This window comes from Ovis canadensis, chromosome 23 (assembly GCF_042477335.2).
Source record: "Ovis canadensis isolate MfBH-ARS-UI-01 breed Bighorn chromosome 23, ARS-UI_OviCan_v2, whole genome shotgun sequence".
Lineage (NCBI taxonomy): Eukaryota > Metazoa > Chordata > Mammalia > Artiodactyla > Bovidae > Ovis > Ovis canadensis.
The window spans coordinates 51132738-51204470 of NC_091267.1; the positions used below are offsets into that span (position 1 = coordinate 51132738).

The 71733-nt window shown below is 42.3% G+C and overlaps 2 protein-coding genes and 1 long non-coding RNA gene across 4 annotated transcripts; 2 read left to right on the top strand and 1 right to left on the bottom strand.

The window, feature by feature from the left end:
• The first annotated feature begins 9183 nt into the window (after positions 1-9183).
• Positions 9184-19815, top strand: LOC138428113 (myosin regulatory light polypeptide 9). 2 transcript variants are annotated; one of them, XM_069568342.1, is made up of 4 exons: positions 9184-10221; positions 15723-15921; positions 16403-16564; positions 19310-19815. In XM_069568342.1, the coding sequence occupies exons 2-4, from the start codon at positions 15738-15740 to the stop codon at positions 19480-19482; spliced, it is 519 nt and encodes a 172-aa protein (XP_069424443.1). In that variant the 5' UTR covers positions 9184-10221; positions 15723-15737; the 3' UTR covers positions 19483-19815. The 2 variants fall into 2 exon arrangements, with proteins under 2 accessions (XP_069424443.1, XP_069424444.1); XM_069568343.1 differs by lacking the exon at positions 9184-10221 and adding an exon at positions 14823-14986.
• Positions 19816-22677: 2862 nt separating this feature from the next.
• On the top strand, positions 22678-44427 carry LOC138428114 (myosin regulatory light chain 12B). Its single transcript, XM_069568344.1, has 4 exons — positions 22678-24949; positions 35181-35382; positions 42916-43077; positions 43924-44427. Exons 2-4 carry the CDS (start codon positions 35202-35204, stop codon positions 44094-44096), a joined length of 516 nt encoding a protein of 171 aa, XP_069424445.1. The 5' UTR covers positions 22678-24949; positions 35181-35201; the 3' UTR covers positions 44097-44427.
• On the bottom strand, positions 27266-31971 carry LOC138428115 (uncharacterized). The gene is made up of 3 exons (XR_011252277.1): positions 31827-31971; positions 30774-30979; positions 27266-28821 (listed from the first exon to the last, which is right to left on the bottom strand). It is a non-coding gene; the product is annotated as an uncharacterized lncRNA (long non-coding RNA).
• Positions 44428-71733: the final 27306 nt, after the last annotated feature.

Consider the following 71733-nt stretch of genomic DNA (forward strand, 5'->3'; position numbering starts at 1 on the left):
AGTGTAGCAATTCAGCTTGTTTCCTCCAGCCAGGTAAATAAAACATTGGTACATTAATTAGTCAGGTTAGATTAACTGCTGGACAAACTCCAAATTTCAGTGCCCTAACCAACCATAGTTGATTTCTCACTAAGAAATTTACATGGATTACTTCACCTCATCCATACAATGGTTGAATAAAATGGATACCATTACTATGCTCTTTTCCAGATGAAGAAACTAAAGAATTAACTGAACTAAGCCTAAACCATAATTTTTGTCTTAGGTGTTAGTTTTATTTGGGGGTATTTTTAAAAATTTGCCTCATAATATTGAGAAAATATAATCTGGTCATTATATTCATTTACAAACTATTATTAGAATTAACTTCGTTAGGCTATGTATTTCAAAATAGTTTACGGTATGAGGAATCTGTCTTTTAACAGTTGGAGCAACATTTCTTCAATTAATTACCAGAGCCAGGTAACTTATTTTCTAGGTAATCCTTATTTTTCACTTTGATTTGGCTTGTTCATATTCTTTAACATCTTGTTTAGTATTTTAATTTTTCTAAGCATTTATCTATCTTATTTTTTCATATTTAGTAGTATGGAAGTAAGACCTTTCCTCAAATATTCTTAGTCCAGCTTCACGTTATTTCATGTCATTCCTGAATTTAGAAACAATTTATTTCCTTTAAAATTTAAAAAGCAATTATTTATGTAGAATTTTCCATGCACTTGAAGCTGGAATCAAGATTGCCGGGAAAAATCTCAAAAACCTCAGATATGCAGATAACACCAACCTTATGGCAGAAAGTGAAGAGGAACTAAAAAGCCTCTTGATGAAAGTGAAAGAGGAGAGTGAAAAAGTTGGCTTATAGCTCAACATTCAGAAAACTAAGATCATGGCATCTGGTCCCATCACTTCATGGCAAATAGACGGGGGAACAGTGGAAACAGTGTCAGACTTTATTTTGGAGGGCTCCAAAATCACTGCAGATGGTGATTGCAGCCATGAAATTAAAAAAGACGCTTACTCCTTGGAAGGAAAGTTATGACCTAGATAGCATATTGAAAAGCAGAGACATTACTTTGCCAACAAAGGTCCGTCTAGTCAAGGCTATGGTTTTTCCAGTGGTCGTGTATGGATGTGAGAGTTGGACTGTGAACAAGGCTGAGCACTGAAGAATTGATGCTTTTGAACTGTGGTGTTGGAGAAGACTCTTGAGAGTCCCTTGGATTGCCAGGAGATCCAACCAGTCCATCCTAAAGGAGACCAGTCCTGGGTGTTCATTTGAAGGACTGATTCTGAGGCTGAAACTCCAGTACTTTGGCCACCTCATTCGAAGAGCTGACTCATTGGAAAAGACCCTGATGCTGGGAGGGATTGGGGGCAGGAGGAAAAGGGGACGACAGAGGATGAGATGGCAGGATGGCATCACCAACAATGCACATGAGTTTGGGTGAATTCCAGGAGTTGGTGATGGACAGGGAGGCCTGGCGCGCTAGGATACATGGGGTCGCAAAGAGTCGGACACGACTGAGCAACTGAACTGAACTGAACTTTAAAGCTAATACAGATTAAACACCTTTACTTCATTTAAAAGAAAGGAGCTCCTCCTACTGTTTTCCTAAATTAATAGCAATTGTTACATTCTATTTCATGGACAAAGAATCTGAATTTCACTTAAGTAGGTGAAACCAGAACATAAGCCATGCCTCTTAACATTCAAATGTTTCTTATATGCAACAAAAATTGCCAAGTGATCATTAGGAAATTGCTTTAGGTAATAAACACCAAGGGTCAATTCAGCTATGCTTCTTTGTTGCTTGGGTATGGAGTTTCCCTCATTGAACAAAAGAAGAGAGATCAGTATTATAAAATAAAATGTGGGCTTTGGGTCAGGACACTTACTAGTGGTTGTGGTTTACTCACTAAGTTGTGTCCGACTCTTGTGACCACATGGACTGTAGCCTTACCAGGCTCCTCTGTCCATGGGATTTCCCAGACAAGACTACTGGAGTGGCTTGTCATTTCCTTCTGCAGGGACACTTACTGCTGCTGCGAAGTCACTTCAGTCGTGTCCGACTCTGTGCGACTCCATAGACGGTAGCCCACCAGGCTCCCCCATTCCTGGGATTCTCCAGGCAAGAACACTGGTATAGGTTCTTGCATGAAAGTGAAATGTGAAAGTGAAGTCGCTCAGTCATGTCCAACCCTCAGCGACCCCAAGGACTGCAGCCTACCAGGCTCCTCCATCCATGGGATTTTCCAGGCAAGAGTACTGGAGTGGGGTGCCAATGCCTTCTCTGAGGGACACTTACTAGCTATGTGCAATTGAACAAGTAATCAGTTACCAAATATTTATTGGCACCCATGGATAATTAGGGCTTCCCCTGTGGTTCAGATAGCAAAGAATCTGCCTGCAATGAGGGAGGCCCAGGTTTGATCCCTGGATTGGGAAGATCCCCTGGAGAAGGAAATGGCAACCCACTTCAGTATTCTTGCTGGAAAATCCCATGGACAGAGGAGTCTGGCGGGCTAGTTTGTGGGGTTGCAAAAAGTCGGACACAACTGAGCAACTAACACAGGAAATGACATGATGGATAATCAGGCACTTTATTAGAAGTTACGGATTCATGAACAAGAAATACTGGCCTCCTGTCCTTCCTTCTATCATACCCCTGGTAGAGACATGAGTTATAATCTGGGTTATTTTATTGCCTTTTGATAACATGTACAAGTCACTTAAGTATTTAAGCCTTGGTTTCCTAATTTGTGAAATGGAGATGATAATACTTCACAGGGCTTCTCTGGTGGCTCAGATGGTAAAGAATCTGCCTGCCATGCAAAAGACTGGGTTTCGATGCCTGGGTCAGGAAGATCCCCTGATGAAGGGCATGGCAACCCACTCCAGTATTCTTGCCTGGATAATTCCATGGCAAGCATGAGACGCCATAGTCCATGAGATCGTGAATAATCGGACACAACTGAGCAACTTTTTTATTTTCCCACACAGGGTTATTATTAAATGATAAAAATGCTTATGTAGAATACCTAATATATAGTAGGTATATAGTAACAGTGATCCTTTTCTTTCTCCCTTTGGATCTTATCTTGGGGGGAAAACGGAGCCTCGTCTTCAAGCAGGAGCAGTAGTGTCCTTTTGGTGTAATTACAGTATCCCTAAATAATTGCATACTATGTACTCTGAGTTCCTTAAATATTAGTGCATGGGTTTCCTCAGCCTTGGCACTACTGACATTTTTGGCAGAATAATGTTCTGTTGTGGGCGCTGTCCTGTGCATTGTGGGGTGTTTAGCAGCATCCCTGGCCTCTTACCACTAGATGCCAGTTACAGCTTCCTGGTTATGAAATGTCTCCATACCTTGCCAAGTTTTCTCCTGGGGAATAGTCACCCCTAGTTGAGAACCTTCACATTAGTGGATAGTAAATTCACACTGGGCCTTTAGGAACATTTTAAAAAGTTAAATGACATAAAATTGAAAAAAATAGAAGTCTTAGAGAATATCACAGTAGTCAAGCAGTATTGCTTACTGATTTAAATTTCTTACTACAAGCTGTGCTCAAAAATTTGAAAGCCACTGTTGTATACTTAATAAAAACTTTCATATAAACTAACTAATTTAACCAGAAAACTCTACAAAATAAGCAGGACAGATGTTAACCTCTATTTTACAAATCAGAAAACAACCTGAAATAAGCTGAATGACTTGCTCTTGGGGTTACCCAGTTCAGTTCAGTCGCTCAGTCGTGTCCAACTCTTTGCAACTCCATGAACAGCAGCATGCCAGGCTTCCCTGTTCATCACCCTGAGTTTACTCAAACTCATGTCCATTGAGTTAGTGATAACATCCAACCATGTCTTCCTCCGTCGCCCCTTCTCCTCCTGTCCTCAATCTTTCCCAGCATTAGGGTATTTTCAAATGAGTTAGCTCTTCGGATCAGGTGGCCAAAGTATTGGATTTTCAGCTTCAACATCCATCCTTCCAGTGAACACCCAGGACTGATCTCCTTAGGATGGACTGGCTGGATCCAAGGGACTCTCAAGAGTCTTCTCCAACACTACAGTTCAAAACCATCAATTCTTCGGCACTCAGCTTTCTTTATAGTCCAACTCTCACAGCCATACATGACCACTGGAAAAACCATAGCCTTGACTAGACGGACCTTTGTTGGCAAAGTAATGTCTCTGCTTTTGAATATGCTATCTAGGTTGGTCATAACTTTCCTTCCAAGGAGTAAGCGTCTTTTAATTTCATGGCTGCAGTCACCATCTGCAGTGATTTTGGAGCCCAAAAAATAAAGTCAGCCACTGTTTCCCCATCTATTTCCCATGAAGTGATGGGATCAGATGCCATGATCTTCATTTTGTGAGTGTTGAGCTTTAAGCCAACTTTTTCACTCTCCTCTTTCACTTTCATCAAGAGGCTTTTTAGTTCCTCTTCACTTTCTGCCATAAGGTTGGTGTCATCTGCATATCTGGGGTTTTTGAGATTTCTCCCGGCAATCTTGATTCCAGCTTGTGCTTCATCCAGCCCAGCACTTCTCATGATGTACTCTGCATATAAGTTAAATAAGCAGGGTGACAATATACAGCCTTAATGTACTCCGTTTCCTATTTGGAACCAGTCTGTTGTTCCATGTCCAATTCTAACTGTAGCTTCCTGACCTGCATATAGGTTTCTCAAGAGGCAGGTCAGGTGGTCTGGTATTCCCATCTCTTTCAGAATTTTCCAGTTTATTGTGATCCACATGGTCAAAGGTTTTGGCATAGTCAATAAAGCAGAAATAGATCTTTTTCTGGAACTCTCTTGCTTTTACAATAATCCAGCGGATGTTGGCAATTTGATCTCTGGTTCCTCTGCCTTTTCTAAAACCAGCTTGAACATCTGGAAGTTCACGGTTCACGTATTGCTGAAGCCTGGCTTGGAGAATTTTGAGCATTAGAGTGTGAGATGAGTGCAGTTGTGTGGTAGTTTGAGGATTCTTTGGCATTGCCTTTCTTTGGGACTAGAATGAAAACTGACCTTTTCCAGTCCTGTGGCCACTGCTGAGTTTTCCAAATATGCTGGCATATTGAGTGCAACACTTTCACAGTATCATCTTCTAGGATTTGAAATAGCTCAACTGGAATTCCATCACCTCCACTAGCTTTGTTCGTAGTGATGCTTCCTAAGGCCCACTTGACTTCACATTCCAGGATGTCTGGCTCTAGGTGAGTGTTCACACCATCATGATTATCTGAGTCATGAAGATCTTTTTTGTGTAGTTCTTCTGTGTATTCTTGCCACCTCTTCTTAATATATTCTGCTTGTTAGGTCCATACCATTTCTATCCTTTATTGAGCCCATCTTTGCATGAAATGTTCCCTTGGTGTCTCTAACTTTCTTGAAGAGAGTTCTACTCTTTCCCATTCTATTGTTTTCCTCTATTTCTTTGCATTGATCACTGACGAAGGCTTTCTTATCTCTCCTTGCTATTCGTTGGAACTCTGCATTCAAATGGGTATATCTTTCCTTTTCTCCTTTGCTTTTTGCTTCTCTTCTTTTGACAGGTATTTGTAAGGCCTCCTCAGACAGCCGTTTTGCTTTTTTGTATTTCTTTTTCTTGGGAATGGTATTGATCCATCTCCTGTACAATGTCACGAAACTCCATCCATAGTTTATCAGGCACTCTATCAGATCTAGTCCCTTAAATCTATTTCTCACTTCCACTGCATCATCACAAGGGATTTGATTTAGGTCATACCTGAATGGTCTAGTGGTTTTCCCCACTTTCTTCAATTTAAGTCTGAATTGGGCAATAAGGAGTTCATGTTCTGAGCCACAGTCAGCTCCTGGTCTTGTTTTTTGCTGACTGTGTAGAGCTTCTCCATCTTTGGCTGCAAAGAATATAATCAATCTGATTTTGGTGTTGGCCATCTGGTGATGTCCATGTGGAGTCTTCTCTTGTGTTGTTGGAAGACGGTGTTTGTTATGACCAGTGCGTTCTCTTGGCAAAACTCTATTAGCCTTTGCCCTGCTTCATTCTGTACTCCAAAGCCAAATTGGCCTGTTACTCCAGGTGTTTCTTGACTTCCTACTTTTGCATTCCAGTCCCCTATAATGAAAAGGACATCTTTTTTGGGTGTTACTTCTAAAAGGTCTTGTAGGTCTTCATAGTACCATTTAACTTCAGCTTCTTCAGCATTACTGCTAGGAGCATAGAATTGTATTACCATGATATTGAATGGTTTGCCTTGGAAACGAACAGAGATCATTCTGTCGTTTTTGAGATTGCATCCAAGTACTGCATTTCGGACTCTTTTGTTGACCATGATGGCTACTCTATTTCTTCTAAGGGATTCCTGCCTGCAGTAGGAGATATAATGGCCATCTGAGTTAAATTCACCCATTCCAGAGGTTACTCAGTAGGCTGAAGGAAAGATATGAAACACAACCTAAGTCTTTAAAGTTTTAATGACAGAAAAGGAGATTATCACCTGAGAGCAGATTTTCCACGTGGTCCACAAGGGTAGATATTAGCATGAGAGGTCTTTTGTGGTGGGCCCAATCATTAAAATTTCAAATCAAAATTTTAGATGGAAATTTGAATAAAATTTTATCAAGATTTTATTTTTCAACACTGCTAATTTTTGTATGCACGTGTTCTCAGCCACTCAGTCATGTCTGACTCTTTTCAATCCCATGCAATACAGCCCAGCAGACTCCTCTGTCCATGGGATTTCCCAGGCAAGAATACTGGAGTGGGTTGGCATTTCCTTCTCCAGGGCATCTTCCTCACCTAGGGATCAATCTCGTATCTCCTGCATTGGCAGGCAGAGTCTCTACCAGTGAGCTTTGGATACCCAATTAATTGAGGAATGAATACATGAATGAACATGGACCACACAATCCCTGTTAACCTTCAACCAGCCAGGCCCTCCAATCACCTCTAATAAGGTAGGCTGCTCCCTTTGACCAGAATCTCCCTCTGCTGTCTTTTTCCCACTGACTTCTAGAATCACCTGTTCAGTAGTCCTCCAGGTAATGCTCTGCACAAGTCCCCAGACAGGCTGATTTCCACCTCTGTGCTCCTTCTATGCCATGCTAGGCTATTCTTAGTTACTCAGTTGTGTCTGACTCTTTGCAACCCCACAGACTGCAGCCCACCAGGCTCCTCTGTCCATGGAATTCTCCAGGCAAGAATACTGGCATGGGCTGCCATTCCCTTCTCTAGGGTACTTGAACCCAGGTCTCCCATACTGCAGGTGGGATTCTTTACCAGCAGAGTCACCACAGAAACCCAAGAATACTGGAGTGGGTACCCTATGTCTTCTCCAGGGGAACATCCCAACCCAGGAATCGAACCAAGGCCTCCTGCATTACAGGAAGATTCTTTACCAGTTGAGCTACCAGGGAAGCCCGCTCCTTTATAAACCTTACCTAATTATGCTATAACCATCTCTTCCACATTTTCCCCTGAAACTCCCCGTGCCTTTGGCACCTTGTCTACTCCCTTCTCTATCATTCCAAAGGTAGCAGCTATGGTCTGTTTCAAAAACCACATAAACCACAGCACTCACCTCAGTGCTTGGCAGTGCAGTTGCTCTTTAATACCTGTTGTATTTTCCCTATAGTACAGGAAAGCAGACAGGCAAAGTAATTTTCTGATACTATAAAAGCAAAGAAAAGGAGAAGTGGGGGCCGGTGTGCAGAGCATGAGATGGTTAAAGAGCATCGCTAACTCAATGGACAGAAACTTGAGCAAACTCCTGAAGACAGTGGAGGACAGAGAAACCTGGCTGCCTACAGTCTACAGGATCAGACATGACAGCAACTCAGTAACAACATAGAAACAGAAGGCTGTTGCTCCGGGTAAACTGAATTGGATCTTAGATCAGCAAAAAAAAAAAGAAAAAAGCCGTTAATGGGAATAGTGGTGAAACCTGATTAAATTGTGGGCTTTAAGCAATAGTATGATACCATTGTTAATTTCTTAGTTTTGGCAAAGATGCCATCGTTATTTAACATTAGTGGAAGATGGGTACACTCTGCACTGTCTTTACAACTTTTCTGAAAATCTAAGATTATTTCAAAATTAAAAGTCTATTTAAAAAAAAAAAAGACTGTTGCTGCTCCCTGTCGCTCAGGAAACCTCAACAGCCCACTTCATCTTTTGGGATGTTTTCTCCCTGAAGGACAGCACTGGAAACTCCCGCGCCCCCTAGTGACAGATGTAGGTGTGTGCACGGCTGTCGGCTCGCTCCCCCCGGGCCAACAGACTCCACGAACCCTTTGCACCTCCCTGCCCCCGCGGTCCTTACCCCGGTTCAGCCATCTGGAGTTTGTGCCGTCACTGTCTCATCTTTGATCCTAACCCGTCCTAGCTCTGCGTCCCCCCCCTTTGGGCTAAGAGTCACTTGCTGCTGCTGCTGCTGCTAAGTCGCTTCAGTCGTGTCCGACTCTGTGCGACCCCATAGACGGCAGCCCACCAGGCTCCCCCATCCCTGGGATTCTCCAGGCAAGAACACTGCAGTGGGTTGCCATTTCCTTCTCCCATGCATGAAAATGAAAAGTGAAAGTGAAGTCGTGTCCGACTCCGCGACCCCACGGATTGCGGCCTATCAGGCTCCTCCGTTCATGGGATTTTCCAGGCAAGAGTACTGGAGTGTGTTGCCATTGTCTTCTCCACAGACCCTCTTAAATTGATGGCTTCCCAGGACATGCCCTAGAAGGCTGATTCAGCGGGCTGGACATGAGACCCCCCAATACTGAGTATTTTTCCCTCGTACCCCGAGTGATTCTGTTGGAGGCTGTTTGGTAAACGAACCATCTTCGTTTCAGTCCTGCTGTAGGATTTGGGCATTAAAGTATCTCTTAGTGACTTTACCTCTAAGTGAACCTGGGAACAGACTACTGGTTAAGAAACGGAATGTTCCTGAGGTCCCCGACGGTGCAGCTGATTCCTACTGCGAGCACATTATCCTGCAGCTTTACCTTCCTCGTCAGCAGGATGACTGGAGTGAGCGCGGCTCCAAACCCCAGAAACGTTCCTGCCACGGGAGCCAGACGAGGCACGTAGCCCGGAGCCTGGACGACTCTGGAAAGGCGTCGGCCAGGCCCAGCCCTCTCCTGCGGGGACCACCCTCCTCCGCGGAGACGGACAGCATAGTCTCCCTCAGGGTGGGGAGGATATTCCTTCTACGAGATGCCTCGGCCAGGCGGCCCTGAGGCCAGAGAGCTGAGCACAATAGGCCCGACTTCCTGTCCTCTTCAAGGGGCGCACCTCGGCACCAGTGAGAGTAGGGGGCGAAGTTGGGGACCCCGTCGCTGTGGGTTGCAGGCTGCCTTCCGAGCCGGAGGCGGCCAGGCTCTCCTTGTTCCTGGGGCCCGAGGGACTCCGCGGGGAAACATAACCGTGAACGTTTCTGAAGAGAGAGAACGTCTTCGGCAGACCCCCGCCTGAAGAACTCGTTCTGAGTCGAAGATAGGCTGAGGGCCCTCGGGACTAAACACTGTTTCCGTAGGGAGGGGAGTGACTCGTCATAACACAACACCAGGCCAAGAGGTCAAGTCTCTTGCCCAGAGTCGTCCTCTCGGGGTACACAGACAGCTGTGCGACCACCGGGTGAAGACCCCAGCCTCCTCACTCACCCTGAGGAGGGCCCCCTGCGCATGCGCAGAACCGCTCGGCGGCTCGGGCGGGGAGCTCGAGGGTGGGGCGCTCGGGGTGGGGCGAAGGCCAGTCACGTGGGCCGCGAAGCCCTCTCCGCGATTTCCCTACAAGGACTTGGGTCGCCGAGCCCCGCCCCCGGCCGGGCCCTGGAATGTGCGGAGGGGCAAATCCGCAAGATAGACTCAACCATTTGCAAACAGGAAGGGGAGGGTGAAACAGTTTACACTGTAAGAAGAGGTGTGAAAAAGACGGAAACTCAGTCATCAGACCTGGAAAATCACTATTTTTCTACTGTGTTCTAAGCTGCCCGTTCGACACGTCCTTCCCGTGCACTCGGTCAAAATTGCGCCTTCTGAGCACACCGGCAACCCCCCTGCCCCGTCGCCCTGCCGGGCTCACACTGTTAGCAGAGAATGGTGACTCCCTTCCTTCCGGTCCGCTAAGCGAAGGCCGGAAGTGTCGGTTTGGAGCGTCTTTGGGAGTGGAAGGGAGTTGGTAGGGGGAGCTGGAGCAGCGAGGAGGTTCTTGAAGCTCTCGGATTCTCTCGGCTGAGTTAGGGTGAGTAATGTTCGCGGGAGGCCCGTCCCGACGTGCATCCCCACGGGGCGGCTGGGGTTGGCGGGGTGGTCAGCAGCACTGCCGGGGGCGCACCTGGGCAGGTGTGCGTGCGAATTCCTGGGTTTCGAGCCCATGGGCCTCTCCGGCGTCGAAGGCCGCTGCCGGAAGCGGCCCGGACGCCAGCTTCGCTCCTTTGCCCAAACTTGGAGCTCGGGAAGTGTGGTTTAGCCTGCTGGCGCCGCGAGCTTGGGCGGCAGCCGGCCTGCGAAACCCGAGCCCCGCGGAGCTGACGCTGGGACTAAGTTTAATTTCTAACGTAAACTTGCCCGATTCCAGAGAGTTTGCGCAAAAACTCTAGCTTGGTGCGGTCCCCAGACGCCCGCCCGCTGCAGCTGTTATTGCAACTGTGTGGCTACGTTTAGTGGGAGTAACCACCTCAGATTAGCAACTTCAGCTTAGTATCCACTTTTGTAATCGGAGTGTTTTGATTTTTTTTTAAAGTGATAGTTGGACAAATAGGAGTTTGGGGTTTAGTTTGAGGCTTCAGGAAAACTCCCAAAAAACTCCCTGTTACTCTGGGGTGAAGTGTTTACTTTCAAAGTAGCTGAATTGATTTATCAAAGTGTATCATTTCTTTACAGAACTGTGAAACAGAAGTAAGCGTTCAGTTGAGATTTTAACTTAAGTGCAGAAAGTTGTACATCTAAAGGTGCAGAAAATAAGTGATTCTTAAAATTGCTACTGTTTGCTTCATTGTTCTGGAAGGCTTTTGATGAAAACCTAGCCAAAAAATCTTTAAAAAGTGAGGCTTTACTGGCTAGTGAACCTGGACAACGAATTGCCTTTGTCAAGTGCTGAGAACATTTTGGGTGTGGCAGTCTTAGAGGACTAATCGTACCTTCAACCGGAAGTTGCTTAGGAATTGAAAACTTGGTTAAGTTGGAACGGAAACACCAGCCTGAAAATGTACTTTTCAAAAACTGTGGTTAGCACCAAAAAAGTACATAAACTTAGCTTAAGAAAAAAGTACATTGATTAAATGAGACAGTAGATTTGGTCTGGATTTGGAAAGCAGATGTTATGTACCATCACATTAGGAAGTGTTTCCTAAGATGGGAGTTTTTCATTAAAGAACATGTATTTCCAGAATACTATCAATTTGGAGAAGGCAATGGCACCCCACTCCAGCACTCTTGCCTGTAAAATCCAATGGACGGAGGAGCCTGGTGGGCTGCAGTCCATGGGGTCGCTAAGAGTCAGACACGACTGAGCGACTTCACTTTCACGCGTTGGAGAAGGAAATGGCAGCCCACTCCAGTATTCTTGCCTGGAGAATCCCAGGGATTGGGGAGCCCGGTGGGCTGCCGTCTCTGGGGTCGCACAAGAGTTGGATACGACTGAAGCGACTTAGCAGTAGCAGTGTTCTGTAGAAAGTCTTAAGATTAGTTTACATTTATTACCACTATAAATACTGGACTCTAGAATTCTAACTAGAGTATTCTGGGCTTCCCAGGTGGCTCTAGTGATAAAGAATCCGCCCGCCAATGCAGGAGACGCGGGTTCGATCCCTGGGTCGGGAAGATCCCCTGGAGGAGGGCAGGGTAGCCCATTACAGTATTGTCTGGAGAATCCCGTGGACAGAAGAGCCTGGCAGGCTACAGTCCATAGGGTCGGAAAGAGTGGGATGCGACTTAGCAAGCACAAAGTAATATATATATATGTATGTATGTATGTACGTGTGTGTGTTTGTGGGCGCGCCCTCTCCAGGCTCTTCAGAATGGAATTCTCCAGGCAAGAATACTGAAATGATTTGCCCTTTCCTCCTCCAGGGGATCTTCCCGACCCAGGGATTGATCCCAGTATCTCCTCTGTCTCCTGTATTGCAGGCAGATTTTTTTTACCGCTGAACCACTGGGGAAGCCAATATTGATATGGGTTAATCCCATTTTATAAATGAAGCCAGAGTATCTAGAAATTGTGAAAAGTCTTGTCGCCCTTGCTGTGTGGGGAAAGCCTCTTTGTGGATCTTTATTTTTCATTTCGCCCATCACTTAATCTAGTCTAACTTCTTTCTGACATGGTTTGTATCCATCCTTTTGTCATAACCCTGAATGATTCTCTTCCCATTTGATCGAGCTAGAAGGATAAATCCAGAAATTCATTACCACCAGCACTCCCCGTCCCTGATTAAGACAAGGTTATATTCCTTCGAGTCTGTAAACTGATTCTCCTTAACAGCCTTTGAACTGTTTTCATTCACTTTTTCTCATGCATCTGAAATCCTTGTGAATTTCATAGACATTGACTGTGTAAGTTCCAGGGTTTTCAAGTTCCATACAACACAGAGCCCTTCACACCAAAGATCTTTCATTAAATGCCTCAAAAGTGAATTCTAGACTGAGCTTATGATGAGTGAAGACATACCTTGGAAACGGTGGGTGCCTGCATAACAGTCTTCCCCTTGTATATAAATAATACTTACATTGATGCATAAAATATTTTGGTTTTTTTTTTCCCTAGCCTATAAGAGTTGTGCATTTGCTGAAGTCTTGTTATATGAAGAGAGTTACAGGCTGACTTGTTTGGGGAAAGTAAAAGTGCACAGCATACCTGAGTCACAGCGAGGAGGACAGTGGCAGTATCTAAAGTGATCCGCTCCTTGGGATCATAGCACTGTTTCTCATTTGGCTCCCTCTCCACTCCAGTTAAGTGGTTCAGGTGATAATCTGCCAGCAATACCAGATATCCAGATTCCATCCCTGGGTTGGGAACATTACCTGGAGAAGGGAATGGCTGCCCACTCCAGTATGCTTGCCTAGAGAATTCCATGCACAGAGGAGCCTGCAGGGCGGGTCTCAAAGAGTGGGACACAACTGAGCTACTCACACACACTACCACCAGAGTTGATGCTACCCATACCTTCAGTTTGGTAAGGGGAAAAAAAAAATAGCCTTTCCTTATTTTGAAATAGCTTGACAGCAAAGCTGAACTCCCTATCACTGAAAGGATCTAGATTTTCGGTGGGAGAATAACTCACAGATCAGAATCCAACCTCCTTGAAAAAGTAAGGTCCATGTAGTAACTTGCCCAGTGTTGTACTACCAAATTTTGATAGCATTAACTACCCTAATTTGTTAGAATTAAGACTGACATTTAAATTTCTTAATTCTAAGGATGTCTTGTAGCTTTTAGGGTTTTTCAAGTTCTTTCCCCTACCCTTCCCCCCACCCACCCACAAAATTTCAGAAACAACTTTTCTGAAGTCATAGTATTTGATAATCATGTACCACCTTTGAGTTATTTTTCATTTTTGTTACACATTGTTTTAACTTGAGAGTCATACTTTTGGAATGAAAACTATGTAACTCATTTTATAAGTTGAACCAATCATCTCATTTCTTCACAGTTGCCTCCCCAACTTTAAGTTCCTCAAAGAGAGCACACCTGCCTTAACATTTCTTAATTCTTAACTAATAATCGGCATTCATGATGCATCATATTAATGGTTGATGATTAAGGATCAGATGAGCTAAAGAAAAACTCTGAGGGCATTGTCTGTGCTGACCCCAAAAATACCTTTATAACTTTAAAATTAATCTTATAATGTGTTTGCATATTTAAAGAATACATGGTTAAAATGACTGATTTTAATTAAATGCATGATTAAAAGAAAGACTGAATAGGAAATGTATCAAAATTCTAGAATGAGAGCGTGTATGTGTTACTTTATATCTAACCTAAGTATTTTTTAAAAGGTACCTGGAGAAAAGGTACTAAATTGAGTACTACGAGGTCTTGTAGGTTTAAAAAATCAATTGTTATCAACCATTTGACCTGTTTTTTTCATCTGTTTCTTTGTTCTTAAAACAACTGATTTTTGTGGATAGTTAGGGCAATACAATGTTGTCAAACAAAACAAACTATTTTTAAGCACATGCTTTGTTTTGCAAAGACAGGGGCATACCTAAAATACTAAAGAGATGTGGACTGGTAAATATGTGCCACTCAACCACTAACCCAAATCCTGGAGCCCATTTAGGAGAGGAAGAAATAATATATGCTATAAATACTTGTTTTTAAACTACATTTAGATTAGAGGGGGGGATTACAGCTCTCTGTAGTTTAGATAATAAAGGGATTTACTGCGTCTAGAGGTGTTATAAAAGTGAAAATATCATGAAAGAGTAATTAAAGGAAATTTGGAAACCAGGGAGGAGCATATATCCTAACTTCTATGTCAAGTAAGGTATAGCTTACCAGCAGCACGTTCCAGTGCATGGCAGGAGTGCTATATTTGATGAATTGGAATTTGTGACTCTCCTTTGTGGAATTTCCTTCTAAAAATCTGAGAATAGATTAAGCTTTAAAAAAAAAAAAAACCAGGCATAGTCAAGCTTTTCTAATTATTTCCGTAATTGAATGTAGTCTGGCTGGTGTGGTGTAATCAACAAAAGAATGTAAGAAATAAGTTTTAAAACTCATATGAAGCATTGTGTCCTAAGTTCACTTCACAGTACTGACATCTAGGTAGTTCATTCTTTGCGATCCACAGACTTATTTTTAGAGCAAGGGCATAGTGTTTTGCTACATCATAGCTAAATGTTGTTTTCAGAACGTAAGCTTTAAAACTGTTGTCCTGGTCAGAGTGTGAAATCAGTAGTGCCTATTTTAGACCTGCTTGAGAGAATATAACTGATTACAGTGTCTTAGTCTTGTGGGTTAGAGGTTTTGCTGACTGCCCTCGCTACCTCAGCTCTGAACGATGGTATGGTAAAATTTTATTGTCTGATGACTGTGGGATTTTTAACTTCAAACAAATTGCTTATAGTCTTAAAGATTTAGTGTTGAAAGGGAATTAGACGTTATTTTTATTTTCAACTTAAGTTTTACGCGGAGAAATTTAGATTATTAGAGAGCAAAGGTAGTTGCCATATCACTTAAAATGCTTTCCAAAACTTGTTAAAAACTAAATTGCTTTAAAAATTTTGTATTGTGCTCTGATTTTTGTTTAGAGGACTTAATCACTTCAGATGATTTAGCTTAGAAGATGAGTTAATGTTCGTTAGTACTGAATAACACTGAGGTATAGAACTGGCAGTTTTTCTCCAGTGTCTTGACATCTTTTGTTTCTTGTTTCTATATTGTTATTAAGGTAATGGATTGAGTTATTATCAGTCCTTAATCAGCTGTCCAGTAGTACTGGGGACAGGAATTCTTGTTGATAATGCTCTGAGCTTTGAATTAATGTTGGTGGTAAGTTGGAACTTGAAATTAGTGACAGACTATTTACTACTAAGGATGAGTGAATTCAAAAGACAAGTCTAGTTTTTTTCTTTATAGATTGATCCTCTGAGTAATGGTATCAATTAGTTGACAGATTTTTGCCAAGTGATACTGTCCTGTGAAATAGTTTTTAAACCCATCTCTCAGTGGCTCAAATATTTCTGGAAGGTTGGTTCAATTTAGTTTTTGCTATTTCTTGTATTTCCCCTCTTTGTTAGGATTTAACTGCCACCATGTCGAGCAAAAGAGCAAAGACCAAGACCACCAAGAAGCGCCCCCAGCGTGCGACCTCCAATGTGTTCGCCATGTTTGACCAGTCCCAGATTCAAGAGTTCAAAGAGGCTTTCAACATGATCGACCAGAACAGGGATGGGTTCATTGACAAGGAAGACTTGCATGACATGCTTGCTTCCCTGGGTAATGATCAGTTTTAATATTAATAAATCAAACAATTTCTAGAACAACCTTTTCTATTTATTTCTGAAGTCTTAAAAGTTTTGTGAAGCCAATCTAATGATGTTACAGTTCACTAAGATTCAAAATCTGGAGCATTGTTTCCCAAAGTAAGGTCCTTGGATCACCTGCAGATTTCTGGCCAAGTCTCAGAATCAGGCTGGAGACCAGCTGCGTTTGTGTGTTTGTGCATGAATGCGTGTGCTGCAAACTCTGATCATGATTATGAAAACAGTGTTATTCCTCCTGACTTCTCAGTGGAATAGCACACAGTCTCCAGACTCGTAATATAGATCCTTTTCATTGAGAAGACTTTTTTCCAAATAGTTTTACTGTCTTGAACACAAATACCAAAACTGTATAAATGATCATCTGTCATGTCAAAATGTTTACCATGATGCATTTTGTGATGTGATTAAAATTATGACCCTCTGTTTTTGTTTAGGAAAAAATCCAACTGACGAGTATCTGGATGCCATGATGAATGAGGCTCCAGGTCCCATAAATTTTACCATGTTTCTCACAATGTTTGGTGAAAAGTTAAATGGCACAGATCCAGAAGATGTCATCAGAAATGCTTTTGCTTGCTTTGATGAAGAAGCAACTGGTAAGTCTGAGGTAACCTTTAATTACCAACTGATTATTATTTGGTTATAGCAGCTAAAATATATAATAACTTGAAACATGACGACATGTAACACCCTCAGGTTTATACCAGACCTGTTTTGGGGGACAGGTTTCACCTGTGGCATGTTAGGCACTCACTTCACTGCCTCTGCCCTTAAATGTTTAATTTACAATTTAATAGGTGAATTTGGAACTTCTTTAGGAAACTTCTATTACTCCTTTACTAGAATCATTCTACAGGGGTTAGGCACTCAGTTAAGTGTGTCAAATGAATATCTTTTACCGGAGCAATCTTGGAAAAAAGTGTAGATTGCTCTAGGCGGTGGTGTCAGTATGGTCCTATGTTGGTTTATCAGGTACCTCTCTGCTCTGAGATTGTTTAGATCTGGTGTCTGGAATCAGGTGCCCTGGTTTCGTAATCCTCTTCTGCATAATAGCTGTTCGATTTCAGGCAACTCCTCTAAGGCTCTTATTAGTAAGATGGACCATAATATTTCCTGCCTCATGTGGTTATTGTGAAGATTAAATGAGGGAATGAGATAGTAGCTTACTGCCTGCATAGAGTGGACTCTCAAAGAAACCCGAAAGGCTAGCTATGTGAATGCCTGCTCTTTTGGCAGAAATGTATGTAAGAGAAAGAAAAAGGGGAGGGGGGGTAACTCACATGGTGAGATTTTTAAGAAGGAAGGCACACCCTTTGGTTACACAGTATTTGGACTAGTTTAAACAGTCCACGTGTAGTGCGTGGGGCTGGAAGCACAGTCTCTCCACTCTGACTTTGAAGGCATCCCACGATAGGGCCTCATCTGGCCTATTCAAGTAGGCCACCCTCTTGGCAGTTGCATCATCTTCACAACCTCGTTCCAGTCTCCATGCATTGTTGCTTGGGCTTGCTCTGCCATTTCTGCCTCTGCCTTCCTCCTCAGATCACCTCCTTCCCCTTGAAATCAAAAACTCTGAACAGTTATTACTGGAACCAGTAGGGGAAGGGCAGGGAGAAGAGACTTTCTTGCCAAAAACTTTTGTGTATTAGTTTTTTTTTTTTTTTTAAACAGTGGACGTGTTACTTTTTTTAGTGGAAGAGAATAAAACCATTAAAGTGTCTTATCTGTTCTTCAGAGTCATCTCAGTGGTCACATTCCTATTAGAGCCTTAGCTGTGTTTTCATACTGATTTCTCCTGGCCTCTGGGAAACCTTGAAAAGCTCTCACTTCTTTCCACCTCCACCGTAGTTTACGTATGTCTCTGCTGGCACATATTCTGCCTGAGCTTATGCTTTAGCTGTGTGCTTGTTTCCAATATCACAGTCTCTTCTGGCTCTCCGGATAAAGGCTGTGCATCTGCAGCAGCCTCATGTTCCCCTCTTTGTAACCCCTCCCAGCTCCTTTCACAGTCCCTGCACATGGTTGATTAGTTTGCATGATGGTTGAATGACTTGGCTAAAGAGGAGGATTTATTTCTACAATCTAAAAGTCTAAGATTTGGAGAACATTTTTTTTTTTTAAATCTAGGGTTGAGTTAGCCAAAGAACCCATAAATTTAGAGTTTCTTTTGTGAACTGACCTTACACTTTAAACTTATTTTATAGGAAATCTGTCAATGTTTTAGCTTAATTTCACACACACAAAGAAGTTGTAAAATAGAAACTTTATGAATTTCAAAAATCTCTGTGCTTGAATTGTCATTTAATACCTTCGGGTTACTGTAGGAGTGGGTCTCAATCATGATTGCTTATGGAAATCACTGTTTAAACTAGTCCAGTGGAAATTATTTAGGGAGCTGTTTTAAATATCAGTGTCAGGGCTGGCCTCTGGGGTTTGTTTTGAGCTCCCTTGATGATTCTGATGTGCAGTCAGGTTTCATGAGACCCCTGCTTGCACAGGTCCAAAGTAGAGAACATTTCTGTCTGCTCACTGTTAACACTCCAGTGCCTATCCCAGTGTCTGTGACATAGTTAATGCTCAACTATCTACTCAGTGGTTTTGCACTGAGCCTAACCATATTTGTTACTGAATCTAAAATTAGAGTTGTTTTTAAAAATGTTTTATCTCATTTTGTGTATTTTAAAAAGGTAAAGTGAAGTGCCTGAAGTAACATACCTTGTTAAAACTGGACCTCACAGCTTCAGTATTCTTTCCACTGAAGCATTTTACTGACGTTTATGATGATTTTAGGGCTTCCCAGGTGGTTGAATGGTAAAGAATGCACCTGCCAAGCAGGCGTCGTGGGTTTGATCTCTTGGTCTGGAAAATTCCCTGGAGAAGGAAATGGCAATCCACTCCAGTATTCCTGCCTGGGAAATCCCATGGACAGAGGGAAGGCTATAGTCCATGGGGTCGCAAAAGGGTTGGACACGACTTAGTGCCTAAATAAGAACAAGATGATTTTAGTGTATGTGCTTGTAGAAGTGTGATCATAGATGGTATGCTGCGAAAGCGTCATACTTCACGCTTTCTGGTTAGGCACAGGGTTAGTTTTTGTTACCAAGAGATCGGGAGGTTGTTGTCGGGTGAGGTCAGTAGCGCAGAGAAGGTTAATGTCACTAAGCAACTGAGCATTTTCTAGGCAGCTGTGCTGAGGCTGGCTTAGTCGTATCAAGGCTATATTTCATACGTTTGCATGCTTATCGTCCTTAATGTAAACCCTGCGCTTAGTCAAGTGTAGATGCTCCTTGTAATTATTCCTCGAGAGTGTCTCTGCTGATCTCTGTTTCTTTATTCTTCAGGCACCATTCAGGAGGATTACCTGAGAGAACTGCTGACCACAATGGGAGACCGGTTTACAGATGAGGAAGTGGACGAGCTGTACAGAGAAGCACCTATTGACAAAAAGGGGAATTTCAATTACATCGAGTTCACACGCATCCTTAAGCATGGAGCAAAAGACAAAGACGACTAAAAAGAACTTCAAACTCCAGCCAAACGTTCCTTGTTGCCACTCTGGGTATTTCTGAGACTTTCTCTTAGAGCCTGTTGCATGCCCTTAGCTTTACAGCTTCTGCCTTTCTTGTTGTATTTATTCTCAGCCATTTGGGGCACATGCATCTCTATAATCAGACTGGATGTGGGACTTATTGTCATTTTAAGAATAGAAAATAGGGTAATTTAACTTACCAGCTGCCGTCTACCCTCCCCGCCCCCAGTAACTGCAGTCTACAGAGTCAATATATTTTTTCAGAGAAGGTTATTCACTCAATTTTTTCTGAACCATAATTAAACTTTATGATAAAAACTTACTTGTTTAAAACTTTTTTATTTACCAAAATTGACTTTTATTGGTCTTGGTGCATCATCTAAAGAAGGGTAGTAAGGCAAATCCTAGAAAATGATATGGTTGTTATACTTCCCCTTAACTCCTTCCAGGTCTCCTGACAGTTCTATTTCCTCTATTCAGTCTTCCCCCCTTTTCAAAAAAACAAATCCAATTTTTAACTGCCTTTATGGAGTTTTCTGTACTTTGCATTTTAAAATAACTTCCTATAGAATTTGCATATATATATATATGTATGATAGCTTTGTTAGCTTTAAATCCTAAAGTTCAATATTGGACCTGCCAGCATCCCTCCAAATCTGTTCTAAGCTTTTTGTACATTCCTTCCTGTCATTTAAAACTAGACCAGGCCACTGAGTGCAATTTTAATTTGTCCTAATTTTTAAAACTGTTTTAGCCCCCAAAGGTTCTATGGAATGCTTTTATCAAAAAGGCCAATTTTTCTGTATTGTATTTCAAAGTTTTGGAAATAGAGTTTTTTGGGGTTTTTTCCTGTATGTAGTTTCTTTTTAACACATGGTCCCTATTGAAACACTGTTTATTTATGCAGAGATTCACATGAGTTCATGGACAAATCTTTGACATTCCTGACCTGCCCACAGTCAGAACAGCTGAAGCTACATGCCTGGGAAAGTGAGATCATTAGTTCAATCCTAAAAATAACTTCTGCTGTTTGCAGGAATGCAGGACTGTTTTCAGAGTTAATATAGTTTCATTTACTTGTGGCTTCAAAAATCTAACTCTTGAGGATTCGTGAGTTTAAGAAAAATCTTGAAACACTGGAGGGGGGGGTTAGGTGGGAAGAATGGATGGACAATTAGCCTCTAAAGATGAATATTGGACTGTTAAACTGAATTTTACATTTTATACTACTAATAACAAGACTATCCTTGGACAAAACTATTACCTCAGGGAAGATGCAATTACTGAATTCCTTCAGGGCATTAGACCTTCACACTGAACAGAATAGGTGAGCTGGATTCTTTAACCTCATGAGGCCAGCTTTATAGAACAGGAGTAGAAGAACCAGTGATGAGATTGCTCTTGTGCCTTTTAAGATTAGGTTCTTAGCACCTGCCTTAACTCTTGCCTTTAGTGTGTTCCTGAATTTCATTCAGTGGTTTAAATAAGCAAAGTACTTTTTTCAGGTTATAGCCCTGATACTGAAATTTTTTTTGTTGGACTAAATTTACATTTCAACTGGAAAAAAAAAACGCTTCTGCTTTGTTAACAAATTTCCAGTGAAGAACAAATAACATTGTTCCCATACTGGGGGGAAGAAAAAGTAGCCTCATCTATGGTCTCCATTTCCATTTCAGATAACTGCTGAAAGAACCAGCCACTGTTAGAAACAGTGGATGATCTCCCCTGAATGAAATGTCTCCTCATTTAGTAACGGCATTCTCTACGCGGAAAGTAGGCTTTGCATAATTAAGATGATTGCCAGTAAAACGCTAAAGCGTGTACTCCAACAGTGAGTACGTTTGATAGAAAAATGAGCCTCCGTGATGAAAAGCCATACTTGAAGCAAGTCACTGCAGCACTTCTGATGAAACCAGCCTAATGGGGGCAGCCTCCTTACCCACTTGCTTGTGATCAGTGTCATTCCAGTCCCAGGGCCCTGATTTTACTTGATCAAAGAGCCTTTATACCTGGGTGAGAGCAGCAGTTTGAGTGCTGCTGGAAGAAACAGGAATAGGCCTGGCTATACGAGACAAGTGAAAGCAAATTATGAAAAGGAAAGACAACCATTTTTTATAAGGTGTGAAGAGAGAAAGAACCACAAGAGAGATAACTAGACTATAGGGTGTGCTGGCAAGTTGTAAGGAGGATCAGATATTGCAAAGGGCTTGGACAGTAGATAAAGCTACCACACAGTGTGATGGAAACCAGGTGAACAGTTGGAAGAGTGAGGAGGTGAGTCAGTAGTGTTAAACCACAGAAAAATCGAATATGGGAGAGTTTCAAGGAGGCCACTAGATTTGGGAAGTCAGTCACTTCTGCTAGAGCTGTTAGGTGGAGTTTTGAGTGCAGAAGTCAACGTAGCAGGAGACAGGGACAGACAGTGTCTAGGTTTGGGGTTCAGTCCAGCTGCATTTTAACCTTGTTCGTGCTCCATCATGGCTTTATAACCTTAAGAGAGTTATTTGACCCCCCTCAACCTCTGTTCATTTGTAAAATGGAAGTAATGCTCTTGGTTCATAATAGGAACATAATCTATGAATATATAAAGTGGCATTTTTATGATTAGGAGCAGCATGGGTTTTAGAGTCAGAGTTGGCTGAGTCAGTTCTGCCAGTCTGTTACTTGATGAGCTTGGTGTTCTTGGGCAGGTCACCATAAGTGTCAGTTTCCTCACCTGTTTAACAGGGACAATACCTTCTATGTTTGTAGTAAAAATAGAAACACACTAAAGCTAAATGGTCTAGCATCCAGTAGGTATTCTGTTTACCAGCACGGCCTGTTTGGCAGTGGGAGAGGCTTATAGGGAAGGCAGGACTACAGGGCATTTCTTTAGAGAAAAAGCAAATGAAACCAAAGGAGTGATGTCTAACAGAAAACCTAGATCACCTGTTGTAGGATTATTCTTAGAAAAATAAAAAATGGATAGTTGTCCCTCTGAAAACAGTAAAGGGTAGGTAACAGGAGTTAATCATAGTTGGAGATTAGAAGACAGGTTAGTAGAAAGGTCTATAGGAGTTTGATAGTAAATTATCTCAAACTAGAATTTTATTAAAGAGTTGTTATTAGTATTTAATGAGAATATACATAAAAATGTGTGGTATAGAGTAGGTCCTTAAACAGTTTACTTTAGAATTCCAAGTAGGTCCAGTATGTCAGAATTGTTTGTATCTTTCCAGGTCCTCTTTAAGTGTACAAGTTCTTGATTTCCCTGCAACCTTGGTTTTTATCTTTGCTGTCCTGAAAAGCATTGCTGGAGCTCATCCTTCAACAGCCAGTTTTCCCAAGTCCCTATATCTTCTTTTTCTAGGTTTCTGTGTGACTGCTTAAATAGCAGGCATCATAACTTCTCTTCCATATTTATCTACATACATTTTATATGTGTAGTAAATACACAACTTGTTTTTTAGTTTAATGTATCTTAAATTGTCATATTTTGGCATACCTACCATTTTTAAAGTATGTTACCTTTTTTTAAACCATTCTTTTTAATGACCACAGCAAACAATTATCTTTGATAAGAGTATGCATAATTAACCGTTTCCCAAGGACTGGATACTTATTCTACTTTTAACAGTGCTAGCCAGAAATTTCTGTGATGATGGAAATGCTCTCTGTGCTGTCCGATAGGTCACACGTGACTATTGAGCACTTGAAACGTGTCTCAAATAACTGAACTTTTAATTTACGTTTAAATAGCCACATGTGGTTAGTGACCATTGTGTTGGAAAGCACAGTTCTAGTAACAAATATGGAGATCAAAGACAGTGCAGTCAGGGTATCTCAGCTATGATCTTATTTAAGGTGGCCAGGGTGAGGACTTACTGGATGGTTAATAGCGCACACTAGAAGAGCTCTGTGACAAAGACCTCAGAAGCCAAAATGTTACGATGAGTGGGAAAAAATTTAATTATTGGGCCAAAGGGGAGACTGCAGCTAAGGGAAAGGGTAAATATTTTAGAACCAGATATGATTTCTCAGCAGTTGGTTTCAGACTCTAGAGAAAATGCATTCAATTAAGGACCTGGGGGCAGTGCTACTCGGGGAGGATGCTGGGGATTACTAGGAATGCAGATTCTTGCCCTACCCTTGACCTGAATCTGCGGGCGGGGTGGGGGGTGGGGGTTGGGCTCTTTTAGAAAGCCCACGGGTGTTTCTTATTGGTGCTACTGTTTTAAGAACAACTGGTATAGAGTGCTGAACACAAGGTTCCTATGACCTAGATATTTCTAATCAAAGATTCCTAGATTTCTCATCACTTTCCTAGAATATAAAAGACTGGATTGTTCTCCCTAGCATTCAGCACACGTTGAGGCAACACAGTGCTCCACAAAGGGTTGTTATCTCCCATTATCCAGAAATTGTTTTATCCATCTATAATATTCCAAGAGATTCCCTGGTAGCTCAACTGTAAAGAATCCGCCTGCAATGCAGAAGACTCCGGTCGATTCCTGGATCGGGAAGATCCCCTGGAGAAGGGAACGGCTACCCACTCCAGTATTCTTGCCTGGGAAATCTCATGGACAGAGGAGCCTGGCAGGCTGCGGTCTATAGAGTCAGAGTCGGATGCGGCTGAGTGACTTTCACTTTCATAATATTCCAAGGTTGAGGGAATATGAACGCTAGAACAAAACTAGAGTAACGCATTTTGGTGGTGTCCTTTGTTTTGACCAAGAGCGCGTGTGCGCGCTTGTGTGTGTATGTTAAGTTTGTACTGTAGTAAATCAAAGGAAAGCAAATGAATAGTTTTCCCGTGGTTGAAAGGAGAAACTGTCCTGGTCAGGGCGTACACCTGATAGATTACGTGAGAATGAAGACAGGAGAGGGCAGGTGATAGAACTCCGGGCGTGCAGTTTGTAAAGAAAGGGCTTTCCTGCAGGCGGACACCGCCGGCCGCCGCCCTCTTAACCTTCCCCAGTGTGACGCGGGATGGAACCTGAAAAACTACTCGTTTTATCTGAAACTCGGTGTAACCAGGCGGGGTGTACTTTTATCTGCCAAGTGACAACCCTGGGTGGGCGGCGCCCGGCGACCCCCAAACCGAGGGCTCGCGCCGGCTTGGGAATGCGGAAGGGCCGCAGGACCCGCCGCCGACGGCGGGGGAGGAGGGCGGGCCGCGGGGCTCCGGCCACGCCGTGCCCGCTCCGGAACTCGAGGCCCGCGAGACACAGCGGAAACCCAGGCCGCGGTGGTCGGCTCCAGCCCCGCGCCGGGGCGGACAAGGCGAAGTCGGCCGCGGCGGGAGCAAGAACCGCGGCGCGTCCCCCGTCCTGAAGTTGGGTCCGCCGCGCCTTCCGGCGCGACTTCCGGCCCGCCTCCCGAGGCAGGAAGTGCCGGCGCCGCAGCTGTCGCGCCCGTTCCTTCGCTGGTCCTGTGCAGGCAGCCCGGCTCCTGGTGCTGGTGTCCGGCCGCGGTGAGTGGCGCTCGCCCCCGCGCGCGACAACCCTGGGGTCGCCCCAGTGCCCTGCGCCTCCGGCTACCTGACCCCAGCCCCCGCCCCTGGTGCCGGCGGGCGGGCTGGGCGGGGGCTGTGGGACCTGTCTGGGCTGGGGGGGTGGGGGGGGAGGTCGGGGAGGCGGCCTTGGCCGCGGCCGGCCTGAGGCTGGACGTCGAGGGGTTGGGAGGCTCAGGCGTTTGGAAACGGGCTAGGGAGCCGCCCTGCTGGCGGAGGCGGCCGGTCCCCGGCGCTGCGTCACCCGACGGTTTCACACACCTGGTGCCTCGGCGCCCCCCAGCTGCCCGCGGCCTGGTCGGTGGGTGAGGGGGGTCTGTGCCACACACAGGACTGGGTGCCTTGGGGACACAGGGGGCCCGCTAGTATCTGGTTCTTGCCGGGAGTGCCGGGTTGGCACCGGCTGAATGGAAGGATTTCCACAGGAGTTTTGGCTCTTTTGCAGCATCTCGCATCTTAATAAAGATTTACTCCGTTCCTACCAATGAAGAAAAGAACAAATAGCAAAAATTAGGAAAGGTTTCCTGAAAAAACGAATCGTGACCTCATTGGAGGCCTTGGACTTAGCCCTGGGAGGGAGAACTTACTATTTCTGGCTGGATCTGTGGTAGGCGGTAACAAGACCAAAAGCTCAGAAGGTGGGAATTGTGTCGTGTGAAAAGGAAAAGATGGGGAGACCAGCCTGAATGGAACAGAACTGTGATGGATAATAGTTAGGAGTGGGTAGATCCTTGGGAATCTTTTCACAGATGTCTTGCAAACTTGACGAGAAATAAAAGATTATGTAAGAGGCATTAGGGAGTCATTTTGGATTCTTCACTAAGGGAGAGAGATATGAAGAAAAGGGTATTTAGAGGATTAGTTTGGCAGCCTTGGTTAAAGATGGATTTGCAACTCTCCTTCCGTGAGAAAAGAATCATAGCACTTTAGAATTCAGAAGAACCTTATAGGTTATCTTTAGTCTTATAATGGAGAAGAGTGAAATCCAGCGAAGTGAGATAATTTGCCCAAGGTCACTTGAGGGGTTCACCTGGACCACCCATTTTCTCTGAGCATTAGATGGACTCTCGGAGCTTATGGTTAAGTACACAGCTTATTTGTCCAGGCTCTGTTGAACGAAACAGCTTCTATGGTGACTAACTCGGTTTATGGTTTAATGAGACTGAGTTTGGGCAAGATAAACTGCAGCTTCTAAAGGACAGGTCCCCAGGTGAGGGCTGCTGGACTTAGGAGAGATAGAAGGACCAGGAGCCCCTAAGAAAGCTGGTTGTCAGTCTCCCAAGGTTCAAAGACAACGTGTATCTTGGGTTGATTTTGGCATCTTCCTTTGTTCTACACCTGAGCTGTGGTGGCTTTGCTTATTACCTCCAGCCAGCTGCAAGGCATTAAGAGCTAGTGATACAAGCGCTGGAGATAGACTTCCTGAGCATGATTTTGCATCTAAGTTCTACTTTTTTCTGTCTGTGGCTCCAGACAAATTATGTATTATCTTTGCCCTAATTTTTTCATCTGAGAAATGGGGAAAATAACAGCACCTATGTCAAAGTGGTTCTGAGGATTATATAAGTTAATACATATGAAATGCTTAGACCAGTGCCTAGCACATATTTAGCACTCTTATTAGCTTTGTTTGTGTCAGGTATGTAACAAGGAGTGACTGGTACATTTTGTTAAGGATCTCTTGCTGAGAGTCCAGTGGAGTTTATGGGTAGACCTTGGAGAAAGCCATAATTGGGGAGTCAGACCTAGGACCTACCTTACAGAGGATGTATATAATTCTGTCTGTGATTTTGAGGAGGCATATGTATTTGTTCGCTTGACTAGTGTTTACTGAGCACCAGCAATGTGTAAGACACTGTACTTAACCCTGCAACCCTTGGTAGATAGGCTAAATGCCATAAAAATGGACATGTAAATGACACGGCAATGGAATATGACTGGGCAGTAAAAGTAAAGGAAAGAACCACTGATAGATGCAGCGAGATACATAACTCTCAAAAACATTGAGTGAAAGAAATTGGGCATATAAAGTATGCACGGTAATTCCATCTATAAGAAGTTCAAAGACAGAACTATTTATGGTGATAGAAATCTGAGCAATGGTAGCCTAGGGAAAGAGTGATTGATTTGGAGAGAACTTTCTGGAATCATGTTTGTTACTTGATGGTTGGTTACTTGGGGTGGTGGTTACATGGTGTACATCATTTTTAAGATCTGTACATTTCACCATATGTAAATTTTACTTTATTGTTTCACAATAAAAAGATGATAAGGGAGTAGAGACGATAGAAAGTTTACTACCAGTTGGGATGATCATAAAACCCATAATAAAGCAATGACAGCATTATAATGTATGTGATAAATGTTAAAATGCGTATAGCATGGGGAAAACTTCACCGCTGCTAAGAGAAAAGCTGTAAAATTGAGTTTGGCTCTAGAAGAAGTAACAGATACAATAATTTATGGAGCTGATTATATATCTGCCTAAATAGGCAGGATAAAAACAATAATAAGTCATTGAGTATGTCAGGTTAATTTTGTGGAGTATTTTAATTTGATTATATACTCAATTCTCTTGATATTGCTGTTCACACTTGCTCACATACCCAGTCATTTGATCTTCCGAATTAGCACGAGCACTAGTCTTGACTACAGTAATGGCCATGGAAATTCATGAGATATTCCTGCAAATGCTGATAGACCTTGGTGAAGATGAGAATTGAATCAGAAATGACCTTAGGTTTTAATCCAAGAACCATTCTCTACTTGTTTTGCATTCATCCACTCTCAGACCTCACTCTGTGCCTCTGTTCACAAATCAGCCTTGAGAAGAGACCTTCTAAACATCTTGTCCCCAGGCATCTCTGCTGTGGCATGGCTAAAACTTGAACTCTCTGTCATCCCTTTGCTCATGAAACCAGCTTCTCCTTCCTCCCCCAGTTACCTCATTTTTGAGTGGTGCCATTATGCTATCAGTTTTTCAACCAGTCCTTGAGAAAAGCAGTCATTCAAGACAAACTGAAGAAAACTCCAGTTAGAAAGCAAGAACTAGGAAATCAGCATAGTGATCAGCCTGAAGAAGAGGACAGAGGTTGGTGATGGGAATGTTGAAGAAGGAGTGACTCTGTTGCACTTAAGAGAAGAACCTTCTGAACTTGAGAGAAACCAAATGGAAGCAATTAAAGCTTGCTGATGCTGGGAGGGATTGGGGGCAGGAGAAGGGGACGACAGAGGATGAGATGGCTGGATGGCATCACTGACTCGATGACGTGAGTCTGAGTGAACTCTGGGAGTTGGTGATGGACAGGGAGGCCTGGCGTGCTGCAATTCATCGGGTCGCAAAGAGTCGGACACAACTGAGCGACTGAACTGAACTGAACTAAACCAGGAATAAAAAATTTCCCTATCCAGTGCAAATGTGGCTTTGGCCCCTTCAGGGTTTTAAAAATTCTTTGGCTATAATTCTGAAATAAAGGCATTGCTCTATTAAATATTGTAGATGCCAAGGAAACACAATGGCTTGATTAGTTTTCTATGGGTATATAAGATTATGCCCAAACTTAGCACCCAAGACACTACAGAGCTTCTGAGGGCCAGCAATTCCAGGGCAGCTTAGCAGAGTGATTCTGGCTGTCTTGAACTTGGGAGTCCAGATGTCAGCTGGGTTTGCAGTTGTTTGACGGAGGATCCACCTCCAAGATGGCTGACTCACCTGGCTGGCAGGTTGCTACTGGCAGTTGGCCGGTGGCCCCAGTTCCCTGCCACATGGACTGCTCCGTGGGGTCGTGTAGTGCCCTCATGACCTGGTGCTGGCTTCCTCCACATTGAGCGATCTGAGCGAGAGCATGGCAGAAGCTACAGCATGTATTATGACAAAGGCACACCCCTTCATTTTCACAATGTCCCATTGCGTATGAAGGGTGGCAGAATATACTACCCCAAAATATGCCACTTTGGCCTAAAAATTCTTTTGAGCTGAAGGCAACTAAAAAGAGGGAGACACAAGAAAATCTCTTTGCCCCCCCCCTCAATGTGCCTGAAGGGCTTCCCAGGTGGCTCAGTGGTAAAGAATCCACCTGCCAGTGCAAGAGAGGCAGGAGATTCAGGTTTGATCCCTAGGTCTGGAAGATCCCCTGGAGAAGAAAATGGCAGCCCACTCCAGTATTCTTGCCTGGAGAATCCCTGGTGGGCTACAGTCCTTGGGGTTGCAAAGGACCTGACCGAAGGATTGAGCACAGGCTTCAGGAAGTTTGCCGAAAGGCAGGACACAAATTTACAAAGGTCTTCTTTCGCTCTCTACCAGGAAGGACAAAAGTTGTTAGAGAGACAACTTTAGACTCTTAGAGGGGAAGGCTGGACTGAAACCTGCAAGGGAAAACTTGCCCTTGTTTACACTGTACTTTTCACCTTCGTCCGTAGCCTCTCCCCTTCACACACACCTTTCTTCTGGCTTTAGCTGAAGATGATATTGAAGCCAGAGTTGCATTTTCCCTGGGTATCTCCCAGGTAAACATGAGATATACACCTTAATAAACTTGTTTAGTTTTCTTTTGTTAGCATGTTATTACAAAGTGTCAGGCAGAAACTCAGAACCACAGTCAGTGCCTTCTAAGTGGTTAACTCAGTGATTCTTAACCTTCGCTCTACATTGGAATCACTTGGTGCATTTTAAAAATAGCAATTCATAGGCCTCACCTACAGACATTCAGTTTCCGTTGTACCAGACCAGGATCTAGACATCACTTTTTAAAACTTTCCAAGGTGATTCTGATGTGCAGCCAAGGTCGAAACCAGAGGCTAACTGCTGTGAGAGCTGTATCTACCTGCCATATGGTAGCATCATGTTGCTGCCTGAGATGCTTCTTAGGAAGCTGACAGAATGTGCCATAAACACCTCTCCCAGGCTCCCAATAAAGCCATAGAGGCTGGATGAAGTTCTCAAGCAATTGCTGCCTGTTAATGATCAGGGTGCCCATGTTTTGATTTGCACAGCACTGTTGCAGGTGATTTTACAAATATTTAGACTATGATCTAAATATGTTGACACTATAACCACCTGTACCACCAGTATTCCTGTATCCCTGCCCGTCTTTAACCTCTGTGAATACTACATACAACCTTTAGTTCACTCTGTTTCAGAAATTCACAAAAATAATACAATAAAAATTTTGAAGAGGAAGTGAGACTTGTTTTATTGCTGTTAAGGCTGATTCACTACCTTATATGCTGTGTTCTAAATGGATATTTTTTGTAACTAAGGATGGAGTTTGGTGGGTTTTATTTGTTTGATATTTATAGGTCAAGTAGTAATTTGACAGTTGCAGGTAAAGATGTCAAGCCTTTACCTGTCATGTCAAACCAAGACAGGTACTAGTAGGAAATACTGCCATTTGATGAACCCAAACCAAGGCTGCAACACTGCACAGCTGCAGGGGGTGCCATTCGTATTTTATTCCCTTCCCATTCAGCTGTGCACTTCTAATCTCTGCAAATAAATTCCCCAGAAGAGCTGGAATTTGAAAACTCAGTTTCACTGGGAATTACATTTAGAGGAAAGTAGCTGTTCAGGAATGTTGGATTAAATTGATGAGTATTGAAAGTTTAAGAAATATTTTGTGGTTAAAAAAAAATAACTAGAGGGACTTTCCTGGCACTCCAGTGGTTATGGCTGCAGTGGAAGTGCAGATTCAGTCCCTGGTAGGGCGACTAAGATCCCACAACCTGGGCTCTGTGGCCAAAAATAAAAGCTAGAAGAATTACATGAAGAATATACAGGTAAAATCACCTTGAACAAATGCGGTTGAATTCTAGGTCTGCCACCAGGTGACCATGGGCAAGTTGTTTGACATCTTTGCTATTCAGTTCCTTCATGTGTAAAGCAGACATGTGAAATGTAATTCAGCCGTGTGCCTAGCACGTGAGTCACTCAGCAAATGGGAGTAGCCGTAAGTTGAGTAGACCTTTAATTCTCTGGTGCTACGGTATTTGGGGCTAGAAAAATAAAAACAAATACATCAGTTGAGAAACTGCATGGTGCTTGGGCACATTCTAGACATTTGGTGTTGCTGAAGGAAGAGGAGAAAGCAGAGAATGGCTAGAGAAAGGTCATTCTAGAGTGGAGGAAGGTGTGCGTGCTTAAGAACTTGTGCTCTGTCCTGTAGGCGTAGGTGGAGGGCCAAAGAGTTCTCAAAAGGGAATGATGTGGTCATTTCATGTTCTACACGCCTCTGGCTGGAAGATAAAGAGTAGTTGACAGGCCACCAAGAGGCAAGGAGGTTGGTGTCTTGGCCATAAAAATATTCTACACAGAGGTGATGAGGGCCCAGAGTAGGGTGGTGGCAAGAAGAAGATGAGTGAATCTGATATATATTTTAAGAGGCTGGGCCTGTTTCATCGGGGAGAGGGACAAGTCAGGGATGACTCACGGTTGTCTGGCTTGGTGAGGGAGTAAGTGATTGTGCCATCAACTGACAGGAACCAAAGCTGAGAAAGGTTAGGAAGGGAAGGTAATTCATTTTCTAACACGTTAATTCCAAGGGTCTGTGGGACATCAAATGAGTGCCTCATACCAGCACAAATGGCTGTTTGAGGCCACAGCCCAAGGGAAGGGTCTGCCCTGGGAATGCAGACGTGGGAGTCACAGGTGTTGTCAGAACAGAGCCGATGAGATCATCCACGCAGAGTTAATTTAATGAGCCGTTGACTGTGAGAATGCTAAGGAACGTGAATATTTAAGTGAGTGGAGGAGAGAAGCGCCTAATAAGAAACTGGAGGAAGACCAGACATAGAAATAGAACTGAGAGGAGGCCTGAGAGACCAAGTCAGACCAGCATCTTACTTCAACCAGGTGTCCCAAGCTGATGTTCAGGAGTCTCCTTCCTAAGAGAATGAGGTCTTCAAGTATGGGAACCTGGGGCTTCTGTTCCTTTTGGGACAGTTCATTTCTGCTATTACAGTTCATCAAGGCTAAGGGTTGCTGACTCCTGAAGAGAAGAGGGATAAAATGGTGTCAAATACAGCAGAAGACTTAAATGGGATTTGGCAAATGGAAAGTGCTTACAGTAGAGAAGAGAGAGCCAGATTGTGGTGAGTAGGAAGAGAGAAAGTGGGGAAAGCCAAGATGTTTATCTCAGTAGTTGAGAAGAAAGAGGAGGGAAGTTTCTTTGGAGGCCAGAGTTTGTTTCAGATTGATTGTTTTGCTACAACTTTGCCTTACTTTTCAGCTGATGATTTATTATCACTTGATATTTTATATGTGTACTTTTATGGGTACCATATACAAATATAAATGTACACTAGTTTTAAATGAAGTGAAGGTCGCTCGGTCGTGTCCGACTCTTTGCAACCCCATAGACTGTACAGTCCGTGGAATTCTCCAGGCCAGAATACTGGAGTGAGTAGCCTTTCCCTCTCCAGGGGATCTTCCCAACCCAGGGATCGAATCCAGGTCTCCTGCATTCCTGGCAGATTCTTTACCAGCTGAACCACAAAGGAAGCCCCAAGACTACTGGAGTGGGCAGCCTATCCCTTCTCCAGCAGATGTTCCCAACCCAGGAATCTAACCAGGGTCTCCTGTATCGCAGGTGGATTCTTTAGCAATTGAACTATTAGGGAAGCTCAGTTTTTAATGAAGTACAGAGAAAAAATCAACTTTTTTCTTTTTAAAGAAATCATGGTATTACTACATTGAGCCATATCTGCTCTGTAACGGGTTTTGACTGGGAGCTCAGACTTGCTCATTGTATAATGGCTTTTCTAGCCTAATTGGGTTACCTCTCTCTCCTCAGCATCAGCTTCTTCGACAACTCCAGCTAAGGTTCAAGATGTTTAAATATACTTTGGGGTTAGCTGTAGGGTTAGAATGAAACAATTGACTGATCTTTTTTTTTTTTTTAATAAAGATTTTTCTCTGGGAGATTTTTCTAAATGACTCTATTACAAATACAATTTCTTGATACTGAGGGAGAGCACTAATTCTTGCCTTCAGATCTACTGTCTTTTATATCTTTTGAATCTTGAAGAAATAGAATCATAGAATTTTTAGCATGAGAAAGAATTTTAATCCCACAGTTTTGGAATGTGAGGAATAATTAAAGAGTCAAGTGCCTTGCTAGTGGATCACATTCTGTGTCCGACTTGACCTTCAATATAACTGAGGTCACATACACGCCAAATTACAGGAAGGGGAAGAAATTAACATTTATTCAGGCCAAGTGTGCAGGGAGGGGAAGGAGTTGGAATGTCAAGAGTAAGGACTCTTAAGGCTGATGTGCTTCAAAACTGCAAATGGACTAAAACAATACAGATTTAAAGTCCAAGTCTGGAAGGCCTAGAGACCCAGGTCCAGAGTTCCTCTGCTCAGCCACTGCCCCCAGCAGTCATCTGCCTTTGCACTCTGTGGCTTCAGAGTTAGAACAGTCCCCAAGGCCTCTGTCATTCTGACACCAAATTGCAGTTTTGGTTCCCTGAAATGACCAATGCTCAGGTTCAGTATTCGCTAAGACTCACTGAGAACTGTGACACCTGTAGTTCTGGTTTATTACAGCAAAAGGACTCAGACTAAAATCAATCAGGGGAAGAGATATGCAGAGCCCAGGAGAATTCCAAATGCTCAGCTCCCAGTGGTCTTCTCCACGGGCAGTGTTGATTCCTGGTAAGATGTGACAGTGTGCACGGACTATTGCCTGCCAGAGTATTGTCTACCCTTGCTTGCTAGCTGTAGCTTTTGCTGGGAATCTGTCCCCTAGCTACTGTCCACTGCTTCTAGGCCAGTCTCAGTTTCTGAAGTTTGTCTAGAGGCCAGGCTGATAACACCTGACCCCAAGATCCCAGATAAACATGGCAGGACATCCTAAGGACTTAAGAGATTACCTCCCAGGAGCTGAGGACCAAGGCCAGACCTCTTTGGGGGCAAAATTAAATTCTTTACTATATAAGGGCCATTAATTTTTTTTTTTAACCTAATGAGGGAGTACCTCTCTCTTAGGGCCATTGTGAACATTGAACAAAACGTTGGATCAAAAATTTTTTCTGTGGCCTTCCCTGGTGGTCCAGTGGTTAAGACTCCGTGCAAACAAATATTTAAAAAACAATTTTTTCTTCTGGTGTCCATGGTAGCTAGTAACGGTAAAGCTGAGATTCAAACTCAGCACTTTTCTAATTCCAAAACCAATAGTCTATTTGTGTTGTATTTATTTACATCAGTTGAAACTGCAAATAAAAATGGAATAAGGAAATTCCCTGGCAGTCCAGTGGTTAGGACTCTCACTGCCAGGGACTCAAGTTTGATCCCTATTTGGGGAACTAAGATCCCGCAAGCTACATGGTATGGCCAAAAAAAAAAGGGGGGGGGATGAGAAGTGTCTATTCTATTTGACATATAAATTATTGGTAGTAGAGTATTAGAGGCTACCACTAAAACTATATTATAGAGAACTGAGGAGTGTTTGGGAAGATGAAAAGGAGAGATTTGACAATTAGACTACTATTCTAAAAGTTTTATCTAGGGAAATGGGAAATGAAGATGTAGCTAGAAGGGACACAAGATTAAAGATATGTTTTGATTTTTTTTAATGAGAGCCTTTTGAGCATGCACTTATAGTGACTGTACTAGTCTCTTTGCATATATCTCATTTAATTCTCACTTCTGTTAGAGTAGTTATTGTGTTTTGCTCTAAAACAGAATTTAGTGAGCTTCTCTAAATTTTCAAGCCGTATTTTGAAAAAAAACAAGGCTCAGAGAGGTTATGTAATGTTGGTGGTAAAATGGAGTTAAAAGGTATACCTGCTGCATAGGATTGTTGTGAGGGTTAAATGGGACGGTCTTTGTGAACTGAGATGTCCACTTTGGAGTCTTAAGGGGAGCCCCCTGTCTTCACAGCAGTGCTTGGCACACAGTAGCACTCAGTAAGTGTGAGCTATTACTGCATGCTTCAAATCTCATTCATGTTTTATAAAAATGAGTTTCATGAAACTTGGGGGAAAGCTACATCAGTACTTGCCTATTTCTTCAAAACTTCCTTTTTCATAGATGTTTTTTGTGACATTGGAAATAAAGTTTACATGTATAACATAACCCAAATAATCATTCTGTGTTGAGATATTTTTACTCACTAACTTTAGGTGTCATGAGTCCTTTTCTTTACTTGGTGCTTTATGCCTATTGTTTTGCTTTATGTTCTTTTCTTTTCAGTTCTAGAATTAAACCGCCACCATGTCAAGCAAAAAGGCGAAGACCAAGACCAAGAAGCGCCCCCAGCGGGCGACCTCCAACGTGTTCGCCATGTTTGACCAGTCCCAGATTCAGGAGTTCAAGGAGGCCTTCAACATGATCGACCAGAACAGGGATGGGTTCATCGACAAGGAAGACTTGCATGACATGCTTGCTTCTCTAGGTAGACTTTTATGTTCTTAATATGCCTGCCTCCTCCAATATAAATGTTAATCAGCATTTTATGAGTTAATTTTTGTGTGATATGCAATTATCCATCTCAGAGGCCTGTTGAGAGATGTTGGGTAGGAGATGCCCTACTGAGGCGGGGCCAGGCACAAGAGGATACGCCTGTGGGGGTGCGGGCCTGGTAGCCTTTGTGGCTGGGCAGGTTCCATTCCTGTGGCTAAATATAAGTCCACTAGGTAAAAAACGGGAATGGCTAGGTGGCAGAATACCAGAATCTTAAACAGAAGTGGCTAATAATGTAGTGTACTAAGTAGTAAAGGTTGAGAACAGGTTAGAATAACAAAGGTGACAGTAATAAGTGATCATGATCATCTCGAGGAGGAAGGCCAGGTCTCCTAAAAAAAGCAGGGGGGGTGGGGCAGAACGCAAGGAAGGGGACTTTCACACCTTATAATAACTTTTTTATAATTACAGAAATGAAAATGTAAAGGTACGGGATTTATGGATTTTTATACATTATTTGGGTTTTCCCAGTGGCCCAATCTGTTCGCCAATGCAGGAGACTCAGGAGACACGTGTTCGATCCCTGGGTTGGGAAGATCCCCTGGAATAGGAAACGGCAACCGACTCCAGTATTCTTGCCTGGAAAATTCCATGGGCAGAAAAGTCTGGCAGGCTACAGTCCATGGGGTCGCAAAGACACAACTGAGCATACACACACTCAAACACATTATTTAACTATAGTTGATTCATAATATTGTGTTAGTTTCAGGAATACAGCTTCAGATTCTTTTCCATCATAGATTATTATAAGATGCTGAATAACATTCCCGTGCTGAACAGTAATTCTTGTTGCATATCTATCTTATATATTTTGTATATAGTGATGTGTATCTATTAATCCCAAATCCCTGATTTATCCCTTCCCCCACTTCCCCTTTGGTTACCATAAGTTATTTGCCATGTTTGTGAGTCTGTTTCTGTTTTGTTGAAGTTCACCTGTATCATTTTTTTTTAAGATTTCAAATGTAAGTCATTTTTTATATTTGTCTTTCTCTGTGCCTTACTTGCTTCCCTTAGTATGATAATCTCTAGGTCCATCCATGGTGCTGCAAATGGCAATATTTCATTTAAAGATACAAGATTTAAAGCAAACAGAAACTACCCTCTGTCATTTTGGTTACGTGGGTGTTAATTTATTATTCTTTATGTGATTTTGTTGTTTTGATCTTAAGGAAGGAAGGGAAAGTCCTCCTTGTCCTGCCTGAGTCAGCACTGATTTCATGATTAGTAGAAAGGAGTGTCAAGCCTGGGGGCAGGGGACACAAGTCAAGCATGGCCCACAGTTAGGGTCTGTACTTGAGTGTTTTCTGTGTTAGACTGAGAGCCATAAATAGCTCTTCCAGGGCCAGGGACAAAGGGAGAAAAAGTGTTACTTTTTTTCCTTTTAGTAACCACATAATTTCATTCCCCTACTTCACTTTTAATTTTATTCTCCTAACATTGTTCTGAAAATATTTTAAAATTTGTTTTTAATTGGAATATAATTGCTTGCAGTGTTGTGTTGGTTTCTGCCTTACAACAATGTGAATGAGCCATAAGTATACATATGGCCCCTCCCTTGAAAATTTTTAAGCTAATATAAAGATGAAGGAACAGTATAATGAACATGCTTCCATTGTTTACCCAGTTTCAGTGGTTATTAACATTTTGCAACATTCCTCTTAGAGTGAGAGTGTTAGGGAAAAGGGTATGTGTGGAGTCCGGCTCCTCTACGCCCAGAAGCGAATAAACAGGCCAGGTTGGTGGGAAGGGAAGTTTGCTTTATTTCAGACACTGGCAGCTAGGAAGGGAGGCCAAACATCTGGCCAAAGGCAGACTCCCCACCCCTCCACTGGCAACCAGTGGGGCAAAAGCTTTTGTAGACAGGAGAGGGCTACATGTAGAAACAGCTCAGTCAGCCCTGACAGTCATCTTCAATTGGTCATTGATGGTCTGACCAGAGTCATCTTGGTTGTTTTAAGCACAGTTACTCTTCAGTTCCAGGATTCCTTTGTCCCTATTTCTTTGAGGCCAGTTCTCCAAATTGTGGCAACTTATGTTCTGACAGAATGTGGTCCACTGGAGAAGGGAATGGCAAACCACTTTAGTATTCTTGCCTTGAGAACCCCATGAACAGTATGAAAAGGCAAAATGATAGGATACTGAAAGAGGAACTCCCCAGGTCAGTAGGTGCCCAATATGCTACTGGAGATCAGTGGAGAAATAACTCCAGAAAGAATGAAGGGATGGAGCCAAAGCAAAAACAATACCCCGTTGTAGATGTGACTGGTGATAGAAGCAAGGTCCGATGCTGTAAAGAGCAATATTGCATAGGAAGCTGGAATGTCAGGTCCATGAATCAAGGCAAATTGGAAGTGTTCAGACAAGAGATGGCAAGAGTGAACGTTGACATTCTAGGAATCAGCAAACTGAAATGGACTGGAATGGGTGAATTTAACTCAGATGGCCATTATATCTCCTACTGCAGGCAGGAATCCCTTAGAAGAAATAGAGTAGCCATCATGGTCAACAAAAGAGTCCGAAATGCAGTACTTGGATGCAATCTCAAAAACGACAGAATGATCTCTGTTCGTTTCCAAGGCAAACCATTCAATATCACAGTAATCCAAGTCTATGCCCCAACCAGTAACACTGAAGAAGCTGAACGGTTCTATGAAGACCTACAAGACCTTTTAGAACCAACACCCAAAAAAGATGTCCTTCTCTTTATAGGGGACTGGAATGCAAAAGTAGGAAGTCAAGAAACTGGCAAAATTTGCCTGGAGTAGCAGGCAAATTTGGCCTTGGAATATGGAATGAAGCAGGGCAAAGACTAATAGAGTTTTGCCAAAAAAATGCACTGGTCATAGCAAACACCCTCTTCCAACAACACAAGAGAAGACTCTACACATGGACATCACCAGATGGCCAACACCAAAATCAGATTGATTATATTCTTTGCAGCCAAAGATGGAGAAGCTCTATACAGTCAGCAAAAACAAGACCAGGAGCTGACTGTGGCTCAGATCATGAAGTCCTTATTGCCCAATTCAGACTCAAATTGAAGAAAGTAGGGAAAACCACTAGACCATTCAGGTATGACCTAAATCAAATCTCTTATGATTATACAGTGGAAGTGAGAAATAGATTTAAGGGACTAGATCTGATAGTCATAGTGCCTAATGAACTATGGACTGAGGTTCGTGGCACTGTACAGGGGACAGGGATCAAGACCATCTCCGTGGAAAAGAAATGCAAAAAAGCAAAATGGCTGTCTAGGGAGGCCTTACAAATAGCTGTGAAAAGAAGAGAAGCGAAAAGCAAAGGAGAAAAGGAAAGATATAAGCATCTGAATGCAGAGTTCCAAAGAATAGCAAGAAGAGATAAGAAAGCCTTCCTCAGTGATCATTGCAAAGAAATAGAGGAAAACAACAGAATGGGAAAGAGTAGAGATCTCTTCAAGAAAATTAGAGACACCAAGGGGACATTTCATGCAAAGATGGGCTTGATAAAGGACAGAAATGGTATGGACCTAACAGAAGCAGAAGATATTAAGAAGAGGTGGCAAGAATACACGGAAGAACTGTACAAAAAAGATCTTCATGACCAAGATAATCACGATGGTGTGATCACTCACCTAGAGCCAGACATCTTGGAATGTGAAGTCAACTGGGCCTTAGAAAGCATCACTACGAACAAAGCTAGGGGAGATGATGGAATTCCAGTTGAGCTATTTTGTATTTCAAATCCTGAAAGATGATGCTGTGAAAGTGTTGCACTCAGTATGCCAGCAAATTTGGAAAACTCAGCAGTGGCCACAGGACTGGAAAAGGTCAGTTTTCATTCCCATCCCAAAGAAAGGCAATGCCAAAGAATGCTCAAACTACCGCACAGTTGCACTCATCTCACACGCTAGTAAAGGAATGCTCAAAATTCTCCAAGCCAGGCTTCAGCAATACGTGAACCATGAACTTCCAGATGTTCAAGCTGGTTTTCGAAAAGGCAGAGGAACCAGAGATCAAATTGCCAACATCTGCTGGATCATCGAAAAAGCAAGAGAGTTCCAGAAAAACATCTATTTCTGCTTTATTGACTATATCAAAGCCTTTGACTGTGTGGATCACAATAAACTGTGGAAAATTCTGAAAGAGATGGGAATACCAGACTACCTGACCTGCCTCTTGAGAAACCTATATGCAGGTCAGAAAGCAACAGTTAGAACTGGACATGGAACAACAGACTGGTTCCAAATAGGAAAAGGAGTACGTCAAGGCTGTATAGTGTCACCCTGCTTATTTAACGTATATGCAGAGTACATCATGAGAAACGCTTGGCTCGAAGAAGCACAAGCTGGAATCAAGATTGCCGGGAGAAGTATCAATAACCTCAGATATGCAGATGACACCACCCTTACGGCAGAAAGCGAAGACGAACTAAAGCTTCTTGATGAAAGTGAAAGAGGAGAGTGAAAAAGTTGGCTTAAAGCTCAACATTCAGAAAACGAAGATCATGGCATCTGGTCCCATCACTTCATGGGAAATAGATGGGGAAACAGTGGAAACAGTGTCAGACTTTATTTTGGGGGGCTCCAAAATCACTGCAGATGGTGACTGCAGCCATGAAATCAAAAGACACTTACTCCTTGGAAGAAAAATTATGACCGACCTAGATAGCATATTCAAAAGCAGAGACATTACTTTGCCAACAAAGGTCCATCTAGTCAAGGCTATGGTTTTTCCGGTGGTCATGTATGGATGTGAGAGTTGGACTATAAAGAAAGCTGAGTGTCGAAGAATTGATGCTTTTGAAATGTGGTGTTGGAGAAGACTCTTGAGAGTCCCTTGGACTGCAAGGAGATCCAACCAGTCCATTCTAAAGGAGATCAGCCCTGGGTGTTCTTAGGAAGGACTGATGCTAAAGCTAAAATTCCAGTACTGTGGCCACCTCATGTGAAGAGTTGACTCATTGGAAAAGACTCTGATGCTGGGAGGGATTAAGGGCAGGAGGAGAAGGGGACGACAGAGGCGGAGATGGCTGGATGGCATCAGTGACTCGATGGACTTGAGTCTGAGTGAACTCCAGGAGTTGGTGATGGACAGGGAGGCCTGGCGTGCTGCGATTCACGGGGTCACAAAGAGTCGGACACAACTGAGTGACTGAACTGAACTGATGATGTGGGTGGTGTCTGGTCATCATGTGGTTAGCTTCTTTACCCTGGTGTTTTATTATCTATAAGATGGCTCCCACAATGTGACTCAGAATATTATCTGTAGCCCCTGAGAAAGAACTAAAGGTTCTTGACTGTACTGGATGACATTATTATTATTTGGTCTCCTTTGACTGTTTTCCTTTGATTCCACATTTCTCGTTTCTCTGATTAAACATATTTTCTGACTAAACTTATTCCACAGACAAAAGGCAGGCAGAGGATACGGTGGAGGGCAAGTTCTGTTTCAAGAGTGAAGACAGGATCCGACTTGCTGACTTGCAGGCGGGGTGGTTCCCAGTGTTTTCTGCACTCTGAATCACTAAATGTACTTCAGGTCACTACCGAAGAAGCCCACCAAGGAAAATTATGGGTCTTAGTTGCATTACAGAGGTTGAACACTCAGCCTGTTCCCTCCTAGTAGATGTTCAGTTAGCTTTTGTTGGGTGAAAGGGTTGTGGTACAATAAGAGGCTAACTTTGAGGACTTCCATTTGGGGAACCCAATACCTTTTAAATCAAATTATATTAGACTCCTTGAATGGGTCCATAGGTGCCTAGCCTAAGCCAGTTCATTTTAAACCCCTGTGTCTTCTTCGTACCCAAGTACTCTTCACACCTTTGGGTTATACTTTTTATCCCCAAAAAATTGGTGCAAGAGAATTGCGTTAGGCCTGAAGGTAGAAAAGTAATGGTTCTTTTTTTTTTAAAACCACTTTCACTTATTTAAAGAATCTTGAGATTAATTTGGGGCTGATTTTGTATTGGTATATTGAATAGGTGTACTAAATGAAGATTGTAATGCAATAAGATGGATGCCAACCTGGCACTTAAATTCCACTCAGATTCCCAGGAGTAAAGCTTACATATGAATCATGGTTCTAGCATGGACTATCATTAGAGCTTAGTTGGGTATAATAGAGACATACTGACATATATGTTCTTTTCATGGAGAATTGTACAGACTTAATGCTGGAAGGGAAACCTGGAATTTAACTAGTCAAGTCGTTTTACAGATAGAAAGTAAATCCTGGACAGGTGCCACCCTCCTCCCAGGCATGCAAGCCAGGGGCAGAACTGGGGTTCAAACCCACTGCTCCAGACGCTTCCTTCAGGGCTGCTTTTCCCACGCCATGTGGACTTCACAAGCGCTGGGACCGAGGAGGCTTTTTGTTACTCCTACCAAATGAGGCCATTCCAGGGGAATTTCTCCTAACTTCCAGCGGAAGGTCAGGGGAGTTCCCTCCCACTGACATGTTCACTGTGGTTTAGTTGCTAAGTCATGTCCAACAGGGAGAACAGGGAGACATGTTCACAGTTGGAACTGAGGTTAAGATTTCCCATCATGAACAATGCTAAATAAGACTGCATTTCAACACCAGTAATAGCATCTGGGCATATGTCTGACAACCAAAAAGAATGTAATGTAACAATGTTTAAAATGAGCTCCCAGTTCTAAACCAATCTAATAGTTTTAGCTTAAATGACTAACTTATAAATAGTTTGAAGCATACCAATTATGGCTACGTGTACCACAGTTAGAAACATGAATAGATTTTTTAAAATAACCAATATTGAAATGTCCTGATGGGTCTTTAATGTTATCAACATTCAGAATGTGCTAATGTGGCATTGCCTGTTTCATAGTTTCACGTGTTTGTTTTGTTTTGTTTTGAATGAAAAATAGTGAAGAAGAAGGAAATGGCAACCCACTCCAGTATTCTTGCCTGGAGAATCCCATGAACAGAGGAGCCTGGCGGGCTGCAGTCCATGGGGTCACAAGAGTTGGACATGACTTAGCAACTAAACCACAGTGAAGGAAAAGTTGTAGAAAGTATCAGTGAATGGACAAGCTAAGCCCAGAATGCATTTTTATAATGGTATATCTAAGATTTTTTTATGTTATGGGCTACCCTTATGGCTCAGTGATAAAGAATTACCCTCCCAGTGCAGGAGACACAGGTTCGATCTCTGGGTCAGGAAGATCCCCTGGAGAAGGAAATGGCAACCCACTCCAGTATTCTTGCCTGGAGAATCCCACAGACAGAGGAACCTGGCAGGCTGCAGTCCACAGGGTTGAAAAAGAGTTGGACACGACTTAGTGACTAAACAGCAAACAGCAACAGCAATGTAAGTTAACTGAAAAATTAACTGAAAGGTTAGTTTTATGTCATGGTGGTGTAACTTTTTAAAAATACATTGTGGAACATAACAATAACAGAATAGTTATTTATTGAAATGAGTTCTTTGTCCTTAAATGGGAAAATGTGAAATTTTACAGGGAAGAACCCAACCGACGCGTACCTGGAAGCCATGATGAACGAGGCTCCGGGGCCCATCAACTTCACCATGTTCCTCACCATGTTTGGGGAGAAGCTGAATGGCACAGACCCGGAAGACGTCATCAGAAATGCTTTTGCCTGCTTTGATGAAGAAGCAACTGGTGAGCACTCTTTGTTATGCCCTGGCCTCATTCCAGACTGTGTAAAACAGTTTTTAGGAAGTGAGAAAGATTAGTAAAATAAATTTTTTTTAATGAATAAAGGGAAACCATCGTTTACAATAGGACAGTTGACCGAGAAGGGCCAAAACACAGGTATGTAGGTCATATAGCTACACAGTGTGTGGTGTTAACCTTTGAATTTGGTTCTGAGGATCCATGAAAGCCAGAAGAATTGGCTGTTATATAGTATTTCTTAGACACTGAAAACTACGTCTTCAGGAGACTTTAAATCTCACCAAAAAGTATGGTCACTAACTTGAACGATAAAACCTTAGGTTTTTTCCCCCTTCTTATTTAAAACTGAAAAAAACCTGATTGTTCCATTTTCTTACTCCTTTCATTTTCTGCTTTGCTTCTGCATTAACCCTCTGCTCAGCCACTCACATCTCCTCCTCAGATAAACCTTGCATCCTCCTTCCTGCCTCTCCATCTCAACCTTTTAAAACTGCACCATCCTTCATTTGGTCTTAGAAACACACTGCCCTTCTATCCTATATCTGATATATATATATGGAATACAAAGGTTTTTTTCCTCCTCTGGAAAATACTTGCTTCAAATTAATTTTGTAAGCATATGATCTACTAACTCAGCTTTTTAAATTATTTAATATTAATAAAGAACTCTAAAGACAATAGGAAAACATAATGATATGGTTAAATATTGCTTTACTTTTGTTCATGTAAATGTGTATGTTATGAAATATCTTGTAAGATGACCAGCTTGAGAACCAGATCATTAGAATGCTGGGCACTGTTCACAACTCCCTTTTCTCTGCTGCCTTCCAGGCACCATTCAGGAGGATTACCTGAGAGAACTGCTGACCACAATGGGAGACCGGTTTACAGATGAGGAAGTGGACGAGCTGTACAGAGAAGCACCTATTGACAAAAAGGGGAATTTCAATTACATCGAGTTCACTCGAATCCTTAAGCATGGAGCAAAAGACAAAGATGACTGAAGGAACTTGAGCTGAAACTTTCCAGTTTGTCTTACTCTATATTGTTTCCTAGACATTTCCCCCCAACCCCCATAGACCTGTTGCATGCAACTTTGATTCACAGCTTTGCCTTTTTTTTTTTTTTTTTGGTGTATTTATTCTAGACCTTCCTGCCACTTAGCACTTGTATAATCAGACTGCAAATGGGGATGAAGTTGTAAATTGTATTGAAAAAAAAAGAGATTGCAAATAAAAATCAACAAATGTGAAAGCCCAGGAAAATACATCCGGTATTTCTGGTTTTGCTGGATTTTTACATTTTTATATAATAAAAATGCTATTTTGAAATAAAGATCATGCCGACTCAAATGGAATATAATGGAAAGTTAAATACCTAGTAGTTGGGGGTAGTCCTCTTTTTAGATTTTCAACTTCATATAATTCAGATTTCACAGGAAACCTGATTTTTCACAAACATCAGACAGTATTTTTAATATAATTTAACATCATTATATAGTAAAAACTAGTTATACCTTAGTTTCTTTCATGCTTCTAGTCAAATGTTTAAATTACTGAATGATAATACAGAATGGAACCAAGAATACATTGACCATTATCTTATTCCAGGTCTAGGAATAGGAGGTAAAATAGTTACATTGTATAAAGCATTGTATGCAGGCGATTTTCATTGAACCCTCCCAGCAACCTTGTGAGATAGATTTCTGTTATTTCAAGAGGAAAAAATGAGTTCTGGGGAGTCGAGTGATTGATCTGAGTCTCTACCAGACCTGGGATTCCAGGCCAGGGTGCCGCCTCCAGAGCATGGATGAAGAGACCACCGTGCTATCTCTGAGAAGCCTCAAATGCTTAAAAGGTCACGACGTTTTCATTACATTCTAACATGATTTTGTAGTCATTGAGATTTAAAATAACTTGAGGGACATTGTTGGAATAGAATTCAGAAAACTATATACCAGGTAAAAAAAATAGAAGACCAAAGACTATACGCCAACAAAAGTCTGTCTAGTCAAAGCTTTTTTTGACAAGACGGTTTTTCTAGTAGTCGTGTATGGATGTGAGAGTTGACCATAAAGAAGGCTGAGTGCTGAAGAATTGATGCTTTCAAACTGTGATGCTAGAGAAGACTGGACAGCAAGAAGATCAAACCAGTCAACCCTAAAGGAAATCAACCCTTAATATTCACTGGAAGGACTGATGCCGAAGCTGAAGCTCCAATACTTTGGCCACCTGATGCACAGAACTGACTCATTTGAAAAGCCCCTGATGCTGGGAAGGATTGAAGGCAGAAGAGAATGACAGAGGATGAGATTGTTGGTTGGCATCATCAACTCAATGGACATGAGTCTGAGCAAACTCCTGGAGATGGTGAAGGACACGGAAGCCTGGCGTGCTGCAGTCCGTGGGGTCACAAAGAGTCGGACACAACTTAAGAGACTGCGCTCAGGCACTGCCCATGAGGTAAGCAGGGCAAGTAAGATTCCTGCTTTTTTATAAGAGCTGAAGTTCAGGAAAGCTGAAGCAACAGTCCAAGGTCCCACACAAGAACAAGAATCCACATCTGGCTCCTTTTTCTACTTCCAAGTTCAACATCACATGCAGTGTGAAAACCAGAGTCACCATGTGGGGGGAATACTGGGATCATCTTGACTATCATTAAACCAATACTTACAGTCACTGGTATGTGCCAGGCACTTCTACACTGGGGAAAACTAGGAGGGCAGGACAGACAAGGACACTGCCCTTGGACTTCCCTGGTGGTACAGTGGATAAGAATCCACCTGCCAGTGCAGGGGACCCAGGTTCAATTCCTGGTCTAGGAAGATCCCACATGCAGCACAGCACCCTAAGCCCTGGAGTCAAAACTACTGAGCCTGCATGCTGCAATGACAAGCCAGAGAGCCTAGGGCCTATGCCCTCAGCAAGAGAAGCCACCGCAAGGAGAAGCCCCCCACTGCAAGGAAAGTACCCCCTCTCACCACAGCTAGAGAAAGCCCATGCAAAGCAATGAAGACCCAGCGCAGCCAAAAATAAAAATGTTAAACCTATAATATGTATATAAAAAAAAGAATGCTGCCCTCCTGCACCTTAGTTCTCCTGTGAGAGCCAGGATTAGGAAGGCATGTCTACATTCTGTGGGAAGCAGAACTGAGGACCTCTGAGATGGTACCCGTGAGCTATCAGAAAGACAACAAGGGGGTGCCTACGTGGAGATCAGGGCAGAGCTGACCAATCACAGAGGATGCGCCCTCCAAGGCGGGAGCACTGGGAGAGCTCAAGGGAAGGACATACAGATGGTAACTGCTGCAGCATCTAAGTGCAGAATCACAGGGCTTTGGGCAGGGAAGAAATGCGAATTATGTTTGAAAAACTCAGCCTGGCTTGTGTGTGTAGAATGGAGGGCAAGAGGAGCAGAAGGAAGGATTCCAGTTAAGAGGCTGTCACGATGGTCCAGGCGAGACAAGAGGGTGGCTTGAACTCTGCAGGTGGTCGAGGAGTTGGCTCTCCTTCTCTGACCTCTTCACTCCGGCCCTGCCTTGTCACCAGCTCTCTGACATCGTTTTAACTACATTTATTCTTTTGCTCTGCTTAAAGGCAGATTTGAGAAGACCGGGAGAGTGAAAAAAGTTTTCAAGATTAAAAACAAAAACTACTTCCTGAGTGCCTTATGTTGACCTGACATATCCCAATCTGTTTCATCCATAGTGTCTATAAAGAGAGGAGTGGAATCTAGCACATTCTACATGGCACCGCAGCTAGGACTTTGTTCCTCTCTGGTTCAAGAAATATTAGTGATGATAGTGAAAACTCTCTTATAATATCTTTCCTGTTTTTGAGAACAACTCAGTGATGATCTCTGCAGTTGACAGTTGATGCCTTGGCCATCACAGTTGGGATGATTTTGTGTTTGTAATCAGATAGTTCAAACGATACTGAATGCTCTGTAACAGGCATGTTGCACTACCGGCCTTTGAGGCAGGTTTTTAAAAATTATTATTATCCTTATTCTGGGCTTCCCTGGTGGCTCAGACTGTAAAGAATCTGCTTGCAATGCAAAAGACTCAGATTCAGTTCCTGGGTTGGAAAAATCCCGTGGAGAAGGGAATGATCAAGCACCCCAATATTCTGGTATTCTACAGATAAAACACCAAGGTGTAACTTTCCAAGGTTACACAAATGGGAAGCACTGAGACCATAATTTGAGTCCAGTCAATCTAGCCCCAGAATCTGCCCTTCAGGAAAATAATTATTGAAGTAAACACCACTAGATTCTTAACCATCATAGAGGAATTTTAAGAGCTTTCATTATTGCATCGATCCTCAAAACTCTAGGAGGTGGATAAGGTAGGCAGTGTTATCCCATTTTACAGATGAGAACACTGAGTTGTAGAAGTTACCCCACTTGCTCAACTTAATGTAAGTAGTGTCTGAGTAATGACTAACTTTTAAACTTTTTGAGTGAGGCAGGGTGCTTCTCATTAAACCTATAATTTCCTAATTCAATAATTAATACCTGTAGCCTAATCAAAATCTTTTTCTCATTTTAAAATATGTATATACTATATATCATATATATGGAAGTCATTAATATTTATAACATTGAAATTATGTGTAATTATACCTTTAATGGGGCTTCCCCGGTGGCTCAGTGATAAAGCATCCACCTGCAAAGCAGGAGATGCAGGATACATGGGTTTGATTCCGGGGCCAGGAAGATCCCCTGGAGGAGGAAATGGCAACCCACTTCAGTATTCTTGCCTGAAGAATCCCATGGAAAGAATCCCATGGACAGAGGGGCCTGGCGGTCTACAGTCCATAGGGTCACAAAGAGACGTGACTGAAGCAACTTAGCAAGCACGCATAAAAGATAAAAAAGCACATTCTTTGGAATATAAATATATGACTACTGAAAAATCTGGTGTGAATAGTATGTCATCTGGGAACTATGAGGATAAAAAAGTTTATCATATACTGAAATTTTGAGAAAATATTTCTTGGCCAGGAAAATGTCGAAGACTACAAATTGCATGTGTTGATCGTTGTACATTGTAATCTCAGGTTAATCTTTTTTAGAGCAGGCAATATTGTCACATGCACTTTTAGGGACAATAACCAGAAAAGTCGCTAGATGGCACTAGTATTCTTAGTGCTGTAATAACCTGTTCTTTCACGAACTTGGGAGTGACAAAACATGAATAAAATACGTAGAGAGCATTAGTCCCAATAGTGCTGTAACTTTGTCAAAATCGTTTGACTCAAATGGGAAAGAATTGATGATAAAATCTATTGCAGTTCATACCATTTCATGAACCCCAAAATTCAGGGAGCAATCTCGGGGAGTCCTTTTTTACAAAGCAGCATTCCTGTGTTTATTCATTCACTTACAAATATTTATTGAGTGTTTAGAAAGTGACAGGATCTCAGTGAAGTTCTGGTTATTTTCACGCTGAAGTAATGACTTTTGTTGAAAGTAACAGCGTGGACTTTGCACTAGTAAGAGCTGACTCCTCTACTTACTGGGTCATCTTGAGTGAAAGTGAAAGTGAAGTCTCTCAGTCATGTCCGTCTCTTTGCAACCCCATGGACTATATTGCCCACCAGGCGCCTCTGTCCATGGGATTTTCCAGGCAAGAGTACTGGAGTGGGTTGTCATTTCCTTCTCCAGGGGATCTTCCCAACCCAGGGATTGAACCCAGGTCTCCCACATTGCAGACAGGCGCTTTACTATCTGAGCCACGAGGGAAGCCCCAGTCATCTTGAGTAAAAGTAAATTATTATTATTATCCTTCCTATTTTTTGAGATGAGAAGACTAAAGCACAGAAACAGTGACTATGAAAATACTTCGTACAACCATGCTCTGTATGTGAATACTATTACTACCTCAAGAATATCAGGAACTCTTTCTGGTAGAGTAACATTTACATAATAGAACATTAAGTTCAGTTCAGTCGCTCAGTCATGTCCGACTCTTTGTGACCCCACGGAGTGCAGCACACCAGGCTTCCCTGTCCATCACCAACTCCCGGAGCTTACTGAAACTCATGTCCATTGAGTTGGTGATGCCATCCAACCATCTCATCCTCTCTTGTCCCTTTCTCCTCCCGCCTGCAGTCTTTCCCAACATCAATGAGTCAGTTCTTCGCATCAGGTGGCCAAAATATTGGAGCTTCAGCTTCAGCATCCAATACAATAAACCATACAATAAACGTGTATTAAGGTCTGCTTCATCACAAGTGACCATGAGACCGTTTCTTAGTGTAGTTGTTCCCCGCCTCAACATATGTCTTGGAAACATCATCAGAATCAAAATGAAGCAGACAGATCCGAAGTGTTTTGGCAGAAGGATACTGAAAGTATGTCTGGGGTATGTAAGAACCGGTGTGTTTATATATAAAACGTTGTTTCAATGCATCTTGCAGGAAGCCCACCTCATCTCTTACCAGCCCCACTTCTGCAGTTAGTTTTGCTCCCAGCGCACAGCACTTCCTTTCAGATGCTCATTCTGAATGAACACGATAAGAATGCTTATTTCCTCCTGGACATTGCTAACTAGCACAGCAAAAATAAATCAGAATACTTTCTTCACATTTTGTAATAATAGAAGTATAAATGATGATGGCTTGTTTAGGAAGTTGCGCTCTTTGTACTTCCCTCAAGTTAGCTTTTTACATGTGATCTGTTTATTCAGTTCTTATTTATGGAAGTGGGTGTTACATACGAGTGTCATGGGTGATACAGAGATTCTGATTCTATCTGCACAAAATGTTATACTGTCCAGCCCTTTGGATGCAAGTATTAAAGGTTGGGTTTCTCCCTTTACTGGAGTTCCACACACAGCTGTGCTCTCTGTCTGTGCTGGTGCTATGGCAGCTGATTATCTAATAGCTCACTGAAGACGTTAAAGATGGTTTCTAGAAACTGCCTGCTCTGATGATGACACTCGGGTCTCATTGCTTGCCTTCCTGCCAGCCAATCACATAGCTAAGAACTCAAGCAAATACATGCCACAACAAACAAACAAACAAAAAAAACCCTTGATTTTAAAAAGTTGTTTTGAAAATACAAGATTTCCAGGGCTTCCCTGGTGGTACAATGGATGAGAATCTGCCTGTCAATGCAGGGGACATGAGTTCGATCGCTGGTCCTGGAAGATTCCACATGCCTTGGAGCAATTAAGCCTGCGTGCCGCACCAAGTAAAGATTCCATGTGCTGCAAATGAGACACAACACAGCCAAAGAAACAAATAAATATTAAAAAAAGAAGAAAAAGCCGTCTCAGGAAACAATCATGGTGGCAAATTTCAATCTGACTCTGAGAAACTTCCCAAGCAAGATAGATTTGTGTCTCCCTCTTGCTCTACCTTCACTTCAGGTCCTTTTTTTTTTTTAATGTTCAGTTCACTTCAGTTGTTGAGTCGTGTCTGACTCTTTGCGACCCCATGAATCCCAGCACACCAGGCCTCCCTGTCCATCACCAAATCCTGGAGCTCACTCAAACTCATGTCCATCAAGTTGGTGATGCCATCCAGCCATCTCATCCTGTCATCCCCTTCTCCTCCTGCCCCCAATCCCTCCCAGCATCAGGGTCTTTTCCAATGAGTCAACTCTTCACATGAGGTGGCCAAAGTACTGGAGTCTCAGCTTTAGCATCAGTCCTTCCAATGAACACCCAGGACCAATCTCCTTTAGAATGGACTGGTTGGATCTTCTTGCAGTCCAAGGGACTCTCAAGAGTCTTCTCCAACACTACAGTTCAAAACCATCAATTCTTCAGTGCTCAGCTTCCTTCACAGTCCAACTCTCACAGCCATACATGACCACTGGAAAAACCGTAGCCTTGACTAGACGGACCTTTGTTGGCAAAGTAATGTCTCTGCTTTTGAATATACTATCTAGGTTGGTCATAACTTTCCTTCCAAGGAGTAAGCGTCTTTTAATTTCATGGCTGCAATCACCATCAGCAGTGATTTTGGAGCCCCCCAAAATAAAGTCTGACCCTGTTTCCACTGTTTCCCCATTTCCCATGAAGTGATGGGACCAGATGCCATGATCTTCGTTTTCTGAATGTTGAGCTTTAAGCCAACTTTTTCACTCTCTTTCACTTTCATCAAGAGGCTTTTTAGTTCCTCTTCACTTTCTGCCATAAGGGTGGTGTCATCTGCATATCTGAGGTTATTTATGTTCTTAATGTTACATTTTTATTTATTTTTATTTATTTATTGGCAGTGCCAAGAGTCATGAAGGACCTTAGTTCCCTGACTAGGGATGGAACTTCACCCCCTGCAGTGGAAGCATGGATTCTTAACCATTGAACCACCAAGGAAATCCCCCCTCATTTCAGGTCTTAGTTCCAATTCGAAGTGTTTGCAGCAGTCTCTTTCTTGAACTATATCATATTTATGCAACTTTTTTCCCCTACTTTGCATGTGAACCCAGCTATTTTTCCTGGGCAAATAGACAAAAGACAAAAAGAGTCTGCAGCCCCAACCTCTTTATAGAGCATCAACCCAACTAGAGCAAGGACCTTCCTTTATCTAACAGTTATGCAGAGCAGGCAGTCCTTGAACAGCTGTTGATGGGTTGATCCAAAGCAAATCCATTGTGTACTCCTCAGGGAGGGGAGGAAGGCAAGTCCGTTGCCAGCCCACCATGGGCATGATGGGAAGATAGACACATCCAAGCTGGCTCTTCAAGCCAACAAGATTGGCTGAGAACTGAGTGAATACAGTGAAATGGAAGGTACATGGATGCAATCAAATTATTACAAAGAAGAAACAGTCAAGGTCGCTTTAAAGACATGAAAAATAAGCATTTCTACGCCCTCCACAATCATGGGGATTGAACAGTTAGTATTCTTGCTCATCTTTTCTATTCAGTGTAGATTTGTCTTTTTATGTGTATGGTTTTTGTTGTGATTTTCTTCATTTTTACCACCTTTGTTCCAGATGCCTGTCACCTTCAACATTTTGCTGCCTTGCTTGAATATTTCAAAACAATTTTGAAACTCCTCTGTGGCACATTTTTATTTGAAAAGAATGTTTGATTTAGAAAATACAAAGCCAGTGCCCTACTTTCTGTGCGTCAGGGCTAAACAGGAAGTAGGCAACAAAACAGGTTACCTCCCGACTGGTGAATGAGACACTGACCACAACCATTTGCTTAGCTGCCTTGCTAAGACTGGGAAAGTCCTTGGGCAAACAGAACAGGTTGGTCACACTGCCCTCAAGCCCACTATCAGAAAGACTCCCCTAGAATTCATGAAATAAGCTGAGATAAAATTAAAATGCTTGAATCACAAGGTTTATTGAATAAATTTATTTGTTTAAAGTAGTTATTTATTTGTCTGTGCTGGGTCTTAGTTGTAGCACATGGGATCTACTTCCTGGACCAAGGATCGAACCCGGGGACCACTGCATTGGGTGGTCCATTAGGCACTGAACCACCAGGGAAGTCCATGAGTAAATTTAAAACAGAGGGGAATAAACAGAGGGTAAGACAGACTTCCCTAGTGGTCCAGTGGTTAAGATTTCACTCACCCAGTTCAAGCACCCAGGTTCAATCCCTGGTCAGGGAACCAAGATCCCACATACCGCAACTAAGACCTAATGTGCCCAAAATAAATAAATAAATATTGATGAAGGATGCTGTCACCATGAGGATAGGCTGAAAATTGGGTGACCGAGCCACAGCTCATTTTCTCTCTGTCTCTCTCTCTCATCTTCATTTCCTGCTGCTGGTATGATCACAAGGTCCAGAGCTGAGGGTGAACAAGGGCACTTAGCCTCTGGAGAAGGAAATGGCAACCCACTCCAGCATTCTTGCCTGGGAAATCTCATGGACAGAGGAGCCTGGTGGGCTACTGTCCACAGGGTTGCAAAAGAGTTGGACACAACTTAACCACTAAACAACAACAAAGGGACTCAGTAGGCTGAAGTTATCTGGAGCCAGCACATGCTTTCTTTCCAAGAGATGGAAGGATGGGTATCCTGGCACAACTGAAACTCACCAATAACTTGCTGAGGAACGATGATTAATCTGTGAGTTCGGCAGAGGTCATGCAGCATAAAGATGATACATGATCTGTGCTGTATTCATATTGTAGGTTTGACTGGTTCTTTCATTCTTTCCTGTCCACAAGTAGCACTCTGGTTTGTTCCATTCTTTTGTCTATGTTTATCAGACATATGTGGCTTCCCTGGTGGCTCAGAAGGTAAAGAATCTGGCTTCAATAAAGGAGACCTGGTTTCAATCCCTGGGTCTGGAAGATCCCCTGGAGAAGGGAATGGCAACCCACTCCAGTATTCTTGCCTGGAGAATCCCATGGACAGAGGAGCCTGGCGGGCTACGGGGTCACAAAGAGTCAGACCCAACTGAAGCGACTAACACTTTCACTTTCACTTCATCAAACATATGCTCTGTTTAACTTAACAGATTTCTGACTTAGCACATTTGCTATCTTTCCTCAACATGTTTTATGAGTTTCATCTGTTATTCTGCTTGTTTATATCACTAGTTATTTTCAGAAGAATTGAAGATTCTCAAATAATATGGCACAACCACATTATAGAAGTGACAGTAGCTCCCATTTAAAGTTTAGGACCGATATATACCAATTTGTTGTTGTTGCTGTTGCTGTTTAGTTAAAAAGTCATGTCCTACTCTTTGCTACTCTGTGGACTAAACCCCACCAGGCTCCTCTGTGCGTTGCGTTTCCCAGGCAGGAATACTGGAATGGGTAGCCATTTCCTCCTCCAGGGATCTTCCCAACCCAGGGATCAAAACCATGTCTCCTGCATTGGCAGGTGGGTTCTTTACCACTGAATCACCAGTGGTACTCAAGGAAAAATATGTTTTAGGGAAAGAAGGGAATAGATCCAGTAATTGTAAAGTTCTAGGACATACCAACATGACATGGAAGATGGCCTAGATTAGGCAGAAGAGAAAAGCAGCAGCTACAAGACTTACTTGGGTAGAAGTAAGGGCCCTTGCACAGGGAACGAGGTAAGGGAAGGCTGGGTGATAAACGTAGGGCCAGAGGTTGTGAAGATCAGTTGCACACAGCCATTCTCAAAAGCCAGTCCAAAATCCCAGAAGCACACAGGACCTTGCTAAAAATATTTTCCCATTCTGACTCATCCAATCAGAATCCCTGGAGAAAGAGCCTTGGAATATGCTTGCCAGGCACCTCTGGAGACTCTGATGTAGAAGGGTCCAGAAACCACTGAACTATATCAGATAATACACTGGATATTTATTTTTTTAACCATCTTTCTTTCTTAACTATTTAGACATTTTTTAAATTTATTTTTACTGCCGCTGGATCTTCATTGGTGCACGTGGGCTTTCTCTAGCTGCAATGAGTGGGGGCTACTCTCCTGCGTGGTTCTCGGGCTTCAGTTGTTGCAGAGCACAGACTCCAGGCACGGAAGTTTCAGGAGTTGCAGTACTTGGGCTCAACAGTTGTGGCATATGAGCTTAGTTGCTCTGCAGCATGTGGGATCTTCCCAGACCAGGGATCAAACCCATGTCCCCTGCATTGACAGGCAGTTTCTTATCCACTGTACTACCAGGGAAGTCCCTTAACCATCTTTCTTGCCACCAAGTGCTCATCAACTGACTGCTAGGTAGCCCAGGATAGAATATCACCTAGTATTTTCCTTTTTGGTGGGCATGTGGTCATCTGGACGTGTGCTATTTCATTTAATGGCTGAGCTATTAAAGCCCAGTAGTGAAGCACTCGGATGAATTTAACCTCTGGGGAAGAGTGTGGTGACACTATTCACATACCAATAATGTTGGATTTTCAGATTAATTAGATGACCATAGAGTTGCCAGGCTCCCAAGGAGTTGGACCTTGGACAAGAAAAATGGAAATAAAACTTGATGGTTATTTACAAGTTTCACTACTCTGTTTTCAGCCAGACCTCACCAAAAAGAGGAAAAAGTAAAGACAGAGGAAACTTCAGGCTCAATGATGAGAGCTTGCTGGGCCATCATGACCCTTGAGTTTGACCTTCCTGTCTCCATAGTCCAACTAACTGTCTCATGAAGCTCTAGTTGGCAGTAACTTGGCTTGGTTGTGAATGTTGTCCTTATATGGGCAAAGTCATTCAGAGGGCAAACGTGGACTTTCAAGGATCTGAGGGAACTGCCTTGTTAGAATGTTCCCATTATTTCCTCTTTTCATCTGTACATACCCAACCACACACCCTGCTTCATCTACTGCCACCAAGATTCCTATTCCTCTTTCCTTGGCCCGGACATTCGCCACTTCCTCCAGATCTTATTTGTTTCTTTGCTTTTATCACATCTGTCCCTCATCCTAGTTCAGCCTGCTTCTGATCATGTGTTTCTTGGCATTCCCAAGCATTTCCAGAAATGATGTAGTGTTTCTACTGCATTAGAACCTTGAGGTTACAGGAGGAATTGAATTGAGGATGTTGATATTTTTCCAACACAATTACTCTTCAGTTCATGGGTCCAGTAACACCAGTGAATTTTAAAAGGTGAACAAGTTTTACAGATGCTCTGAAAAGTACTGTTTCCCCCTTGGGCCCAAATGACGTTTAGTCAGAAATGGAAACACCAGCTTTGGTCAATATGCTAAGGTAATAACATGTAAGGAGGTGAGTTTGGTGCCACTTGTAAGTTATTCATCTTCCCACTTCCTTGCTGCTGCTGCTGCTGCTAAGTCACTTCAGTCCTGTCCGACTCTGTGCGACCCCACAGACGGCAGCCCATGAGGCTCCCCCATCCCTGGGATTCTCCAGGTAAGAACACTGGAGTGGGTTGCCATTTCCTTCTCCAATGCGTGAAAGTGAAAGGTGAAAGTGAAGTCGCTCAGTCGTGTCTGACTCTTAGCGACCCCATGGACTGTGGCCCACCAGGCTCCTCCGTCCATGGGATTTTCCAGGCAAGAGTGTTGGAGTGGGATGCCATTGTCTTCTCCGTCCCACTTCCTTACCTCCTGCGAAATCATAGAGTACATTCTGTTGCCAATTTGAAATGTTTTTTTAATTATTCAGTCCATCCTTTTTCATTGGGTCACATATCAGGAGTGAGGGGAAGGACTCAAATCAGACTCCTTAGGCTTGACTCTTAAAAACGACGACTGTAGCATTTTCGACAAAATTGTAAACCTCTTTAAGCCTCATTTTTATCCTCTGTAAAATGGGGATAATATTAGTACTGACTTCATAGGGATGTTGTGATCGCTGATTATTATAATCCATGGTAAGCACCTAACACAGTGTCTGGCTCATCATAAGTACTCAAGACACTTCAGTCACTAATATTTCTCCAAGTTTTGTTGATAAATATTCTGCCTCATAGCACAAAATTATCATGAATTATAAAGGAATTTTTGGTAAAAATGTGTTGTTATGAGTATGATCACTGTGATAAGACTAAAAAAAAGAGAAGACTAAAAACAGAATCAATGAACTGAATTAAACTATTCATGACTTTTGATATAATTTAGTCCAATATGTTCCTTATTTATGACTCTCATAGCCTTTTGAACACAGGTTGCCATCATAGGTTGATCTTGCAGTGACTGCCCGGTGCCAAAAAACAGACTAAGTCATAATTATCCTGACAAAAGTTGCCACCTATGATCATGACAAAAGAATTTCGTAAGGTCTGCTAATTTTAATCTTCTACTTTAAAAAAGGTGTCACAACAGCAAGTATTTGTTTGATACAAAACATCAAACTCGGATCCTATGTATACCAAATCATTCAGTGAGGAAAATGTCTTAACTTTAATAAAATGCACATGATAAAAGATTCAGAGTAAATAAGGATGTAAAAGCAGAAGGAAAATTTCCCTGCCGCCGCCCGCCTCCTTTCCACTCCCAGAGGGAGTTAAGGCTGACAATTATTTGTTTATCTTTCCGAACATGTTTTGTAACTTGTATTCTGGTATATATTCCGGAAGCTCTGTAGTTCAGCTCGGCCTCAGTGTTCTGCCAAATTCTGCTGTTTGGCTTTATCTTTGGCCTGTGGAAGATTGAAGGGTAAAATGCCAACTTACTGTCGACCCTGGCATGCTTGGTCTTCTGCTTGCACAGTTATCAGCTACATCGGGGGGTCTGCAATTTCCTACTTTGAAGCCAAGTCTAGCTTCTTTTCTGTTTTTGTAAAGTTTTTTGTAAATAAAGTTTTGTAAATAAAGTATTATTGCAAACCATGGCACTCATTTGTTCAGGTAATTATCTATAGCTACTTTCAAACTAGGAGGCATAGTTGAGTAGTTGCAACAGAAATTGGCCTGAGAAGCCTAAAATACTTCCTGTCTGGCCTTTTATGGAAAATGTTTGCCATCTCTGATTCAACTATCACCATAGCTAATCAGCATAAGACCATCTATCCACACAAGGTGAGTCTTTTTTAAAACTAATTAATTAATTAATTTTGCTGTGCCGAGTCTTAGTTGTGGCACATGACCTGTTAGTGGGAGCATGTGGGATCTAGTTCCCTGACGAGGGATCAAACCTGGGGCCCTTGCATCGGCTGCTCAGTCTTAGCCACTGGACCACCAGGGAAGCCCCTTGACACAAGTCATTGATTGGCATCATATGAACAATCACTTTTAAACATAGGAGTCATCTTAGATGTAATTTATTATTTTTGTTTGCTTATTTCTTTTCTTTTCTTTTTGGATGTAATTTAGAGAGAACTATCACCCCAAGTGTTTTATGTAGAAATTCTTTCAGTTAAAGTTTATATTTGTCATTGCAAAAGAAAAATGTTGAAATAACTCGTGTACAAGCTGTTAGGATTGTGAATAAAAGCCATCACTTAGAATTTCAAATAGTTAAGTAAATGAAGCAATAGATCATCAGTGCAAATATTAAGACTGAGTTTGATAACTTTAGGAAAGATTAAAAAGTCCTTTTTGAATCCACAATTGTTTATTTAAAAACTAAGTATTAACACAAGGGCATCAATGGAGATTAGAGAGAATTAAAATTCCAGGAACTGTAAAGTTGTTTCCTACAGCTCAAACGGTAAAGAGACTTCCGTGTATCTCGAATGGTAAAGAATCTGCCTACAGTGCGGGAGACCAGGATTTAATCCCTGGGTCAAGAAGATCCTCTGGAGAAGAGAATGGCAATTCACTCCAGTATTCTTGCCTGGAGAATCCCATAGACAGAGGAGCCTGGCGGGCTATAGTCCGTGGGATTGCAAAAAGTTGGACATGACTGAGCAACTAACACACTAACACAGGTAGAGTCTGAAGTGAATGAGCAAAATATCCTTTAAGAATTTTAATTATTTGTCATTTAATTCCAACTGGGCCATGATCATTTCAAGGAAAAAAAAAATTGTTTAGGAATTCCTTCACATCTTCTCAAAATGAATCAAATGCACAACGTCAGCTTTGTTATCAGTTTAGACTTTCCAGAGAAGGAAAACTCCAGGACTTCCCTGCTGGTCCAGTGGTTGAGAATCTGCTGGCCAGTGCAGGGGACATAGTTCCACCCCTGGTCTGGGAACATCCCGCTTGCTCTGGGGCAACTAAGCCAGTGAGCCACCAGTACTGAAGTTTGAGAGCTCTAGGGCCTGTGCCGAAACAAAAGAAACCACCACGGTAAGAAGCCCATGCACCGCGGTGAAGAGTAGCCCCCGCTCGCCACAACTGGAGAAAGCCCACATGCGACAGTGAAGACCCAGTGCAGCTATAAATAAATAAAAAACTTTTTTAAAGAAGAAAAACTCCCAAATCACATACAACAACATATATACACACATAAGAAAGAGTGCATAGAAGTACACTTTTAGTGTACAGAAATACACTGTATAGAAGTACAGAGAAAAAGGAGCGGCCGCCCACTTTGTTCTCATACTTCTGACTTCAAAAGGGCGGGCTCCACGGATGAACCCCGAGACCATTATGCTCAGAGAAGTAAGCCAGCCATAAAAGGACCAATACTGTAGTGTTTCATTTATATGAAGTCCCTAGAGTAGACAAATTCATACAAATAGGAAGGAGAATGGTGGTTGCCAGGAGCTGCGGAGAAAAAGGATTGGGATGTTAGTGTTTAATAGGTACCGAATCTCAGTTTTACAAGACGATAAAAGTTCTGGAGATGGATGGGGGTGATGGCTGCGCAACGATATGAATGTTCTTAAGGCCACTGAACTGTATACTTACACAAAGGCTAAGCTAGTAAAGTTTAGGTTATGCGTATTTTATAAAGAGCCTATGAGACTACTTTGAGAAGACAAGCCTGTATAGCTCTGAGTCTACTGCATCAAAAAAATTAAACCGAGCTTCTTGAAATAATTCCTATTCATTGCCAGCCATTTTCAATAACTGAAATAAAAAAAATTTGGAGAGTTGACCAATCTATAAATCCTAGGTACAAAGTTCCTTCTAGAAAACATGTTTTTAAGAAATGACTTCCTGAATTGTATTCTGCTCCAATGAAAGAAAGGAAGGAAGGGAAGGAGGGAGGAAAGGAGTTCGCAGAATAAGAACAAAATTTGGGGCCCTTCCTTTTCCTCTGTATTGCTATACTCTCTCTCATATCTCTATCTGTATATATATATATATATATGTAGAGAGAGAGAGAGAAATACATGTATCAGTTCAGTTCAGCTTAGTCGCTCAGTCGTGTCCAACTCTTTCCGACCCCATGCACTGCAGCACGCCAGGCTTCTCTGTCCATCACCAACTCCCAGAGCTTGTTCAAACTCATGTCCATAGAGTCGGTGATGCCATCCAACCATCTCATCCTCTGTCATCCCCTTCTCCTCTTGCCTTCAATCTTTCCCAGCATCAGGGTCTTTTTAAATGAGTCAGCTTTTTACATCAGGTGACCAAAGTATTAGTGCTTCAGCTTCAACATCAGTCCTTCCAATGAATATTCATGACTGATTTCCTTTAGGATTGACTGTTTTGATCTCCTTGCAGTCCAAGAGACTCTCAAGAGTCTTCTCCAACTCCACAACTCAAAAGCATCAATTCTTCGGTGCTCAGCTTTCTTTGTAGTCGAACTCTCACATCCATACATGACTACTGGAAAAACCATAGCTTTGACTAGACAGACCTTTGTTGGCAAAGTAATACCTCTGCTTTTTAATATGCTGTCTGGGTTGGTCATAGCTTTTCTTTCAAGGAGCAAGCATCTTTTAATTTCATGGCTGCAGTCACCATCTGCAGTGATTTTGGAGCCCCCCAAAATAAAATCTCTCACTGTTTCCACTGTTTCCCCATCTATTTACCATGAAGTGATGGGGCCAGATGCCATGATCTCTGTTTTCTGAATGTTGAGTTTTAAGCCAATTTTTTCACTCTTCTCTTTCACTTTCATCAAGAGGCTCTTTAGTTCTTCTTCAATTTCTGCCATAAGGGTGGTGACATCTACCATCTGTTTGGAAGTTGTCAAACAGGAGATGGCAAGAGTGAATACTGACATTTTAGGAATCAGTGAACTAAAATTGACTCGAATCAACAAATTTAACTCAGATGACCATTGAATTTACTAGTATGGGCAAGAATCCCTTAGAAGAAATGGATTAGCCCTCAATAGTCAACAAGAGTCCAAAATGCAGTTATTGGGTGCAGTCTCACAAACGACAGAATGATCTCTGTTCGTTTCCAAGGCAAACCATTCTATCACAGTAATCCAAGTCTATGTCCCAATCAGTAATGCTGAAGAAGCTGAAGTTGAAAAGTTCTATGAAGACCTTCAGGACCTTCTAGAACTAACACCCAAAACAGATGTCCTTTTCATTACAGGGGACTGGAATGCAAAGGTAGGAAGTCAAGAGATACCTGGAGTAACCAGCAAATTTGGCCTTGGAGAACAGAATGAAGCAGGGCAAAGGCTAACAAAGTTTTGCCAAGAGAACGCACTGGTCATAGCAAACACCCTCTTGCAACAACACAAGAGAAGACTCAACACATGGACATCACCAGATAGTCAATACTGAAATCAGACTGATTATATTCTTTGCAGCCAAAGATGGAGAAGCTCTATACAGTCAGCAAAAACAAGACCAGGAGCTGACTGTGGCTCAGAACATGAACTCCTTACTGCCAAAATTGAAGAAAGTATGGAAAACCATTAGACCATTCATATGACCTAAATCAAATCCCTTACCATTATACAGTGGAAGTGACAAACAGATTCAAGGGATTAAATCTGATAGACAGAGATACATATATATATATATATATATATATATATATATATATACACATGCATATAAGGAGGGATAGAGGAAGGAAGAAAGGAAGGAGAGAAGGATGAAAGGAAGGAAAAAAAGATGTTGTTACAGATGCCAATGGGAATTCCCTGGTGATTCAGAGGTTAGGATTAGGATTCCAAGTTCTCACTGCTGAGGGCCTGGGTTCAATCCCTAGTCAGGGAACTAAGATACCACAGCTGCACAGTAAAAAAAAAAAAAAGAAAAAGAAAAAAAAAAAGCCACACTGGTTGAAAATCAGCCACACTGATTTTCCTGTTGAAAATGTGCGATACTGTGACACAGATCTGCTCGCCTGCTGACCCTGCTGTGGACCCAGTTCCTGCACCATGAGGGTAGCCTTTAAAGATATGACTAGTACATTTGTAACAATATTGGAAGTTAAGAATAAGTCTGGAACGAAGTTCATTCTCGGTTTCAACTGAATATTGATTTTTAACTGCCAGCATTTTAGAATTCAGCCAAATTATGAATTTGATGTTGAAGCATATATAGAATCATGTGTATTTTTAAAATGTACATGAATGAGACCAAAGTATTCATATTATATTTATTTTTTAGTGAGTCATATATCTTGGCTATCCCTCCATATCAGGATATACTATTCAGAGGTATTTATCCAAGAGAGATAAATCCTGTGTCCACATCAGACTTCAACACCGATGTTCACAGCTTCACTCGCAGTAGCTTCAAGCTAGAAACACCATCCAGTGACTAGCAACAGGTAAATGGCTAAATGACGTGTATAGCATTAGTACAATGGAATATAAATCAACAATTAAAAAAAAATGAACTCTTGATACAAACATAGATAAATCTCAGAATATTCATGTTGAATTAAAGAAGCCAGACAACCAAGGATATCTACAATACTGTATAACTCCATTTATATAAAATTATAAAAATGCAAACCAACCTATAGGAATAAAAAACAAAATGCTGGTGGCCTGGGAACTGGGAATGACGAAGAAGAATAAGAAGGGGAGAAATCACAGAGACACAAAATAAATGAAATTTTTATCAATTAAAAATAAAAATAAATAAAATTTAAAATAGATAGAAATCTGTTGATGATATTCACTCCTTCACTGCTCACACCTGTGCCTGTGTGCACGACTCTTTTGTGACCCCATGGGCTGTAGCCTACCAAGCTCCTCTGTCTGTGGGATTTCCCAGGCAAGAATACTGGAGTGGGTTGCCATTTCCTTCTCCAGGAGTTCTTCCCTATCTAGAGATTGAACCCATGTCTCCTAGATTGGCAGGTGGATTCTTTACCAACTGCGCCACCTTTTCGGTAATGTGTGTGGCAAATATTTCCTTAATTTTGTTGCTTGTTTTTTAAAAAACTATTTTATGTGATATTTAGCCACACAGAAACCTTACATTTTTATCAAATTAAATGTGTATCTTTTTTTGGTTTTGGCTTGTGCTCCTGTGCTCTGCTCAGAAATAAGCCCAACTTCAAAATTATATATTTATAATTCTCATGTTTTATTCTAGCATTTTTATTGTTTTATATTCTATATGAAATTCTGTCATGAATTTATTTTGGAATAAGGCAAAAATTGAAACAATTTCCCCCCCTAAATAGTTGAATCAGCACCATTTATTGAATAATCACAAGCCCCCACTCTTGATTTTTATCATCTCAAAATATTTTATATTTTTAGGGGGAGGAGTAGTGGTGGGGGGTCAGAGGAGCTTCACCTGGGGCCTCAGATTCAGGTTGGTGTCACTGGGGGTGGCTTTTTATTTTTGCTGTCCTTGGGTTAAAACTCCTGCACCAAACTTCATCAGACTTTACTGGCAGAGTACATTTACTTTTGGATTCTAGCTGCTCTCCAAGTAAGAGTAGAGCCATGAAGCCTTTGCTTCCGACCCAGGAAAAATGTAGACGTGTGTTTGCCTCTCTTCCTCTCTACTGCATCTGCCCATCACCTCTTCCTGGCAGCCACATCTCACCCCTACTCATTCAGGAACAAAAAGATAAGTGAAACTCGTGGGTAGGGAAAACCTGCAGTGGGGAAGATGGAGCTTCAAATACAGCTTCTATGTCTTTATTCTTTTTTTGTTCACTTTGTTTAATTTGAGGGGAGATTCTGGGATCTAGCTTCACAAGTTGTCCATTGTATCCTGTTAGTCATGTCTGACTAACAGACATGAGTGACATTGTATCACTCAGTCATGTCTGACTATTTGCATCCCCATGGACTGTAGCCCTCCAGGCTCCACTGTCCATGGGATTTCCCAGGCAAGAATACCGGAGTGGGTTGCTATTCCCTTCTCCAGGGGATCCTCCCGACCCAGTGTTCCAACCAGGGTCTCCTGCACTGCAGGTGGATTCTTTACCATCTGAGCCACCAGGGAAGTCCCTCAAATATCCCTAGATGGAAACAAAAGATGTCATTGCAAATTGGATGGATAAATTTATCAGAATAAGAAAAACTGACTTCTTTCTGGCTCCCATGTCCCCCTCCTAGAAGCCCTGGCCATCCAGGTAGACCTGTCATGACCCTTACTTGTCTGAAGATATACAATTATATTTTTCTTAGGAAAGCAATTACCGGGTCATTTATAAAATTAAAATTTTACCACATGTAATAACACCCTCAACCGTCATGCTGTTGGGTGTTTTTCAGCTCCAAACTCTGTCAGTTATGGTGATCCATCATTATTTTAACTCAATGAAGACATTTATGACACTTAAAAATAGACCTTCAGGGAGGCTTTAGAAACTATCTTGCTGATGGATTTTACTGCGTGATCCTCATCTCTTATATTTTCCTCCTTAGACAGCCATCTCCTAAAAAATCAGACTGGCTTGTAATGACAGTCTGGCTCATTTCAAAGCCCCGATTACAGTGATGAATATCGGCAAATATAATAATTATAACTAACGTTTATTGAGCCCTAACTAATAATAACCCCTTGCTTAAACATAGCTTAGTGCTAGAACTAGAGTTACTTATTTCAAAATCAGACTTCTCCACTTTAGCATAAAATTTCCTTCCTTTGCTCTCCTGTTTTTAATGGGACACATATTCCACTCCCTATATCAGTGGTCCCCAACCTTCTGGGGAAGACTCCTGAGAGTCCCTTGGACTGCAAGGAGATCCAATCAGTCCATTCTGAAGGAGATCAGCCCTGGGATTTCTTTGAAAGGAATGATGCTAAAGCTGAAACTCCAGTACTTTGGCCACCTCATGCGAAGAGTTGACTCATTGGAAAAGACTCTGATGCTGGGAGGGATTGGGGGCAGGAGGAGAAGGGGACAACCGAGGATGAGACGGCTGGATGGTATCATTGACTCGATGGACGTGAGTCTGAGTGAACTCCGGGAGTTGGTGATGGACAGGAAGGCCTGGCGTGCTGCGATTCACGGGGTCGCAAAGAGTCAGACATGACTGAGCGACTGAACTGAACTGAACTGAACAACCTTCTGGGTACCAGGGACTGGTTTCGTGGAAGACAATTTTTCCGCGGATGGGGGGAGGGTATGGTTTTGGGTTGAATCAAGCCTATTATGTTTACTGTGCACTCTGTTTCTATTTGTCTTTGTTTGTCTTGTCTTTATTTCCATTCTTATTGTATCAGTTCCACATCAGATCAACAGGCATTAGGTCCCAGAGCTTGGGGACCCCTGCCGTAAATTATAATACTGGCCTCAGTGTCCAAAGAGTAGCATATATTGTGTCCTCACTTTCTTGCCCGCAATCCTGAGAGATACACAAAACATACAGTTTCTGTTGTGTCTTTCTTTCTCTTACCTCCACTATGCTTTGGGTCAGTCACTCAGGTGTGGTTGGTGACTGTGGTGATTTGATTTTTCATGGACATAATTCAGTAGCTTTGCTTTCTGGGGGTATGAGTGGGGCTGTCACTTTCTATCCATCTTTTGGATGGGTAGAGAAAGGAAGAGCTTTTCCTTTCCTTTCATCCCCTCCTTTATCTAGAGAATGTAAATTCAGGGAAAGCGTTAGTTGCTCAGTCATGTCCGACTCTTTGCAACCCCAGTGGATTGTAGCCCACCAGGCTCCTCTGTCCATAGGGTTTTCCAGGCAAGAATACTGGGTCGGTTGTCATTCCCTCCTCTAGGGGATCTTCCTGACCCAAGGATCGAAACTGAGTCTCCTGTGTCTCCGGCACTGCAGGCAGATTCTTTACCCACTGGTGATTCTGATTTTCACTTGAATACTCATCCCAATCATAAGAGATGAGTTGAAGTCTTCCTTTTGTTTCAAGCTCAGAAATCCCAATTTTGAGCTGTGGAAATCGAATACAGTCAGAAATTGAGCAAACTGAATTTGAATCAGAAATCGAGGAAGAAGAGCTAGAATTAGCTTGAGCCTTGAAATGGGCAATCTTTATCTGGGGAGACATCACACCCCTGTGAGAACAGAAGCAGCAGGGTGACTCTGCTTCCCGTTGCAAGCCAGCCCTGGCATCTTGGAGACTCACTATGAAAACGTGACTTTTCAGCGTTTGCCTATTATTCCTAATACTCATTTTGAGAGCAAAACATCATTTTGTGTCAGCCTGAGATTTTCTCTCTAATCTGAGTATTCTGATTTTCTTTCACCACTCCTGGAATGCTTGTATTTGTTGTTAAGCGATGAAAAAAAAAAAATATTTGTAAAGAGTAGTTTAAAGGGTGTAGTGCAGTGGGGAAATTATAGATTTTAAATAAATAACAATTGTCATTTTTGCATCAACCTTATAGACTTTTGGTATTACAGTTTTACACCAGATCAATGGTGAGCTTGATCTTTACCGTTCACTTCAAGACTGCAGGAAGTTTCTATTCAATCGTTTCTTTAGCTTTCCTATTCAAGTCCCAGCTCTCTGAACCTAAGTGGCTGGGGACAGGGTCACTGTCTGTAGGAGGCACAGCTGTCTCCATTGCCATCTCCAGCCTCCTTAGCTTCCATTGGCAAGTTAGAGTTTTCTCCATCCCCACAGCCCTACACCCCAAGAAGAGATCTACTCAAGGTAGGCTGAATCACATGAGGTCGGCTGACAGCCAACTGAAAACAACATCAAAACTCTGGGCCTGGCTGTATGCTACTGAGAACTCCCTCAATCCATTAGAATCCCATATCAGGCATTCCCTTTGGAATACAGTTCATTTCCAACATGCTTTAAGTTGGTGCTTTGGGGTTCCAGAGTAATTACCCCCATACTTCAAACAAAGTCCATTTCAAGATCTCCTTTTCCCCTAACTCCCTAAGCTCTACAATCATACTGCATTATACTGCATTTATTCTTTAGTGTTAAGAAAAATAATGTTTCAATATGTGTGTTCTTAGTGGGCTTCCCCGGTGGCACTAGTGATACAGAACCTGCCTGCCAGGGCAGGAGACATAAGAGACACAGATTTCATCCCTGGGTCGGGAAGATCCCCTGAAGGGGGACTTGGCAACACAATCAAGTGTTCTCACCTGGAGAATCCCATGGATAGAAGAGCCTGAGGGGCTATAGTCCATGGAGTCGCAAAGAGCTGGACACAACTGAAGCAACTTGGCATGCATGTACATGTTATATGCCCATTTTGGTGACTATGTAGAAGTAGGTATTGATTTCAAGTAAAAGCAGTGAGAAATAGCAGCAGGTTTGGAAAGTAGACCTTGAGACTTATAAAAAAATCTATGTCCCTCTATAATGCTTTTCCTCCTTCCGTGTAGTCTTCTCTGATCTCTAGAGCATGCTGAAAGTTCAAACACAAATAAACTACAAAAAGAGAAGCCAAGAAAAATTCTTTTAGAAGACATGTATTAAATGAAAGCTCTTTCACATCGTAATTTATAAAAGAACACAGTGAACAAGGAAGATAAGTTAAAAGATAATAAGGGGATTTTTGCAAAACGGAATAGTTTAGAGCACTCTCGACCCCTCATTCTTATCCAGCCCATCCCCCCATATCATCAACTGCCTTTTTTTTTTTTAAATAATGAAGACTTGAAAACTAATCTTCAGTATTAGAAGGCCAGAATAATTATCTTTGTGAAATATTGATGGAATTGGCACAGGGGAACCTGCTGGGTGCTTGAGCTGAATGGTGCCTACAGAGTGTGTGTGTGTATGAAAATTCATCAAGCCAAGCATTTATGACTTGAGCCCATTACTAAATGTAAGTTATACCTCCATAAAAAGTAATTTTAAAATCTGTGATACTTTGACCTAACCTAAATTATTAATAGGTCCGAGGACCCCTGCCTGATGATTCACAGGTGTGTCTGGTGGGCAAGACAGGGACCCACATCCTAATTGCACACTGCAAGAATATCCAGGTGCCAGAGAATCAGGTGGGTACCTAGCTATCAGCAATGACCTCACTTTGGAGGGGACTGTCTGTTTCAATGCACTTAAGCCACTTCCAAATGATTACGTGAAAAGCATTTAATAACTATGAGGTCATTAATTCATATATGGGAAGTATGTTTTTCTGGTAAAGAATCTGCCTACAATGCAGGAGACCCTGGTTCATATTCCTGGGTCGGGAAGATCCGCTAGAGAAGGGATAGGCTACCCACTCCAGTATTCTTGGGCTTCCCTGGTGGCTCAGATGTTAAAGAATCCGTCGGCAATGCAGGAGACCTGGTTCAATCCCTGAGTTGGGAAGATCCCCTGGAGAAAGGAAAAGCTACCCACTCCAGTATTTTGGCCTGGAGAATTCCACGGACTCTATTATCAATGGGGTCGCAAAGAGTTGGACATAACTGAGCGACTTTCACTCACTCACAGCATTTCACTCACATGTTTTTTGGGAAGTCATTATTAAACATGAAGTCTAGATTAATTGAATTTTCAGGGTGTATTTGGAGCAATTTCCTGAAGACATCAAAGTATCACAGTGCAGCTGTCAGTCACTTGACCAGGGAACTTGACTTCTCCCGGCGCTGTCACCAGCTTGCTCAGTCACGGTCACCCAAACTCGCAGCTTCTGGCCCTCAATTTTTCTCCGTATGAAAGGGGGATCACAACTCTGAAATTATAAGACTACACAGTTTGGAACTTTATAAATGCTCTGAGTGACTGTAATGGACAGGAATACCTAAGGCAAAGGCGATTCAAAAAAAAAGACGTGGTTTAAAAAAAAAGAAAACTTTAAACAGCACAGAAAGATATAAAATCTCCCTTTCTACCAATTTCTAGTCCCCCAGATAATACTGACCAACTATGCTATATATAATATAGTATAATTACCTATCCTCCAAGACCTTTTGTGCAAATATCAATGTATGTATATGTAGATCTTAAAATATTTACACAAATGGCATACTAACTACTGTCTATATTTTGCTCTTGTTTTCCACTTAATAATACATCTTACAGATCTTTAACATGAAAGATACAAATTTACCTCATTCCTTTTAACGGCTGCATATTATTTCATTGTTGTTGTTGAGTTGCTAGGTCGTGTCTGACTCTTTTCGACCCCACAGACTGCAGCATGCCAAGCTTGCCTGTCCTTCATTATCTTCTGGAGTTTACCCAAATTCATGTCCATTGAGTTGGTGATGTTATCTAATCATCTCATCCTCTGCTGCCCTCTTCTTCTTTTGCCTTTAATCCTTCCCAGCATCAGGGTCTCTTCCAATGAAGCCCCATATTTCACTGTGCATCATGATTTATTTAATCAGTCTCCTACTTACACATTTCTGGGTTATTGCCAAAATTTTGTAATTACAGTTTTTTTGTCATTACAACTTATGCTGCAATGAGCACCTCTTTATGCATACAAAGAAGCAGACTTTGGCAAATATATCCCATAAGGTAAATTTCCAGTAGTAGAATTATCAGATCAAATGATAAGTGCATTTTAAATTTTGGTAGACTCTGAAATTACTCTTCCTAAAGGTTTACAAATTGATCTTTCAACCAGCACTGCATTCGAGTGGCGCCTACTTCCTCCTACCCTTGCTAACACTGGGCATTACCAACCTTTTACATCTTTGTCAGTTGTATTAATACATAAAAATAAGGTGAGGGGTAGATTTGAAGGTCAGAATTAAATTCTGGAAAATTATCGATCTTAATGTATTTCCTTGTATTTGGCTCAACAGAAAGTTTCCTTTCATCTTTAAGTGTTTGATGTTTTGTATCTATCAGCCTGTCGATTTAATTCTATGATAACCTTGGAAGTTTAACAATTAACCAGATTTACTTATGCTACTAAGGACCATCAAGACCCACCCTCCGTTGGTAATGGGTTTCAGGCCCTTACTTAATTTCAGAAAATTTGCCCTAATGGGTACATTTTCTGCAATTTAACCAGTATAGATGAAGACACAATGAATATCTCACTAGCTACATTGTGTCCTGAGACTTGAACAGGGTGTGATAGGGCAGTTCCCAGAAAACCCAGGTTACATGAAAAAAACAGATTATGCTTTGTAAAATATCTACCATTTTTTCAGGTTGACTCATTGTAGAGTTCTTCTCTGACCTAGTAGAATTCATCCTTACTAATCCTTCAAGAAGGGCAGACTGTAATATTTTGTCTCAATATCACTTTAGGCAGAAATATAATTGTTGAATATCAAAGCTTCCCAGATTTCTTTAACAGAGTTGGTAGGAACATGTCTGGTTACAGAAAGGAAAAAAAAAAAAGACACACAGCAACAATAAGGGATGAATTCAGAGGCCTTATTTGGGGGCACAACTGAAATACAGTTTCTCACTTGATGACCTTCAGTGCTTTGAAAGTTATCACACACCACTAACTTTCACTGCTCCCACAAGAAAATTCGAATAATCTCTACAAGTTTTTACAACTTTTCCTTTAAGCTACAAAAATAAGCATCTATCCACTATGAACAAACCTTCAGAGTTCACTGATAAATGCTGTTTGTCATTTGTGCTGTGCTTAGTGATTCAGTTGTGTCCGACTCTTTGTGACTCCATCAACTGTAGCCTGCCAGGTTCCTCTGTCCGTGGTGATTCTCCAGGCAAAAATACCAGAATGGGTTGCTATATCCTCCTCCAGGGGATTAAGTCCAGGTCTGCCGCATTGCAGATGTAGTCTTTACTGTCTGAGCCACCAGGGAAGCCCCCCTCCTCCCCTCCTTTTCTTTTTGGTCATTTAAGCCCTCTAAAAAGTATCTGAGAGTATATTTGCCACAGGCCTAGTTTTTAAACAACCACAGTGAAACCTGGGAGAGAAGAGACAAAGGAAAAGAGAAGAAGAGGAAGGAAGGAAAAGAAAATTGGTTGAGGGTGCAGCTGAAAAGGACAAGTTCAGCCAAGGGTCAAGGGTGAAAGAGTAGGATTATCTTCAAATTTGTGTTGGTCTAGCCTAACGTACTTCTCCAGTTATGCAAGGTCGCAAGTATCAATTTAGGAGGTTCTCTTAGGGCATGATGCAGGTCAGGAAGCAAGAGTTAGAAGTGGACATGGAACAACAGACTGGTTCCAAATAGGAAAAGGAGTATGTCAAGGCTGTATATTGTCACTCTGCTTATTTAACTGATATGCAGAGTACATCATGAGAAACGCTGGGCTGGAAGAAGCACAAGCTGGAATCAAGATTGCCGGGAGAAATATCGATAACCTCAGATATGCAGATGACATCACCCTTACAGCAGAAAGTGAAGAGGAATTTAAAAGCCTCTTGATGAAAGTGAAAGAGGAGAGTGAAAAAGTTGGCTTAAAGCTCAACATTCAGAAAATGAAGATCATGGCATCTGGTCCCATCACTTCATGGCAAATATATGGGGAAACAGTGGAAACAGGGTCAGACTTTATTTTTGGGGGCTCCAAAATCACTGCAGATGGTGACTGCAGCCATGAAATTAAAAGATGCTTACTCCTTGGAAGGAAAGTTATGACCAACCTAGATAGTGTATTCAAAAGCAGAGACATTACTTTGTCAACAAAGGTCTGTCTAGTCAAGGCTATTGTTTTTCCAGTGGTCATGTATGGCTGTGAGAGTTGGACTGTGAAGAAAGCTGAGCGCTGAAGAATTGATGCTTTTGAAGTGTGGTGTTGGAGAAGACTCTTGAGAGTCCCTTGGACTGCAAGGAGATCCAACCAGTCCATTCTGAAGGAGATCAGCCCTGGGTGTTCTTTGGAAGGAACGATGCTAAAGCTGAAACTCCAGTACTTTGGCCACCTCATGCAAAGAGTTGACTCATTGGAAAAGACTCTGATGCTGGGAGGGATTGGGGGCAGGAGGAGAAGGGGACGACAGAGGATGAGATGGCTGGATGGCATCACCGACTCAATGGATGTGAATTTGAGTGAACTCTGGGAGTTGGTGATGGACAGGGAGGCCTGGCGTGCTGTGATTCATGAGGTCGCGAAGAGTCAGACATGACTGAGCAACTGAACTGAACTGAACTGAACTTAGGGCATGAGGGAAGAAATGTTCACATACTGAGATATGGGGAAGTCATTCTGGCTTATACCAGATTTGGCTTGG

What these genes read in the sequence shown, in the direction of transcription:
- LOC138428114 (XM_069568344.1), top strand. Translation starts at nt 35,202, where the DNA reads ATGTCAAGCAAAAAGGCGAAGACCAAGACCAAGAAGCGCCCCCAGCGG. An exon ending in TGACATGCTTGCTTCTCTAG is followed by an intron (nt 35,383 to 42,915) that starts GTAGACTTTTAT and finishes GAAATTTTACAG; the next exon opens with GGAAGAACCCAACCGACGCG. An exon ending in CTTTGATGAAGAAGCAACTG is followed by an intron (nt 43,078 to 43,923) that starts GTGAGCACTCTT and finishes GCTGCCTTCCAG; the next exon opens with GCACCATTCAGGAGGATTAC.
- LOC138428113 (XM_069568343.1), top strand. An exon ending in TGACATGCTTGCTTCCCTGG is followed by an intron (nt 15,922 to 16,402) that starts GTAATGATCAGT and finishes GTTTTTGTTTAG; the next exon opens with GAAAAAATCCAACTGACGAG. An exon ending in CTTTGATGAAGAAGCAACTG is followed by an intron (nt 16,565 to 19,309) that starts GTAAGTCTGAGG and finishes TTTATTCTTCAG; the next exon opens with GCACCATTCAGGAGGATTAC.